This window comes from Eutrigla gurnardus (assembly GCF_963514095.1).
Source record: "Eutrigla gurnardus genome assembly, chromosome: 12".
Lineage (NCBI taxonomy): Eukaryota > Metazoa > Chordata > Actinopteri > Perciformes > Triglidae > Eutrigla > Eutrigla gurnardus.
Window position 1 is genome coordinate 6,124,441 of NC_139926.1, and position 72,089 is coordinate 6,196,529.

The 72,089-nt window shown below is 42.0% G+C and overlaps 2 protein-coding genes across 2 annotated transcripts; one reads left to right on the forward strand and one right to left on the reverse strand.

Moving 5' to 3' along the window:
- Window positions 1-5,250: 5,250 nt before the first annotated feature.
- Window positions 5,251-39,416, reverse strand: gdap2 (ganglioside induced differentiation associated protein 2). Its single transcript, XM_084022643.1, has 14 exons — window positions 39,177-39,416; window positions 37,429-37,655; window positions 33,182-33,321; window positions 32,118-32,271; window positions 30,426-30,514; window positions 29,279-29,355; window positions 28,570-28,729; window positions 27,066-27,216; window positions 26,348-26,424; window positions 24,295-24,371; window positions 23,724-23,863; window positions 15,985-16,039; window positions 14,402-14,545; window positions 5,251-8,334 (listed from the first exon to the last, which is right to left on the reverse strand). Exons 2-14 carry the CDS (start codon window positions 37,608-37,610, stop codon window positions 8,293-8,295), a joined length of 1,488 nt encoding a protein of 495 aa, XP_083878769.1. The 5' UTR covers window positions 37,611-37,655; window positions 39,177-39,416; the 3' UTR covers window positions 5,251-8,292.
- A 1,568-nt stretch (window positions 39,417-40,984) lies between these two features.
- Window positions 40,985-53,750, forward strand: wdr3 (WD repeat domain 3). Its single transcript, XM_084022798.1, has 27 exons — window positions 40,985-41,060; window positions 43,125-43,314; window positions 43,724-43,933; window positions 44,055-44,173; window positions 45,444-45,522; window positions 45,964-46,059; window positions 46,273-46,377; window positions 46,551-46,652; window positions 46,978-47,078; window positions 47,235-47,330; window positions 47,426-47,656; window positions 47,742-47,835; window positions 48,097-48,198; window positions 48,311-48,393; window positions 48,684-48,822; window positions 48,938-48,994; window positions 50,111-50,211; window positions 50,602-50,713; window positions 51,325-51,459; window positions 51,539-51,589; window positions 52,262-52,327; window positions 52,532-52,624; window positions 52,775-52,825; window positions 52,914-52,957; window positions 53,055-53,183; window positions 53,265-53,358; window positions 53,441-53,750. The coding sequence occupies exons 2-27, from the start codon at window positions 43,141-43,143 to the stop codon at window positions 53,594-53,596; spliced, it is 2,820 nt and encodes a 939-aa protein (XP_083878924.1). The 5' UTR covers window positions 40,985-41,060; window positions 43,125-43,140; the 3' UTR covers window positions 53,597-53,750.
- The last annotated feature ends 18,339 nt before the right edge of the window (window positions 53,751-72,089 follow it).

The following is a 72,089-nucleotide window of genomic DNA, read 5'->3' on the forward strand; positions in this document are numbered from 1 at the left end:
AAAATGGATTTCCTTCCCCACTCACCCCAGCCTTCATTTAATTTACAGAACAGACAGCAACATCCTTCCATCCTCATCCCCTGCCAGTACTTTAATCCAGGTGGAATGAATAGAGAGATTAAAAGCTGAAGATGAGACATGATGAAAGGGGGGTCACAGCGGTCAGCAGGATGTGGGCAGGTGAAGAGAAGGGGAGGTGGGGAGGACAGCGGAGAGCAGACAGGTTGGAGGTTTTTAATCAGCACAGGGCCACTTCTGCACGTCCTGGAACACGATGCTGTTGTCTGTCGAGGGAAGGTGAAACCGGTTGGGAAAAAAACACTCTGAGTGCAACACCTGCTGTTTATCCTTCTTATTCAGCCACTTATCTGTCTCCATCTCCCCTGTGTTCTTAAAGGGGAAACACACCCAGAGGCTCCGGTTGGAGATCCTCCCTCTGTTTGCAGGTATCGTCCCTCAGTTTACACCTGAGACATACATTTACATAAATCTGTAAAAATTCTTAAACCATAGACCATATGTGAAATCTTGAAACTGTCAAGCATTTTATAAAAAGTCATAGTATAGAATATCATAGCAAATTTAAAAAAGTAATTACACCATAATTACACCATAAGTCATAAAAGTAATTAAAGTCACAGCATGGTATGTCATCAAAATGTCATGAAAACACATAGTGTGTCAATTGTCCACAACAGAATTGCATTTCTCATTCATTAATCAAATTGCAATTGTCTTAGTACATGTCTCAATATCTCATTACATCTTTGCAAATGATTAAGTACAGGTAGCCTACATTTAGCACAATTTCCAAATGAATAGATCTTGTTGATCTAAACTGATTGTCGATTCTCAGTCTAATGGTTGTTCTCTGGGAAACATGTCAGCATAATTTTATTGTGTAAGTCATCACTTGCACAATAGTCTGTTCAATTGTCAAAATTAGTCAAGAACATAATACCATGAATACCATATATGAATCTCTTGGAACATTTGATAAATTGAGTACAGTCATTGACAGTCAGGTGAAACTAGAACGAAGGAGGAGTTTCACTCATCTCAGAACCAATCAAACAGTATGTTTAGTTACCTGACAGGTGCTGTCTATGATTGTGAATGCTGCCAAACATATATATATATATATATATATATATATATATATATATATATATATATATATATATAAGGTTGACAAGGACCAGTACCATTTCGGAACATGGAGGCACCTGGCCAAGCAAATGAACAAAGGCAACTGCCTGCTCCAGGAAGAAGAAGAGGAAGAGGAGTAAGGGTAAGTGGTGGTGGAATAGGGGGAAGAGGCCGAGGAGCACGAAGACACCATGTTGTCCCGGGTGAAATTTGGGCCACAATTATAGACCATGTTGTCGGCAGAGTCGCAGAGTGCAGCCTAATGCTCCTCGCTCTACAGTCTCCTCCATTGTGGACATGAGGGACATTTCAACGATCCTCTGCCATAGTGACAAAACATCTAAACATTTTGACTTGCAGTGCTTACACAATGCCAAAGGGATGATGCATTTTGGGGGCACTGACTATTTATACGAGAAAGAAATTTGGTTTTGACACATGTGTGAACTGTTTTGGGAGAGATATGAGCTTTTGCAGGTGAGCCACGGTGTTGTGCTGAACCATCTAGGTTATTTTGGCAAAAGCACCAAGAGTGTTGAGAACGTCCGGTCTGTTTCAAGAAATGAGCCAAAGCAATGAGAAGAGAATCTTTGCAATTTTGTGGCACTGACTCTTTATATGGGGAAGGAATTTAGTTTTGAAGCTTAAGTGAACAGTTTTGGGAGAGATATGAGCTTTTGCAAGTGAGCTATAGTGTTGTGCTGAACTGTAAGACTGTTATGCCAAATGATCTTAGACTTTTGAGAATGTCATTTCTGTTTTGAGCCAAACCAATGGAGAAAAACTTGTAATTTGTTGTGATGGCTTGGTTGCTTTACTCTTGCTATATTGTGTCTCTTTTCAGCAGCGGCAGACCTTTGGTTGGTAGATTTCCTCACCACACAGCTCCGCATTGTGTCTGTTTGGTTTCCTTTTCCTTGTTATAGCAACATGAGACACACATGCAGCACATCATCCACTCCATACACCACACGCTTCACAGATTCCTCGTTCCTATCTATAGATAAATAAATCCCTTTATTCATTCATATATCAATGTTTATCCAATTTTTTTTAACATTCTGTGCAAAGTTGAAAATAGCCATAAAAAACTCCCACTAAAGCATGCTGAAAAAAGTCATGAAAAAGTATTATTATGACATGTCGAAAAAAGTCATAGTATACCATGTATACAAAAGTCATAGTAAAGTATTTAAAAAAACCTCATCGAAAGTATGTTGAAACAGTCATTAAAAAGTCTTGATTGATCGGGAGGTTGGGCTAAGATAGCGATAGCGTTCACTTGTTGTCAAAGCAACGGCACGCATCCGGGTAAAGCAACGTGTTTACAGCTAGCTTAGCCAAATCACCCGATCAACAAACACCCATAAGATGACAATTTGTCCCATATAAAATTAACCAACAATAACCATCAACAGCCATCACCCTAACGACCTTAGCAAAGCATTGTCACACGTTGGGATGGATTAATTAGAAAGATAAAAGTGACATTCATGGGAAGTTAGCTAGCATTAATGCCAGTTGTTAGCATCGTAATGAACTAGCAAATTTGCCACTTTCAAACTAGCAAAGTGGGGTTTTACACAAACCCCTCCACCATGTGGCGATTAATTAGAGACCCTCGATTCAGATTAGGAAAAAAATCCTGCCAAAAAACAGGGTAAAAAATGGAAGACTCCTCAGGAAGAGCATCTGGAATCCCTCTCCCCGGACAGAGATGTGCAATACATGCACATACTAGCACAACATAATACAATTACACTATAGGCAATCCATGAAATCCATAAAATAAAAAGAGCCTGAGTCACATAACTTTCTTTCCACCATGGAGACATTGAAACAGGACAGGGAGACTTTTCTGGTTGCTTTTCTGACATATCAGACACAAGTCATATTTAATTTTTATTTTTATTTCAGAAAGAAATGCATACAATATTATATGATCCACAACTGGATGTTCTATGGATGTGAAGCAAGTAATATCCACGTCATACATCTAAAGTTTTGGATGTTAGCATTTCCATTTTGATTCTCCTCCTCGCATGTCATAAAACCAAGGCAAAGCAGGTGACAGTCTTTTTTACATGTTCTCCCTGGAAGACCACCCTGAAAGCCACAGGAGCGTCTTTGACATTTTAAAGGCCTTACAAGCAAACACAGTTTGAAACTCGTATCGTAGCACTGTTGCTCTTGAAGTACTAGTTTACTCAGATGAGGACCTAACACTTGTTCTATTTTTAGCTCTTACTTTATCAGCAATGATACGTCGTGGTTTCTTTGTTTCCTTCTCTTGACAAATGTACTTATTGTAAGTCGCTTTGGACAAAAGCGTCTGCTAAATGACCTAAATGTAAATGTCATCCACCATGCTTTTGGTTGTCCCGTTGCTGGTCTAGATGAAAACAAACAGTCCCTGGACACAGTATACAGAAATATAAATTCATAACATATTAGTTATCATTTGTCTTGGTTTTATCGCTGCTAAGATTTCACTGGTTTCATCGCAGTTGCAAGTATCACTTAGGTCCAATAGTTGAAAGGTGGAGGTGATGATGAGAATTAGACAGATAATAAAGGACGTTCTCCCCGTGTAAGCGTCGGTTCTCTCTGGGTTCTCCGGCTACCTCCCACAGTCCAAAGACATGCAGGATGGACCTGTCTGTCTCTACATATCATCCCTGTGATAGACTGGTTACCTGTCTGTCTCTACATGTCAGCCCTGTGATAGACTGGTAACCTGTCTGTCTCTACAATTCGGCCCTGTGATAGACTGGTAACCTGTCTGTCTCTACATGTCTCCCTGTGATAGACTGGTTACCTGTCTGTCTCTACATGTCAGCCCTGTGATAGACTGGTTACATGTCTGTCTCTACATGTCATCCCTGTGATAGACTGGTTACCTGTCTGTCTCTACATGTCAGCCCTGTGATAGACTGGTTACCTGTCTGTCTCTACATGTCTCCCTGTGATAGACTGGTTACCTGTCTGTCTCTACATGTCTCCCTGTGATAGACTGGTTACCTGTCTGTCTCTACATGTCAGCCCTGTGATAGACTGGTTACCTGTCTGTCTCTACATGTCTCCCTGTGATAGACTGGTTACCTGTCTGTCTCTACATGTCAGCCCTGTGATAGACTGGTTACCCGTCTGTCTCTACATGTCTCCCTGTGATAGACTGGTTACCTGTCTGTCTCTACATGTCGGCCCTGTGATAGACTGGTTACCCGTCTATCTCTACATGTCAGCCCTGTGATAGACTGGTTACCCGTCTATCTCTACATGTCAGCCCTGTGATAGACTGGTTACCCGTCTGTCTCTACATGTCATCCCTGTGATAGACTGGTTACCCGTCTGTCTCTACATGTCATCCCTGTGATAGACTGGTTACCTGTCTGTCTCTACATGTCAGCCCTGTGATAGACTGGTTACCCGTCTATCTCTACATGTCAGCCCTGTGATAGACTGGTTACCCGTCTATCTCTACATGTCTCCCTGTGATAGACTGGTTACCCGTCTATCTCTACATGTCTCCCTGTGATAGACTGGTTACCCGTCTGTCTCTACATGTCAGCCCTGTGATAGACTGGTTACCCGTCTATCTCTACATGTCTCCCTGTGATAGACTGGTTACCCGTCTGTCTCTACATGTCATCCCTGTGATAGACTGGTTACCCGTCTGTCTCTACATGTCAGCCCTGTGATAGACTGGTTACCCGTCTGTCTCTACATGTCAGCCCTGTGATAGACTGGTTACCTGTCTGTCTCTACATGTCAGCCCTGTGATAGACTGGTTACCCGTCTGTCTCTACATGTCAGCCCTGTGATAGACTGGTTACCCGTCTGTCCCTCCATGTCAGCCCTGTGATAGACTGGTTACCTGTCTGTCTCTACATGTCAGCCCTGTGATAGACTGGTTACCCGTCTGTCTCTACATGTCAGCCCTGTGATAGACTGGTTACCTGTCTGTCTCTACATGTCAGCCCTGTGATAGACTGGTTACCTGTCTGTCTCTACATGTCAGCCCTGTGATAGACTGGTTACCTGTCTGTCTTGACTGGTTACTTGTCTGTCTCTACATGTCAGCCCTGTGATAGACAAGCCTTCAATTTCAATACAGAAAACACATCTTTACAGAGGAAAATCATTTTAATCAGTGTTTGTTTAAACAGCATACATATATTAAAAAACAGTACTGAACTGTAAATCTTGGAAGTTGTGGACAACCAAACCTCCATTCATCACTTTGAAATCATAAAAAAGACTATAAATCTCCAAGGAAGTTAAAGTTTGGCTCATCTTTTATATACATTCTGACATAATCACAGTTCAGACAAAAAAAAAAAGGTTTGCTAAAGAAGCCAATTTTCCTGTTGTTTCTTAATAATGGGAGTCTTATTTATTGTAACAATTTATTGTCATATTCAGTTTTAAATTTTTCTTAATTTTTACAACAGCAATCAAATGAAATGTCCTCGAGCAGCTGGCACGGCCCATCGAAGTCCAACAACATGCAAGTTACAATTTAAGAAGCCTCGAGTTTCAAGCTCAGCTCTCTAATGATCATCTCACATGACTTGTCTGACTTCAGTACATGAGGACACGAGCTCGACCCTGAAGAGATGAAAGAGGCTGTTTGCCCAACAGAGCTGGAATTATTTAAAGATGTGCAGATTGCTGGCATTATGTGGAAACACAGCAGACGGAGGTGTGTGAGTACACGCATGTGAAATCCATCCCAACAGAGACACACGTCGTTCAAACAGATCCTATTTATTGTGATAGTGTTTCCTCTTGGCGTACCGGAGAGATGGGGAGGGTCTGCATCATAGTGATCGATTCAAAGTTTACACAATCACAGGAATGTGAAAGTAAACCCTCCAGCCTGGTAGCCCCAGTTAAATCATACTCATGCATTGTGAAAACACCGTGCAAATAATCATTTTAAATAACAGGCACGAACAATCATCAAGCCCCTTTGGCGAGGGCTAAATCAGCTATTTCTAGAGTCTGCCTCACAATCAGCAATAAAACAGTCATCCTTTCTTGTTTGTGTACCCTTAAAAGTACAGTACACATTCACCCCCTCTTACCTGTAGTTGTCAATCTGGATTGTTTTGGTGCGATTCTCCTCGTGTTAAAGATGTCAGATGGGACTGTATGGCACGCTGCTTGTGGTGCTCAAAGCACCAAAAAAACAAACACAACAGAAATGTTATTTCCAGAAATCATGACCCGGTATCTCGCGATAGTCCACAGCAATTGTTGACTTTCATGCAGGAATTATTCTCCACTGTCCACTGAACTACACCTGCCGATGGCAGGAAGCGTGCATCTCCTCATGGACTAAGAGCTCTTGACAATACCAGATGTAAACATCAATGGCATCCTCCTCAGCTGAGCTATAACGTTGGCTAGCTCAGTGGTGCTAGGTGAGCTAGCAGTATCGAGTGCAGATGCGCATTCCTCTCTGCATGGTTATACAGTTGGCGGATGTAGTTCGGTAGAAAGAAAATAGTTCCAACATGAAACTGCTTACAACAAGGTCTGTGCATCAGCTGTACTAACTGGGTCACGATTTCTGGAAACAACATTGCTGTTGAGTTTTGTTTGGTTTCGGCACCACAAGCGGAGTGTGTATGGCAACTCTATTCCTCACACCAAAACGGTCTAGATTGATTAATAACACCATTGTGTATTTTTGATTTTGGGGCAAACTGTCACTTTTAATCAAAACGATATCTTCTCATCAATCAAAGAATTAACAAGAGACATTTTAGACATTTTGGACAATGTAGATGTAAATACACTAGACAAGAAGTTAGTGAGGTGGGAGAATATTGTTTGTGATCTTACGAGTCATCTCCTGATCTGGAGAACCGCGGTCGTAAAGCTGTTCAATGCATCTGCAGACATGAAGACCTTCAGCCTGATGAGAAGGCTGATGTTACCACAGCTGGGTATCCGTATACAGGCGCTACCGAAGAACTTTCCTACCGTCAGCCTCGAGATTAGGAACGATTACATGCAGATTTAAAAAAAATTGTTGCGGATGAATGCTTTGTTGATCAATCCATGAATTGTTTCAGAGCTACTTTTCTCAACACAGAGTTCATCACATTGCTAGTGGAAGCACAAGGACACATATGCCCTGCCACCTTCCAGACACAACAACACCTTGTGTGGATTGGTTGGGAAAAACGCACAGTTGCTCTCCTGCCAAGCGTTTGATGAGAAGAAGGATACAACTCATATCTGTGTGGTCGAACACGCTATATCTTGTGTGTATTATCTGTTCAAGGTTGTGGTCTTCCCCTTAGCTAAGCTAAGCTAACAGTCTCCTGGATGTAGATTTTCATTTACCTTCCACATCTGAGTGCGTTAATAGTGTTAATCATCTAACTCACGGCAACAAAGACAATTAGCATATTTTCCCAAATGCAAAAGTGTTCCTTTAAGTTGCTTGACGGAAATATGCAACTTTTTGACATGAACTTATTGGTACATGATACCTAAACTAACACAGAACGATTGCGACGGCAGGAGAGCGGCAGAAGTCGTTATTACAACGTACCTTGTGGGAAAGTCCAGCTTCCGCCTGAACAAAACTTAGTCTTTACTTCCGTCCAGCGTGGTGCGGTACAGAATGACACGGCGTGGGTATGCAGACGGACAGATAGACAGACAGACAGACAGACAGAGGGATGTCATCTTACTCCAGCATTTCAAAAGTCTGACAATATTCCGAGACATGGGCGAGGACGTCTGATATGACCACATGATGGAAAACGCTTTGAGTAAACTATCAGGCTTGACATGAAACTTCATATTTGGGGATGTTTGAGGAAACTGCTGAATAAGAAATCGCAGTATAAGGCATAATCCAGAAACTATTACCAGATCCACAAATAGTTTGTGGTGAGAGAGAATGACCGCTCAGCAGGCCACATGCTGCTGAATGTGGGCTGCAACTGTTAATTTTGTCCTTCTGGCAGGGACAAAACAAAAAGTTTCCTCACGACGGTTCAGAGCCTTTTAAGAGGAGGTTAGGAGATCAGAACCTCACAGGCAACACGATGTCCATAAAAGGCTTCCACTTGACAGGCTGCCACCACCTCGTCACCCCGAGGTCCGAGCGCTCTGCTGTCACAGACTGGAGGACTGGGAGGGATGGTACGGTCCGTTCACCTGAGATGGAGGGGAAGAAAAGTCACTTGCTATGTTGCTATATCGGTAATATCATGTTCAAGAGAGTCTCATTTCGGCGTACGCTGACCTCAATAACGAGCACACTCTCTGCACAAGGAACACATGATCCCCTGGCTGCATCCCATTGGATAAAAGTTAGCTGGCTCTGTTTGGACTTTGTAACCAGGAAGAGGTGCGATAAACAAGATTGTATGAGAAACGCTCAATGTTGGTTACATATGAAGAAGACGTACTGGGAGAAGTTGAAAATCATTCATTTATGGAGCGACGGCGGCACTGTGTCAGTACGAGCCAAGAATAAACATTAGCACAAGGTGTAACTTTCAGCCAATCGTTGTTATTACGCCTGGGAAAATCGTTTCTTACTGAATTTCTAACTGGAATTGGAGCTAGAAGGAGGATTGTAATGACGAGGTGAGTTTTAATAACCGCAACAAACATTTTCAGGTACATACTTTTATTGAATATGGACAAAACATAGACAAACAAACTAACAAAATAAAACAATTTTGGTAAACATGGTAGAGGATTAAGCTAGGTGGCCGATGTTGTCATTGGAGAGTGACATGTGGTAAAACTGGTATGGTCCTTTAAGTACAGTACTTTAGTAAATGTACTTAGTCACTTTCTACCACTGAACATCAGGGTATATTCGGTTACTACTGAGGGGAGGCAAATATAATTTGTGTGTCAACATTCTATGTGGCTGCATACTGTGTGGCCCTAATTTTGAATGCATATAATGGTAAAACACTATCAATACTTAAACTTTAAGAACTTAAAGTACCTGTAGCTAATAATGCTTAAATCATTTTACTTCAGTATGGTCTTGAATGCAGAACTTTTATTTGTCCTAGATTATTTTCTCAGTGTTGTATTTTACTTAAAGCAAGTGCTGGTCATCTTCAAAAGCACTCTGTCATATCTGTTGAAATTCTCTTTCCATCCCGAGCTGCTAGCTTGACAGCTCTGAGTACTAACTACAGCCATGTTGGTCCATAAAGATATTTCTGGGGCAGTGGCTTCGTTTGAAGGGAGGCCTGAAGGGACGGACTGGCAGTGTGGCCGAGTTGGCAACTTTCTCAGTAGACTTAGCAACTTTTGGAGTTAGTGCTGCCAGCTAGAGTTGGCAACACTGGGCTGGATGGGTCTAAAATCTAGCTCACTCTTGCTGGTATCTCAATATTACCAAACCTAGCTTTCAGTAAAGGGTCTGAAAGCTTCTTCAACCACTGGGTAACAGTCAACATGTTGTCCTCTCCCTCTGGGCCAATCATTAACAATGTCACAGCAGTGACATAATAAGACTCCAACAGGTTGATAATTAATTTGTGGTGGTCGACCCTGAGGGAGGTGATGGGCTCTGAACTGCCCATGAATGCTTGATTCTGGGAGACCTATAACTGCATTTCCATGCATATTTTCAAAAAATACAGTAACAACAGTGACAGCGCTGTGACAAAAGCCTTGTTTCAAGTGTTGTTTTTTGGCAAACTGCAACCAGAAGGCTTCATTATGTCAGATGAAAGGATACAATAAAGTCCCCTTTGATCATCTGTGAATTATTTTCCTTCACTGTAATAACTGAGGCAACGTGACAACCACATGGACCCCAGACACAAGAAAGCACTACCCCTCCCTACCACAACCTGTTTGCGGTCGAAAATGGGCTTTACAAATCCTGCATTTACAGAGAAATATTATCATTCATTTTTAGTGCTACATTCTCTATATTAGCTCTATTTTTGGTCTTCATCACTTCTTGAGGGAAATGTAGCTTTTTTAGCGGCTAAATGCTCCACTAAACTTAGCCTGCTGGTTGGTGCTGAGCAGTGAACAGTGCCTTTTTATGACCTTTTTTCTGAAAGCCAAAAACCATGAGTGAACCAAAACAGTGAAGTCGGACAGCTAAACAATAAGCTGAAACTTGCTATAAAAGCTCTGTAAAGCCAATATCATAAAAATAGAATAATCATAAATGATGTTTTCTCAGAAACCAATGACCTGTGCTCACAGCTTACATGTGATGTGCGAACTGTGAGTGTTTCCATTTTTATACATGAAAGGAATCATTATTTCCTGGACTCCAGCACCAGCACTGAAACTCAGCCCAACTATTTCTGGGTAACAGCAACGCAAGGTGTTGATATAAATGTTATTGCCCAGTTCGCTCACTGGCTGCAGTGCTGAAAGTGGAGAAATGCACCATACTACAGCCTTAGAGGAGGTCAGCCCATTGTGTTCACATACTGACAGTTCAATTCCCTGCAAGAGACTGAGGTTAACGTAAAAGGAAGTTCCTGATGAGTAACATTAGTTTCTTAGCCCCAGGTTAATTGAGCTCTTAGCCTTGGGCAAAGAAAGCTGAAGCACCAGCACGGTCCTGGCACATTCAAAACTGGACTCACCCTGACTTTAACCCAGGGCTGACCTTGAGCTTGCAGGGTTGTCCCGAGCTGCCAGGAAGAGTGCCAGGCTTTGAAGAAAATCTCAAAAATGGCCAAAACATGTAATTACAACTTCCAGGTCCATCACGTCCATCGTGATGTTCCAAAAAATACTTTTCCCCATCAACCAACTTAAGGAAAGAGACGTCGGTAGATAAGCCCTTACCAGTACAAACACTTAAATCTTGAGGTCCTAAAATATGTAAAATGCACGAGTAGCCGAGTTATTTTCCTTCCTTGGTTCTTGGGGTTAAAGGAAACACTAGTGCACTTGTTTTATGGGCCCATGGGTGAGGTAGACTGTTGGAAGATGCCATTTTATGTTGAAGTCATCACTTGTCACTAGAGGTGTAACGATTCATTCGATTCATCGATGAATCGATTGTCAGTCCTATCGATTCAACTAAAACTGTTAAAATAAATAAATAGAATGAATCGTTTTGGCTTCACCAATAATCAATATAAATGCGTTTAATCGTGATTCTTAATTATGATTAATGTTTTAATACGTTTAAGACCCTCTCTCACCAGCATGTAGTCTATTGAAAAATGTTAAAAATAACTCAGCATTACATTTTTGTATTCAGCATAAAATATTATGCAGGACTACTTTTTTATAGAATAAATGTGTTAAATAAGTAATTCTGTGGTCTGTTTATTTTTTCACCTTTCAGAAGAATACAGATAGTCTCACTCGCATTATTGCATGTTTATTTCATGGATATAGAATTTTGGTTACAATTAACTGAATCGAATCGTGGTTTACAGAATCAAATCAAATCGTTCCAAAAAAAAAAAAAAAAAAAAAAATCGTCCTTGAATCGAATCGCCAACTACTGTATCGTTAATCGAATCGAAGTGAAGCCAAAGATTCACACTCATTCTTGTCACTCTAGATCGTAAACATCAGGCCTTGTTTACGCTCGTCAGTGCGATCTTATTTACCAGCATCAGCATTGGTCAGACATCCACATAAAAGGAGGCAAATGTTCCCTTTAACGTGCTCTGGCATGATCCGATGACAGCAGTCGCAATGAAAAGTGTTACCATGGCCGTAGTGGTCCTGCTAGTTTTACTATTAATGTGTAACTGTCAGGAAGTTAGTCAAAACAATGATGGCAAACACATTTAGCTGCAATAAAAATGATTGAAGTTAAATGAACCAAGTGAAATCTTTGTTATTAGATGAAATAGACTGCTGACAAACTGCAGTTAAAAAAAAGGTAAATACCAATGTGATCGGAATACTCTGCATATGTTTAAAATCGTATAGATCGTATAGTAACTTAAGTATTGTGCCCCCCGATGGAATGCACATAGTCTCAAGCATCAATAGTAAGTACAGTTTTAAAGCATGCAAAAGACAAAATATGGAAAAAATGGCTGAATGACAGGATGGTACTCAAACCTGTATACATTTGCCATGTGTTAACTATCTTTATTTTATTATTTCCCTGTGAAATATTTTTCAATATCTTGTTTGACTTCATGTCTCATTACAGTTCTCGAAGACGAGATTGTCTGTTGTATGTATGTACAATAAATAAATTGCTAACAACATAACTATAATGTAATATGATATCTAATATGTAATGGTATACTAATGGTACAACCGCTGCAATCTGACCTTCATACATGTTTTACCCAATCTGAATTGATTACATAAATAAATCATTTACAGGACTTGAACCATAGGTCCTACAACGTTTGAACCATTTAAGTATCTGTGATGACACAGTATATAACAGACCAAATACATCCTTTTACCGGGTGGTACAACATTCAGCTCCGTTGTTTTGACACCAGTGCAGTAAAATCCATGTAAATATGGGATTAAAGAGCTGTGTTGCTGGAATGCATGGTTATTGTTGGTTAATTTTATATGGGCCAAATTGTCATCTTATTTGTGTTTATTGAGCAGGTAGTTTGCCTAAGCTAGCGGTAGCTTTCACTTGTTGTCATAGCAACGGCAAACATCCGGGTCAAGCTACGTGATTACTTCCTCTATGACCGCTAGCTTAGCCAAACCACCCGATCAACAAACACACATACCGTAAGATGACAATTTGGCCCATATAAAATTAACCAACACTAACCATCAAGAGCCATCACCCTAAGGACCTTAGCAAAGCATTGACACACGGGATGGATTAATTAGAAAGATAAAAGCTACATTCATGGGAAGTTAGCTAGCATAAATGCCGGTTGTTAGCATCGTAATAAACTAGCAAATTTGCCACTTTAAAACTAGCAAATTTGTGACTTTTAATCTCAGAATATTGCCCACCTCTCTCGGCTCCGTTTTTTTTTTTTTTTCCCCGACAGTGGCCCTAATACGCCGTCGTACATGTGCGGCCCAAGTGAGTAAATTTGATTTCAAAGAGGCTGGTATGATACTGTGGTGCAGGTGTTCCCACGATGTGTATAAACAACAACAGATTCCACACGCCAACCTTTCTTCATGGTGCTTTTGAACTTTGAAGAATTTCTTCAACACCATCAAACGTCCCTTGTTTCAACATCTTGTTTCGTACTTGTTTCGAATTTAACTCAAACATCAAAGTGATTCTGTGGAAATTTGTGTAAATGCTGACAGAAGAAACCAAAACTCAAAATGAGTTTAAGTTCACGGCTGAGCTGAACCAAATAGTTCTCAGTCCTCATCCAGAATCCCAAGACTCAACGCAGGAAAAGACCCACATGTATACTTTTCACCAGCCAACACCAACTACAACTCAGACGCCAGCCAATCACGGATCATCAGGAGTACAAACACTCAGTGGAGCGTCTTTATGCGTCTCAGGACCTGGACATGAAAACCTTTGGAAGTCCTGTTTCGTTGGTTTGAATTCAGTCACACCAAAGCACTTTCTCACAGGTCCGTGCCAAGAGAAGAGAGCTTTTTCAAGTACAGGCCAGGGTTACCTCTTCTTTCTTACAGCCCTAAAGCTTTGTTAAATCAAAGCTATTCAATTAGCCTCAAATCAGATTCCACATTTCAATACAAATCAACACAAAAAACCTGGGCAATCACTTTAATTGAGTGTCGTCTCACTGATTTATAGGTGTCGTTTCTGGAAATACCCATGTAAACACAATAAACAAGTCATTAGCTGATTGTTACTCCCTTTTCCCTTCTTTGGTTTACATCTGCAAGAAGAACCGAAACATCAAATGGACATAAATAATAAGACTTCTGGCGTTTTTGTCCTCAATTTGCCCTTTGCTTTTCCACCTTCAAAGACAGCTGATGAATTATGCTCGGAATAAAACGCACATGTAAACACATTTCAGTGTTTCGATGTGGCACATGGGGGAAATCTGTGAGCAGTTCAGCTTCCATTAAAACAAAATAAGTCGGCGAGAGGATATGAGGCTATACAGCATGTAAGTGGAAACCCAGACCTGTGTTTCAAGCCACCCTTGAATGCTAAAGGACTTACCAGTAAGTATAACGAGGAAGCTGCAGACCCTGATATGTGTGCGTGTATGTTCAGGTGTCAGTCCCTGATTGTGAGTTGGAGATATCAAAGATCTTTAAAGCTGCAATATGCATCGTTTTTAAAAAGGTTGTGTCGGCGTATATGTGTCCTGCTTACCCGCACGTCGTACTCCAGGACAAACGGAGGGATGTCGATCTGCTCAGGTCTGATGCAGGTGAAGAGCTGCTGCAGGTTGTCCAGGTAGCAAACTTTGTCCTTCAGCCCCGACACACTGAAGGTGGTGAAGAACCACGTCGAGACCTGGAACGAGAGGAAACAACAAAGAGACAATCATCACTTATAGACGACATTTGATCTTAATCTCAAAAGAAAATCATTTTGCAAAAACCAAGACAAAACTGAACTGAAACTTGTGAAGCAAACAAGAGAACTACATCAAGTCTAAGCAGAGATTACTGTAATTCCAGGAAACAGCCTCCACAAATAACAGACATAAAGAAAGAATTAAATACACAGCGTGAAGGAAAATCATGCATATCTATATACTTATTGTAAGTCGCTTTGGACAAAAGCTTCTGCTAAATGCCCTAAATGTAAATGTAAATATCTTTGGATAATATCTTATCTTAGTAAAGTTAGCTCCTAATTGTGCTGTGTTCTGTTGCAAAGGCACAATGCATTTACTGTGAAGAGTCATGCCTGGCTACACATTTGCCAACCAAGTACAGTAAAACAATAAGACTGACATTTGTTTTAAGGTCAACCAAAGGTTTTGCAGTGAAAATCAAATGTGGTCAAATAGGTGTTTTGCAAATATTTTTGATAATTTTAATCTCTCTCAATGGAAATAATACTAACAACAAATTCAGTTGAAATGTATAAATGAATGATAATCAGAATAACAATAACACTTCTATATTTCCTATGAACAACGATTCTACTTGTATTACCACTACTGCTATTTTAATTGATAGTTCTTGTTAACATGATACGACCCTCTGTTGGGCGATGGGACCTAAAATTGTATCGTGGTATTTTATTTTTTGTGTGGCAGTGGCGGTATTATTTCACTTTATTACAATATTTAAAGGGTTTCGACCAACGCTCAATCATGTGGCAATATAAGGAAACTTATCTTAATAAAGAAACATATTTTTAAAAAACTGTCTGGGTTTATTGGCGTAATAAGAATGAAAATGTAAAAAAAAAAAAAAAAAAAGAAGTCTAGACTAGTATAGGTAGTATGTGTTTTGGGAGGAGTAGCCAGCCTCATAGTGTAAATGTAGTGTGATTCATTCAGAGTTAGTAGCATACTAACAGACATGCTGTTGAGTTGTGAGTGTGCTGTATTGCTGAACAACTTGTGTCACATATTTATAGCTGTTTCATTATTAAATTTGAGAATTACACCTAAAATAATTCTGACGAAACAGAAAGCTGACATAACCTTTTGCATCTTAACTCGCCTAAAGAAAGAGTTTGAGAATACGGTGTTAAGACGCCGTCGAGCCGTACTGTACAAAAGACACATGGGAGTGACGTAGTTAATGTGGCGTCGTGTCTCCCTCGTCCTTGTGTGTGCGCCAAACAAATAACATGTGTGCGTGTTTATCACAGTAAGGACAGTATTGCAAAATCCATGTTGAATGTGACACCGGTGACGAAACCGATATCCCGCCCACCCAAATCCCCTCAGCCTGAATAGAGGCTTAGCTCTATTGACATAGACATAGTCTTACCTTAGAGCGAAATGATGGATGCACAAAGTAGAAGGCCTTTAAATTCTTTTTAAACCTGCAATATGAAAAACAGAAAGATTCAGCAAGGAAAAACTAATTCATCCTTGAACACAACTTAAAGGAAAACAAGGAGTCTGACAAGGATGAAGTGAAAAGGATTAATCCTCCGACAGTGAAGACGAGATGTTTGTGTGAAGTCACAGTAGTTCCCAAAAAGCACAACTTCACGGACACTCAGTTCCAGCCTATCCATCAGCAAGGGAACCTTTACAGGCATCTGCAGCACACCAACCTGTCTACAGAAGAAAATCATGCCCCTTTCAAATACATTTTTCATCTGAAACGGGATACCCACATATTTTAAAGTACACATTAAATGACTTTTAAAGACCTTTTTGACACCTCTAAACGGAAAAATAAAGCTTGATGCCAGGGTACTCGTCGTTTCATTGTCTATGTACAATAGATTATTGTTAAACAGAATGTACCCAAAATAGGCTTAGAATTTGTATTTTAGTATGTAATTTTACAGAATGAAGCACTGCTTGTGCTAAAAATCCAGATCTTGTGTTTGTTCCAAAATAAATACAAATTTAACAGCACTTCAGAGCTATACCAGACCCTGGATGTTTAAGGAAATTCTGAGTATATAACGCATTCCTGTCAACAAATCCAAAACCAACGATGAACTGATCCTTAAGAAATATTGTAATCAGACCATGATATACATGTACAATATGTACATAAAGCTCCATTACTGTTCAAAAACCATAAAAAAAAAAATCAATGAGCCACGTTGTTGCACTGGAGAACATGTTCCTCCATCACCACGAAGGTGTAGTAATCCACGGCTGGAAATAATCCCTCAGAAAGTCCTCCTGTTTGAGTAACATTTCCCGTTCTTCTTATGAAATTAAACTATATATTTGTTAACTGTTTTTAAAGATCCATGAAGTCGAATCACTGCTGCGTCACATCATTCAGTAGGAGAAGTACAAAACTGACCTCGGCTGCGACGAGGCGTGGTTTCAGAGTGTCCTCCATCCATAAATCCTGATCTTAATATTTTGTTTCATCTGCCCATGCATTCTGTATAGGTTCAGTTATTAAATAGGCACTCTGCACTTTAATGCAACACTGGATCAAATAATTAGTTCACAGGGCAATAGTTTAACCAACTGATAATTCATTACATTTTCAGCTGGATGAGGTATTTTCAAAATCACACAAGCAGTGTTGAACTCCAACAAGGTTTCAACAACTTCTGGAGCTATTTGCATTACAACTGGTAAATAGATGCATGGTCCTCAGAGGATTCATTCTAAATATAGGAGGTTTTGAGGCCACCCTGACTTTTCCATCAGTGCTGCCATGACGTGACAACAACGTCCAACATTTTGGTCCTCAACAATGTATTGGAAGTAACCAGTACCAGCATCACCCACCATCAGGTTGTCAACTATTAAATTCAAAGTTTCTTCTTTTTTTTTTAACTGTCAAAGTTTGTCTGCGTTCTCTACGGATGTGTTGATGTAGGCCTACAGGGTTATTTAGGGCAGCTGCCACAGTACAGTGTTGTATTCTACCTCACTGATCAGAGCCGATCCGATGTCAGAACCACCTGAACTGAAGGTAAACGTGTACGTAAGGCTGAGCCAAACCAGCCTGCAGAAGAAAGTCATTTTAGTCACTTGTCTCCATGACCTCATACGTCAGCTCACAGCCAGAGCTGCGGATTGGAACAGACGGGTCAACAGAGAGCTCCGCCTTTAGACAATGCTCTTTTCACCACAAGTCTCATTCAACACAGCCAAAACCACAGATGGTGCACCGATCCAGCCCATCAATCGCAAACTCTGTACCATCAGTCATGAAAAGGAGCTCAACAGACTCACTAAAGGGGTAGCAGCTCAGTCCCAGTCCACCCTTATCTGACAAAGTGCCATGAACTCTGAACTACAAGTGATGATCCTCATCCCAGCTACTTCACCCTCGGCTGCAAACCACCACAGTGCGTCCTGGAGGTCTCGGTCCGATGAAGCGAGAACACCACATCGTTGGCAAAAAGGAGAGATGCAATCTTGAGGTCACCAAACCAGTATAATCCAGTTGGTGGTTCCCTAATAATATAATATATATATATATATATATATATATATATATATATATTCACACACGCCTCTGTTGATACTATAATGCAAAACATTGGGGAGGAACTCAATGTTTTAGTTGACAAACTAACTCGGGGAATAAGGAGTATTAAAGGATCACACATGTCTCTGCTCCGGCCAGAACAAAACCCAACTGGGACAAAATAATGATCAAACTCATCAGTCTCCCGGAGTCCCGGAGAGAGGAATCCACGATTCCCCACTTAGACGTTAGCTTTGGAAACTTTTGTGTTCATGTTTGGTTTTAGTGTGCTGGTTAGGTTGTCTGGAGCCAAAGTGCATCTGCAGCAAATCAATAGCTTGATTGGTTGAGCATGGCGGACAGGCCAGGCCAAGGTTAGCGGCTCCATTGTCTCAGTAGATCTAAACGGCCTCTCCAAGCCAATACAGCAGTCATTCCTTGAGAAGTGACTAATAAGTTGGGGGATGTTTAGAAATCTAAAAAAGCCTCCAATAACATTAACAGACTAAAGTTCAGCTTATATGAAATGTGACCGTGAAACATGATCTGAAAAAGACTGTTGTGCTGCTTGCAGAGCAGGAAAGCACAGTAAGTACCTTGGGTTTGATTCCCACTGGGACTGGTTCATTACATAAAATTATTCAAAAGTTTGGAATCAGCTTTTAAAGTGGTATTTTTCCTCTAGTAATTACTATTTTAACAATGGCAAAAACCGTATAATTCAGACCCCAAATGCATTCATCCATTATATGTAACAACTTATCCTGTTCAGGCTTGCAGGCGGGACCGGAGCTGATCCCAGCTGACTTTGGAGAGAGCAGGGTACACCTGGACAGGTCACCAGTCTACCACACAGCTGACACAATGCATTATTTGCATTTGAAATAGTTTTGGCCCCAAAAGAAGAAATGATTCAATCGCCGTTTGAGAGTCGTTCCTGCAGTTTACTCAGCGGTTGGATTGAGGAGGTTCTAACTGGGATGTTCCACTAGTTCTGACCATAGACTGACCTTCTACTTCTACTGGGGAGTTTGAAGAAGAGCGTTAACACGCTTCCAGATGTTAATTCCAGGTTGTTATAGTGGTTTTATTGTGAAACAGGAAGCTGTTCCTGTTTAAATGTAAGCATCCAGTTGATTTGACCAACAACTGGTCATTTCTTCTCTTCTTATTCAGCTGTTGCTCAGAGAGATCTTTGTCTCAGTTGTCAGTCTGACTGAACCGTCGTACAGCGTTTTGTTCTCCACTTACAAAACAAATAACATCTATTTGTAAAGAGGACTCTCTCCAACTTGAAAGCATAAAATACCATTCATAAATATAGAGTAGTCCCCAGAGCACAGCCTTCCCAATTTACTTGTCACAACTCCATTCTCAGAAACTCCCTTTAGATTTTGAATCAAATAAAAGGTCTTTGGACCACCAGTTGTGTCAGTACACAGTCTTATACAAGCATTTGTTCCAACCAGTCCTGATGGATCGAGTGTTTCTGGACTCAAGGGAGAGAAGGCTGAGCTGTGTTGGAGATCTTTACATGAATAATACATTTGCCTCATTCCTTCAGCTCCAAACTGCTACCATCAAGTTAAGCAGTAGGGCTCGCCGGTGACAATACCAGAGCCCCGATACCACTAAAGTACTTTGCAGTACATAAATGGAAGTTGTGTGTTGAGTCCCACTAGCTGGCTAGCTCACATGGCGGTGGGACGACAAGCCAGCGTGGTATTTTTATTCTAAATGAGCCAGCTAGAGCCTCTGAAAGTCAAGTGGGCCGAGAACACCGGCGTCTGGACTGGAGGAGGCTAAATAACCTTGGCATTCAAAATGTGATTAGCATTAAACTCTGAGCTCTCTGTGATGAATCAGCAACAACGTCGTCATGGTTACCGTTTATGGCTGAACGGGGTTTCCCTGTTCCGACGAAAGGGGAAGCTGAATGAAGGTCGTCTTCGTTCACATTTTGGCCTTTTTGTGTCGCTGTTTTTGTTTAATTCTCCACCGTGAGACAGAAATAACTAGCAGACGACTTTTACAGCATTTGGGTGTCACATTTATCACGGCCACTAACGGGCAAACAGCAGGAATATCTTACTCCATTACAAAGTCATAAGGGCTTAATTGACTGGATTTTCCAGACAGAAGGAGGTTAAGAAAGGTGTGGTGAAACCGACTGAATGACCAGTCTGAGAACGTAATGAAAAGAGAAACACGGGCCTAAACGGTGCATAATGACTGCATGGAGTTTCCCACTGACACAGGAAGCTTGCTTGTAGTTACTAGAAACTAGAAAGAGACTACAACTAGAACTGTTCATTGAGCTGTGGAGTTTCTCTTCAAGTAGCTCACAAGTAAAATACAACACGTTTTAGGAAATTATTATATGATTTTATATATATATATATATATATATATATATATATATATATATATATATATATATATATATATATAAAAAGAATACATTCATGATCTGTGTGTCACTGACTTGTATTCATGACAGGCAGCACATTTATGGCTTATTCCTGTTTAAGAATTATATTTTCTATTTGAGGGAGAGCTAAGATGGATATGAAAATGAAATATTATGGAACATAAAGGTGGCACAATAAGTAAGGAATCTTTCTTAATGCAGGATTGATGGGGTTACTAGAAACTACAAAAGGTTTAATTAACCCAGAGCCCTGGAGTTTATTTCTGGAACAGTATAAAATGTATTTTTGAATACAAAATGATTTTTTTCAAAGCTGTGTAAATACTATTTTTACTTTCCGTTTTGATAAACTTTCCTCGGATGCCTTATAAAAGCTACACTATATTTTGCTCGAAGCAGTGAAGTAGTATGAAGTATTCAGATCTTTTACTCAAGTGCATTTTACTCAAGTAGAAGTAGCAATTACACAGTGTCAAAATACTCGGTTTCAAATACATGTCCTGCAATTTAAACTGTACTTAAGTACAGCATTTGAGCAAATTAACTTCATTTGAGCAAACATTCCACTTAATTTACATTTATATTCCCCCGCAGGTTTACAGTCAATTAAACGCTGGGATCAACTTTCAGACAGGCCGTAAACAACAGTTCAGGCAAATGATCTAAAGCCCATTTGTTTGGAGGTAAATCTAAAAATGAGGGACCCTAAAATAATACATGTAATCTCTGTAAAACTTTGTGACGGTTTGGGGAATAATTCTCTAATGTTTTCTAATTGAAATAACCCTGGGGGTTTGTTGAAACCAGTCTGATCATCTGACTGCTTGTGTTTCTTTAATGCCATTTTCCCACCGAACTGTTGCATCGAACAAGAATATCTCAAACTTTAGGTTTCACACAATTCCCTGCAATTCAGCCGGACGTATCTGCTTTTTTTTTTTTTTTTTTTTTAAATTCCAGGTCGCTGAAGTCTAAAAGTCTAAAAGTAACTTTGAACAATGCTTGGCTGCACACTGTGTTGATGATAACACAGAACTCTACTCTGATTGCCGTGTGAAACTGTAAACAACTTTTTATTTGGAGGGAGTTGCTTCCATTTAGCTTAATGAGTGATGCATTGTGTGATTACACAGCAGCATCTTTGAAGTCTCTCTCACAATCGCTGATTTGGATCCAGGTCTGACTTCTGGACTACATTTGACAGATCTGCATGTTGATTTTAAGATAAAAAGGAATATTTTTGTTATCATATACATGACACTGGATCAATCCGGAATTTATGGAGAGTAAGATAAGATCCAGACTTTGTTTATAGGGAGTGATTGGAAAGTGAGGGGGCTATTGCTTCATTGGTTTCTGCGTTCTTTATTCTTTATTTGGGATTTGCACCGTGCTGTTAATGTGTTTACATCTGTCTTTTGCACTGCCGCTGCACAACAATTTCCCTCGGCAGAGAGAAGTTCCTCCTTGAAATCGTCGATCTCTGATCTTCTTGTCAGCAGTTCTTTATTGTGATGAGTCATTGAAGACCCATTCTTCAACTTAAACAAAGACAATGAGTTCTGTCTGTTCTATCCAGAGCTAGTTCACAACAAGAATCTGCTTTCAAAACTATAAACCCTCTGAGCGAGGCTGAGTCACAGCTCATACATCATCCCGAAAACACGCTCCACGTTTGGGTTTCCTCTTCCAAATATGGCCGCCAGATTTCCAAAACCCACAGAGAAACAAAAACGCTTCACGGCTCGTTTTGCATCTCCAAAAGTCTAAACACCGAAACCTTGGCGTGTCGAACTGTAGCATGAACGATGTTTGTGAGCATCGATGCAGCTGCAGAAGGCAGCGGAGGCAGAGCGTCGACTCAGATCCAAACCAGGTTCAAATGACAGCCGAGCCTCACAGAAGATGCTGCATTCATCATATCCAGCTACAGATCTGACTCTTCTCTGCACTTCTACGTTTCATGAAGATATTGCAGTTAAGAGTGTTGTAATACTATAAAGAGAGAAACAACAGCAATGCTGCGGAGCCTGTCAGACCTTTGATCAATCTGGAGGACGTTTCAGGTCCTTTTCGTAGCATTTCTTACAAAATGCCTCACAATTTATGTTTGATACGCAGCTCTGGCTATTAAAGAAAGGAATTAGCCAAATGACTGCAGACCCAGAACATACAGCACAGAACATTAACGTTGTGCGTGTGTGTGGGAGGTTAAAGCAATACGAGCTGCAGAGTTTCCTTATTGGATCATTGTGTGCAGGCAGAGGGACAAGTATAACCGAGAGGAGAAATACTGAAACAATGGGAACCAAGCTAATGACTAATATGATTGCCTCTCAATTTGACTTCAAAGTTATCATATTTCACACACATGAGGTCCTTTGATCCAAAATGATGAGTCCAATGACTGGAATATGTCAAAAAGAACTCTATTTCTTACTTTCTTCTGACTTTATGTCCCGTCCACTGATGCTGCTGGAAGAAAAAGTAGTTCCTGAGTGGAAACGAAAACTGAGGAGGAGGGAGTGAGACCAGCTTCTGGTCTTTCAGAAAAATGCAGCATAGGATACAGAGATTTCATACACAAGATATATAATGCTGCTAATACACATTCAACCCTTGTGAAAGGAGTCAGCTGTCTCTCTGTTCGTCACACTGGAGAATCCAGCCTGCAGTGTAGATCATAAACTTCACTGATGAACCAGAGATCTGTGACATAACAATCGGCCAATCAGAGCTTTTGCTTTTCTACTTCAGTGTCACTCTCAGGGGAGTAGAGTAGGCCTCAAACCTCCACATTTTAGTGGAAGCTGTCGTTGCCAGATCTATTTCAGAAACTCACACATTCAATTGAACAAATAACTTTTAACCAGGAATCAGCTTTTAGTCAACTTTACAGCTAAGTGGTAAAGTCTAGTAGCTGACTGCATTGGTAGCTTCATGGTAGCGACCTGTCAATCACACGATAGCCCCGCCCTAAAGCGTAAATATGATAATAAATGGATAAAACAACAAAGCAAGTCCTCCTGTGTGTCCCAGTAGGAAAGGGTGCAGCACCACAGTACGGAAAAAGACCTCCAACCCTCTCGTTCCACAGGAGACCCGGCCAGACGTCGTTACTCAGAACAGCAGTTATTAACTCAGTTTAATGAGGAGTGTAAAATGTCAGACTGACTTGGCATCGACGATGTCGTAGAGGTTCTTGAGGAAGTTGGAGTCCAGGTGGTTGTGCTCTCCGGTCAGCGTGTGGAAGTAAACCATCACATATTCCTTCACCGTGATGTGGTCCATCACGTGGATGAAGTACAGCAGCGCCTGCACACGCACACACACACTGAATCAGTCTCACTTATAGTCCTTATAGATTCTTCACTATTTCTATACAGAAAACTTATGTTTATTTGAATATTAAGCAGATTTGGTCACTTTTTGTTCAACTTTTAGTTTCTTTTCGTTGAAGTGTCTAAAGGGTCCACTGGAAGATGGAGGTACAATTTAATAACTGATCTTATTAATAGGTCTCAACAGTACTTGTGTCCAACATGTGGAATACAAACATATTCGCACACAAATGAAAACACATCTACTGGAAGGTAAAACACATGCACACGGACATTAATGCACACGGACATTAATGCACAACTGGGAATCTCACACTGATATAAGGATGAACGTTCACACATCAAAGATTGATTGTATCTTCAATAAAAGCATTTTATATGGAAGTTCTTATCGTATTTTGTTACCTTTTCGATGTCGATGAGGGTCACTGGGATGTTTCGTCCAACCAAAACCATCACTGTCCTGCCACACATGTCGACGCCTGGGACACAGGACGTTAACAGGTCAACCACACACAGGTCGGGACCTCAAACAGGTGAACTCTCACTACGCCCTCGCGACAAGCATTCATGAGAGATCATCTCTCAATTACATTTTTTGTTAATCATTCATTTAAATCATTTTTCAAACATTACTTTTGCAGTTGTGTTGTTGTTGTTGTTGTTGTTGTATGTCATTGTGAAGTGAATATCTTTGGATTTCGGCAGTTGGTTGGACAAAACCTTCAGATGTCACTGTGAGATTTTATGGACTATAATGCTATAATTTGTTATTCTAAAAACAAACCAACGGAATATTAAGAGAACTTAAAATGAAAAAAAGAATTCAACCAAAATAAACAGCCATGTATCTGAATATGTTGCAGATGTCATTTGCGTGCAAGTGGAACATCATATAATTGAATTAGGGCCGCAACAAGATTGAGTTACTTAATTGGCAATTTTGACAGTTAGTGAAATCTGTAATTTATCCAGCAAAGTTGCTCCAGTTCATGCTTCTCACATGTCAGGATTTGTGCTTTTCTCTGTTTTAAATTATTACTAACTGGAATATATTTGGTTTTTGCGCTATTGTTCCGACAGAAGAAGTCATTTGAAAACATAATATCGGGCTCTATGAACTCGATGTTTCATTATTTTGTCAAAATGTTTTGTCAAATGTTAAAAGACTAAAAGAAAAGAAAGAAATAAGCTGCAGCCTCAATTCATTTACAGTGATGTAATGACCAGTCCTAGGTTATCTCAGTTATCACTGGTGTATTCCAACACATGAGGGATCATGGTGAGGCTGGAACTCGGGTTACACCGGCCCTTTGATAGGAAACGTGTCCTTACAGAGAGAAGAACCACATTTCATGATCCAGCTCATGTGTATGGAATCATTTGTTGATCTTGTGATTCCCATGGTGAAATTCTTCTAAGAGCTTTTGTTTTTTGCTTCTTTTCTGCTTCCAATGTGCCCAAGATATATTTCATATTTTCATGTGGCATCTTGTCACCCTACTCTATCTTTATACTTTAACATAACCAGATATTTCATTGCATTGCACCTTTACACTTCAGATGCATTTGTCTCGTCTTGTTTTGAGTTACATCTAACATGTTAGATTTATAGTTTTGTTCTTTTTTTACATCTGTAATGTAAGATAATCGAAATATTAATCTTCTGGTGTGAGTTTTTGAAAGCAATAGGCATGTCAGATTTTATTTTGTTCTGTTCTTTGACAGGTTTTCCACATTGTTATGCAAATCAGGCATTAGTTTACTAACTATGTGCTGAGTTGCATAAATGTCCAGAAATCTGAAATATTAATGATTACTTATATTAAGACAATTCTTTCTTTATCATACGTTTTCTGAAATGTTATGTTTAAATAAGGCAAAATGAGGCATTATCTAACTAGAAACTACAGATGCAAACAGATATAGTAGCAAATAAACACCTAAACGTGTATTTTGGATGTTTTCTGTCCACTCGACACACAAGATGTTCTAAAAGCTAAAACTCTCAAAAACGATCAGTGCATGAAAAACTGTTTCTGCCTGATGCCATGGGAAAATTTACCTTTGACCCACACAATCAATTCAGACCCCACTGGGGCTAAGTTGCATAACAACACTGCCTCCTACTGGTAATGGGATCCAACTGCACCTTCTAATAGCTGACAACAGACGGGAGATGTTGCATGCGTTTCATTTACGGGCATTTATTATTATTTTTTGTTTCTACCATGCAAACAAAGACTGAGAAAACGGATGACTGAACCCCACCAGTGCTGTGTTCAATGAGGTGGAAGAAAGAAAAAAAGACCCAACACACACACAGGCGGATTGCACACACACACACACACACACACTTCTTTAAATGCTCTTCTCTTGTTTCGGTTTCGTTTTTCACATTTACATTACACAGGTGACAGATTCATAATGAAAAGCCTTCCAACAGATGAACACTTACCAGTTTGATATAAAGCCTTCAGTGCAGCGATGTCTGACAGATCCTCGGCTCTCGCCCGACACAGCCAGCGACTGTAACTGCAGGACAGAAACACACATATTAGTGGCGTTAACGTACATGGTTACGTGACTTACCGGGCAGGAGTAATGTGTGAGAGCTGTCAATAATCTCTGCTATGGTTATGGGGATACAAAGTTAATCATGCATTTTTTTTTATAGACCAAGTTCAAGTTTCAGCTAAAACATCTTCATCATACGGCTCTACAAACTGGTGTGTTGCTGCCTTTTTTATTTCAATGCATGGAAAATGTTCTGGTATTGGATGTAAATCCTCAATAATCACAAGTCAACTTTATAATTCCACAATTTATCCTCACCCTGAATATATCCAATCTATTTTTAAAAGAGGGAAGTGAAGGAGCCTGCACCACGTCCTCTAGAAGCACACTGTTTTCTCTTTTTGGAGAAACATGTTGAGAGGGAAGCATTTTAATGAGTTCCCTCTTAAATCATATGTATTATTCCAGAAGTGGATGACAAGGCTTCCTCATGGCTGAGTGGTCTATGACACATTCTTGTTCAGTTACGGACAGGTCTCCCGACCATTGCAGCTGAATAAAGCATTCAACTTAAACTTGGAGCAATGTATTTTATATTAGAAAATGTTTGGATTTCTTCCCTCAGCAAGTAGATTTAGAATTAGATTTTGGACACTTACTTCCTCTGGTGTTGTTTGTGGACGGCCGCCTCTGACATCTGGCCCTGCAGGATCTGTTTCCGCTGTTTGTCCACGTCGCCCTCCATCCGGGCGAAAGCATGGTTCCCCACCTGACCCAGGTCAGACTCCAGACTCTCCTCTTCAGAATCGTCTACACAAACACACAACAGAATACAACTCTAATTGACTTTGATCGCTATCATGGATTCATGATGGCTGTTCTTGAAAGAGCTACAGTAACGTTAGACGTCGCCGCAGATTCAATGAAACGCAACACACAGACAAGACTTTAATCGTAATTCTGCAGAAGCAGTAAATGATCCTGGACTGCTTCTTAGTGTATATTATTTCACTGATGCCGATTTCTCTGCATGCATGACACTATTTGTTTGCATGTTTGTGAAAGAGATGCCAGAAAAGTCATGAAGACAGAATCCAGGCTCAGCTCCGTTTCTCTGCTTGTTTTTCTAAAAACCACATGTATGATCATACGCATGTCCTTGCTTTTTATCCACATCCAAACGGGCATGTGTGTCTGTCAATGTGTGTACATCAGCCTGTTGTTATTGGGTTTCACTTGCAGGCAGCCTGCTTGCTTTGGCTCGACATCCAGAAGCCACATCTCTCCACGTTTGAAGCGCCAGCAGACTTTCTGCTGGACTGGAGGTCGCCGGAGGCAACGGGCTCAACGCCGAACCCACCAACACATGGTGGGCTGGTGTTACGCTCAAAGACTAACGTTTAGACGTGAGGAAGGTGCAGGCAAGAACTTCTGTTGGTAAACTGAAGAGGTCATAGAAAACAACACAGTTTATATGAGGGTTTAAGGTCTTAAAGGGACTTATAACTGAAATGTCTTATTTCAACCGTTCTGTTCTTCTTTTCCTTTCATGCAACAAAGCCACACTGCACATACAAGCCTTTTCTCACGGTTCCTTTATGACTACGGAAAAACTATTCAGCCTACATAGAGGAGGACTCACAAAGTAAAAAAACAACACATAAAATGTTTAAATACGGGCCTGAAACTATTTTTACACTTGATTTGCACTCATGCAGTTCTGCAATTCTTTTAAGATGTGCTCGGTCCTGATGTGAATGTGCATGCTGCAAGCATGCCACTGATTTAAATATGTTTAACTTAACTATTCATTAAGATCATTCTAAACAGATTTCTGTCATTCAAACATCTCAGAATTGTCTTGAAACCTCAGTTATAACGGCCCACTTATTAAAAAAGTGTCAGGTTTAAATCAGGCTCATAATTACAGTTAATGTGTCGGCTGGATTGTTTGGGCCGATCTAATCCAGCTACACGCTCCATTGATCCATCTCAACATATGTTGCCGCCCACATTGTCCTCATCAGGATTCAATCATGGTGTGAGCTACATTTAATGTATTCATTTGTTGAATTATCTCGAATGCAACACATCCAGTGTCCACTGACATTATGTCCGACTGGCCAACAGGCCGACTGGAACATTCCACGGAGGTTTGTGTACCTTCCAGGGTGCCTGGTTTCTCAGCGATGCGGATCTGTCTCTCCGGGACGACGGGTTCCCCCTCAGAGTTGCCGATGTCAGCCGGGATGAGAGGAAGGCTGGCCTTCTCTTCTTCTTCAGAGCGAGGGAAGTACAGAGGCAGTAACTTCTTGTACACCGGCTAAAAAGCAAACACATCAGTTATCATATTAATGCCCCAAAATATACGTGCTGTCATATTAGACAACAGGGTGGCGTACGGGACACTGACCTGAAATAAGGGGAACATGTGGGGTCAGTCATTCACGAGGCATCCAACACTCAGAATTAGCCTTTAAAAAGCCGTCAGTATGCTTAAATCAAAGTGTTTGACGGACGGTGGGACAGAAACCAGGTTTACACCTAGTTTGAAAATGTGTCTTGTGCGATCAGATCACAAGTGGACAGCGCTAAATACAAGTATACTCAAACTCAAACCACTTGTCGAGGTGGTCTGAGACCTTTTCATCAGGAAGATGTGTAGATATGAGTGCTAAACACAGTGGCTGTGTTTGAGGAACATCATTACGCAGAAATCATGGGACATTTAATACATTCTTGTGTGGGGTGAGAAAGAAAACGCAGCTGGGTTCTGCTGACATTGGTGAACCAGCATTTCTCTCACTGCATGATTCATCTGGACACAAATGATACAGTTCTTTCATAATAAACACACTGGATTCACACAAACCTCCTCTGTGTCTGAGACTGCAAACACCACGGCCTCCAGGCTGTTTCCATGTTTCTCCAGGAACCTGCGCACCGTTCCTATAAACACACAAACACACTCTCCAATAACACAACGTCCACCACAAGTTCCAGGTTGCTTGTTTCCAACACCTTACCTGAACCAACACTCATTAAATACACAAACAGTATGCTTTTATTTGTGTGAATGGATTTGCTGAGGGACAGTTTTTTAAAGTAAGGTTGTAAGAGGTCTTCATTCTTGCAGACTAACCCTTTAAAACACCCAAGTCACACAGTAACAAGCAAACTAACCGATGGAGGCAACAGTTGAACAGCAACTCCCGTGATCTGAGAGATAAAATTATTGTTTTTGTCAAAGGAAGTGGTGGCTTTGAAGAGAGCGCAGATAACGGCTCTGTCTGATGGCAAGGTGTCGCAGTGAAATATTCAAAAAAAGGCGTTAAATTAAATCTACTCAAGTAATAGACGGACACACACTAAAACATCATCCAAACTACTTCAACAGTGTTGCCATAAATGCAAACTTAATGAAGGTTCAGTTGTAGGTCGTTGGATGTGTAATGTGTGTGTGTGTGTGTGTGTGTGCGTGTGTGTGTGTGTGTGTGTGTGTGTGTGTGTGCCTTGCTCACGTTATCAGATTGTGGTCTCATGAGAACATCACATGCATCTTAGTTGAATGCAAACCAGACATAAAGCACCGCAGTGTGTGTGATAATTAAATACGTCTGTGTCTGCCTGTGTTTTGTTGACCTTGTTTTATGAGTTGGTGTGTGTCTTTGTGGGACTGAGGTTGAATGCTGTGTTATTATTTAGTCACACACACACACACACACACACACACACACACACACACACACACACACACACACACACACACACACACACACACACACACACACACACACACACACACACACACACACACACACACACACACACACACACACACACTGTCTGATAACCCTCTTGGAAACTGTGTGTGAACCAGAAAAGAAAGCATGATATTTGAGGATAACAGGACATCATGCATTTTACCACAAGTTGTGTATGTCTGTACCTCACTGAGCTGCATGTATGTGTGTGTGTGTGTGTGTGTGTGTGTGTGTGTGTGTGTGTGTGTGTCTTACTAAAAGTGATGTGGGCAGCGTCCTCCAGTGGGTAACCTCTTTTGGTCGTGCTCACCACACAGAAGCCAACAGAGGCCATGGACTGCTCTCTGAGGCGACAAGAAAAAAGAACACTCAGATGGTGAAGACCAGCGACGGGTTGGACGGTTTGCTCACACACCCACAAAAACACACCCAAACTTCCTGCCACTCGAACAACACAACAAAACTATTCCGGTGTCCACCGGGGTGGAAATTGGTCTTCGGCTCACCGAAACACAAGAAACGAGATAAAGCAGATCAGGTCACACATTAAACGGTTCATGCCATGTCTAACATCTATTGAGCCACTTTGTTGAGTTCAGGGTTCAAGCCCCCCGCGGCCCTGGATACAGGATAAGCGGTAGAGGATAGATGGATAGATGGATGGATGGATGGATGGATGGATGGATGGATGGATGTGTTTAGTTGCCAGCAGGACTCTCTTTAAGAGAACTCACCTGGGAGTCCAGAACTCTATTTAAACATTTCCAGTTTCGACATGTTGGCATGAAAGTGAAGCTGCCGCTGTGTTGGTGTGCCTAATGCTATAACATGTTTAGTGGAGGCCCGCTGTTTCCTGTAGAAGGCCAACTGAGGCCACAACATAGATCATAGTCCATTACCATGATGCTGATTTCTGTCACTTGAAAAAATGAGCTCTAACTCAAATCATCAATGGGAAAGAATAGAATATGTGAGGAATAATCCATGTGTAGCTTATTGGAGAATGTCCTCTCCACTTAACTCATTGATTTGATAACATCAACAGAATTTAATTTAACAGAAATTGCAATTGCATGCGAGCATAAATAGATCCTCTGAATTAGACATGGAATCAATTTATGTACTTTTAGCCTTTTAATATTTTCAAATATGTGATCTGACACGAGCCAACTACTTTTACTGTCATTCTTTCTCATGTAGATCAAAGTATCAAACCACATTAAAATGCATCAGAATCCAGGAAATACGCTGTTAAAAAATTAAATTGCCCCGCCAAAATGTTTTGCTTCCATCATCAGAAAAGGACTACACATTCCACTGAACACAAATGGCAAAAGTACTTTAGACTATATATGTAACAATAAATTATTTTAGTTTATTGATATTTTTGCTTCATAAACAACAAGTTTTATGGGAAAAAAAACATCCGGAAGTTGTAACTTTTCAAATTTCTGACGGTCGTTGAACACGTTGTGCGTATCAAACGCTCCTTTCAGGAAAACAACGCGCATTGTTTATCTTTTTGGATTTATTATTATTTGGAGGAATTTGGAGGCCCTGAATGGCTTTCATCACATTATGGTTTATTTGAACCCGTCAGGCACAAATATTGTTTACCAAACAAAATAATAATTCAGATTTCTGTGATGACAGTTCAGCTACACAAGAAATGAATCTCACTCTGTGTAACAGACGAACAGCCAGAAGTAGTGTTTCGACACGTCTTTGATTGTGTTAAAAAATATAGAAATATTTTAAGTATAACTTTTCGGTAATATTATGTGATGAAAACGTGCTAAATATTATTACACACTTAAATGTGTATTTGTGTGTTTTCTCTCCACTACTCTGAAACTAGCAGTTATGGAAGCTCAATGGCCCAAAATCTCAAAGTGACGAGATGTGTTAAAGATGCTGTATTTGACGGATGGATGTGATGGTTCTTACGCGGCCAGCTGCAAGGTGTTTCTATAGCAACTGTACAGCGAGCTCTCCGCCGCCGTCCTGTACTTGGATTTGTACTTTGGTCCCACCGTGTGGACGAGGAACCTCGCGGCCAGGCTGAAGCCTTTGGTGAGCTTGGCCTCTCCAGTCCGGCATCCTGCACACAAACACACCAGATGAGATCAGAACAGATGAATACCAAACATGTGTAACGTTCATGGGAAAACAAAGCAAGTATAATCAACCAAATGACCTGCATACATATAACTATGAAGCAAATTATAAATGAACGCAATGAATATTATATGTTGGAAAAGGAGAAGCAGAAGTAAACACTTATATAAAAAGGTGCAACCCATTTCTTTAACTTAAATAATCAACTTACTGTCTATTACACATTTCATTTCTTCATCCAAACCATTAAACCACAAACAGATTCACACACGCTCCTCCAACTACAATGACATGTTCCTCCACACTTAAAAAACCTGTGTTGTAAAACTTATTTAAGTTATTTAAATAAGAGAAACAATCATGTTCACAGGGACTATTTCATCGGTAGAAAGTCGTTTGAAAGTCGAGGATGTTGTTTTGGGGATTATCTGGCAAATGCTGTGAGCCAGTTAAATACAGGGCCCTGAACTCATCATTCTGTGAAATGGTATATTTTAAAATTAACTGATATATTAACAACTTTGTCACGAAATGGGCTGCTCACTGAAGAGGGTTGAAAAGCCAAAAAGGAAGAGTTCTTTTGTCACAGTGATTCCACCTCTTCCTTTACTAAATGTATTACTCATTGATTTGGATTTTTATGTGAGTGTTTCCTCAGAGAAGCACTTCTCCATGAGAGGATGTGGAGCCTTCCCAAAAGATGACATACAAGTTAACGACCATTCTTATTAAATTCAGCTGAGCATCATATGCCTGCTTTCCCTTCCCAGTGAAGTCACGTTCAAATTCTGCGGTCTCCCACTGACGTTTACGACTCCGCGGCATCACGGAGCAGCCAAATCTAATCTAACTGTTCTTGGGAGCATGTTTCCAGCCCCCCCTCCCCCACCCACCTTTGAGTTTGAGCAGCTCCTCCCTCAGCTCGGGCCCCGCCAGCTGGTGGATGCTGTCAGATACCGGGTTCTTGTCGCTTAGCGACTCGTTGCTGGTGTTCACGATGGCGGTGCAGTTCAGGAGGGCGATGTCGCCGCAGCTGTGGCGTGAAGAAGAACAAGGTACACACAACAATCAACCTACAAAATACAACTGTTGTATACATTTCATTAGACTCAAAATCTCACAGACACTCATCTGTTTGCTCATATCACGGTGTTTGGGACGTTGTCGTCGTCCCGTTTCCTCATGTTACACCGTTACTATGTGTGCTCTCAAATTCAAATTCAATATCTCTTTGTTTTCATCGTCAGAAACACTCTCCACGTCTTAAGCTGAAGATAAAAAATACATATTTGGGATGGTTGCAGACAGTATAGAGACATATTTACAAGCAGATATTGTGTTTAATCATCCAGTATATAGTATTTGTGTTGTTTACAACACTTGACTTTTATATACACATTCTTATTTAGTGTTCTCATTTATCTTATCCTATCTTATACTCAGATTTCTGTTAAGTACTTTGTGAGAGATGAAAAAACATGACTTTCCATCCTCATTTTTGTGCGCGTCCTCGGCCGAATAAAAGCCGATTCTGATTCAAAACTCTTCCACGGTTTATTAATGCCACAAATCCGATTCATTAAGGGAATTATTTTTTAGTTAGAACAACCAGCAATTTCTCTGAGGTGGTTTGAATTGTATTTGAATAAGGCAGTTGAACGTTTAGTTCGTATTAACTTACAGTATTAAAAAACGTGCGACAATAAACCAACGTTAAAAAGCCGATTTTATTGCTGAAGAAAAGTAATTTCAACAAAAACTCTTGAGCCCTCCAGGCTTCATTTGGAAAGAACAATGAGGAATTACTCAAACATGTGTTGAAAGCATTTGGTCACAAGACAAGTTCAGCCTTCAGGACCGAGAAGGAAGAGGGCTTTTTTCCTTTTTTTAATTCTACATCATCCGTTTTAGGTTCATAAAAATGAGTCACGACGCTGCCAGACACTAAACTGTTACTGAGAAACAGAGCCTGTTGGCCGCCGCCGCTGTTTTACCGAGTGTTATCTCCATCTGTCTAAATATTAACATACTCTTTTTGAAGCTAAATGGAGGATGTTATTGGCCAGACAAGCTGCTTCATATAAACTGACAGAGCTGTGTCAACAAAAAACATTTCAGCCTCACTCTCCAGCCATCTACCATAGCAACAAAATGATTTGCATGCAGCTCGTGTGCCAGTTATAATAAGCCATATATCAAATTGTTCATGATAATAGTGGCAACAAGCTTGTCTGGAAGTGAAAGTAATGTTGCTGCCAGCTGATCGTGGTTGGGCCGTCTCACTACAGATAAGCCACCGCCAGGGGAGGAAGATATAAAGAGATGTTAACAGCAACAGGAAACTCAGTTCACAGCGTATTCTAGTCAAATATTTGGCAAATTGTTTTAAAAACTAAGAACTAAGCCTGTTCGATTAATCGATTTTAAATCGCGATTATGTAGTTAGGATGATGTTAAAAACATGAAAATCGATTTTTCAAAAAGTTAAAGTTCTGCACTTTATTCATTCATTTTTGTTTAATGGACACACCGTAAGATACATGTGAAAGTGAGGTTTTTCTCTTAATCCCAAAGGGATTGTTTTTATTTGTTGACCAAAGGTCTACAAGAAGATAACATGGAGCAAAGCCAGATGGCAAAAGTTCATTAATTGTTCTTTATATTAATCCCTTGAGGGATTTTTTGTTTAATAAGAGCAAGGTTTGCACTCAAATCCCAATGGGGAAATTATTTGCAAAATGTTCAATAAAAAACAGCATATTTGAAATAATTTCTTTGTCTTTTGTCATTTCACAAAATAATCGTAATTATTATCGAAAATTGGATTTTGAGAGAAGAAAATCAGGATTTTATTTTTGGGCAAAATCGAACAGGCCTACTAAGAACACGATTACAATTATTTGGATTGAAGAAGACTTGAAACTACAGACTGAAACCATAAACTCATATTTACTGACGTAATAAATCCAGAGAGAAGTAGCATTATTTTATCAGGCTTACATGCAATCCGTCATCTCTTTGAAACCAAAAGATCGCCCCCTAATGGCAAGCAGAGAGAATGCAAGTTAAAGGCATTTCAGCCTTGGCTTCACTTCTCAGCATTAGAGGTGGAAGTAGACCCTGTGGTCGCCACACTGTACTGTGACGAACTAGTCACAAGCTAAGAGGTGCTGCTGGAGCTGTGGTCACATTACTGCAGCAGGAATGTGCTCGCTCCTGGGGACTGAACTGGGGGGGGGGGGGGGGGGGGCTGCCGAGTCAGGCTGCGGATGGTCACGTGAACCCCCACAAAGAGGATTTAGGAGGTGGTCTGGACTCTGAACTGGTCTGGGTGAGCACATGACGAGTCCCAGGCAACGTTGACGCTACAGAACCACAACCTGATGAGTTTGTATAACGGCTCCTGTGTTTGCAAGGTCGCCAAGTGACGTGTGTGAAGTCAGTAAAACCCACAAGCACCTCTGTGTTGGTGCTTCTACTGCTCGTCTTCACTACGCAGTCCGGTGGGAATCTCTTGGCTCCTCACGATTCGATTACGATTCAGAAGTCAACGATTCGATTATAAACCGATTATCGATGCATCTCAATGTAACAGTTTTTTTGTGTACATTTCCATGCATGATTTAAAAAAAAACTAATTAAATCTGAGTTTGCTACTCAGAGTTTGCTAGTCAGTATCTTGTCAACGGTGAAATAGTTAATATTTCAATTACAGTTACAATATTTCTATTATTTCGATCAAACCTCAGGCTTCCATTTAAGTGTTGCATCTACTGGCTGAACGCCTCGGGATCCGATCTGGGAGATTTCAATTTGAGATATTGATTGAAGAGTGCAAAGGGCGTGAAAGGAAAACAAACATGTGAGCTAGTGATCTGGTAGCATGTAATATTTGACCAGTTAAAAAAAACACACAATTTAATTCAGTCTCATCTTTTTTTTCTTTCTAAGAATTCCCTCTTAAAGTTAAGACACGATCCTTGTAAAGATAAAAGTTATTCTCAAAGCATCCTCACCCTTAAGGGATCTCCTAAGGTAAAAAGCTAATAAGTGTAGGAGGAGGTCTTTTAAGAGTTTAAAGTATGGCTTACAATTTATTTAACATTCAACATGTTTTGGATCAGCCATGGTCACCTAGCAACAGTGTCCAACACACCTTCTCACTAAGCTGGAGTGGAAGTGAAAGCAGTTGTATATTGAAATGTGAAAGCGCAAAAAAAAAAAAGATTTGTCCTGAAAAATCCATGATAAATAATGGTGAATGCATCGTCCTGATGCATCGGTCACAAGCTCTACAAGCCTCTCAGATGCACGGCAATTTAAAAAAAAAAGCATGAAGGCAGAATAACCTTTGATTACTGTAACACACTGAAAGAAAACTAATGTTCAACCTGCATGACTGACATCCTCGACGTGTTCAGTAGCCGTTTCCCTAAACCTTCTCCGTCTGCTGCTTCCTGTTGTCCTGCTCGTTAGTTTTGCCTCTATAGATTAGAACGTTACCGTTTATAATGCACTTTTTGATTCTTAATATACATCGCTGGACATAATCACCCAGTCTATGTATATGTATTAGTATTATTTATAGTGTTTACACAACACTTGACGTTTATACAGACAGTTTATTTCAGATTTTTCTTAGCTATATTATCCTAACTATTTATGTTAAGCTGATTCTGGATCTGTTTGTCTGACTGCTTGTGTATGTTAACACTTAGTAGGAATCCCATAAAAACAAGGCAAAACAACAAATCAGAACAAGCTGAATTCATTGATGATGCATTCAAGTTTGACGTAAAACAAAACTTTCCACAAAAATCCAGACGAATGTTGGCAACCTTTTCAGCTGGGTCACGCACAACAACAGAAGCAACAATGAAAACACCTTAGTGGTTAAATAAACGTATCAAATATGCAAGGAACTATAATTGAGCCATTGTCATCTGAAAACAGCCCAAACCCTATTCCACATTGTGAGTTGGTGTTTTACAAGTGAAATCACTGCGACTCGAGCACGTGTTTGTTTCACAGCGTGGAGGAGATGATCTCTGCTGTCTACCTATCAAACCCTTTTCAAAGGAAACAAGACTTTCAGCAGACAGCAGCAGGAAACCAGCCAGGAAACAGGCGTGTGACTCACAAGAGGATGATTTTGCGGTTGATGTCTGGCCTGACGGGGAAGGGTGACGGGAAGGCCTCCTGGCTGAGCAGGCTGTCGCTCTGGTCCGGCGGCGTCTCCCTGCCATCCTCGCCCAGCTGCTGCTGCCACGTGGGGAGAGTCTGGATGTCCACGAACTGGGAGCGAGCACCCAGAGGATCCATCCCACCTCTGGTGCAACAGGCTGATGCTGGACCTCCAAGCAGCCGCTGCAAGCACAGGACATGGGGAGGGGGGCTTGGATTACAGCATTGTTTCAAATTTATATATATGTTCAAATCAATCTTCCTCAAAGGGCTTTAATAGTGTCCACCTCTGCTACGATGGAGGTTCCTCCCCGAATACAGCGACGGATCAATGAGTCCGATTCTCATTATTTATTCATTTTGTCTGTAAAAAACTAGAAAATCATGAAATGGCTCTGATGGCAGTGAACGTTACACATATTAAAGTGTGACTTTTTTACAGCCACGGAAATACAGATTATTGTCATTATCAATTAATATATAGTTGAGTGAATATTGATTATTTTGTAATAATATGCCAGAACATCACAAAGACATCTTCAGATTGGCTGTTTTGCTTGACTAACTCACAATTATATAACAATTTATCCACTTTTCAATGTGATTCTGACCATAAAACAATCATATCTGCTGCAGATTAATAACCGGTTGATTAGTTAATGTTCCTTAACTGACAGCATTTGTGCCGCAGACTTTAGAGTCAGTATCAGTAGAGTAATAATAATAATAATCATGATAATAATAATAATAATTATTATTATTAGTTGTTTTAAAGACTTGTTGGCCTTGACAACAAGAACGCTTGTGATGAACTCAGATCAGCATGGAAGACTCAGACTCAGGTTCACACATAAATACTGATTTCAGGCAGCAAACAGACGAGACGTCTGCGTGTAATGAAATGATCCGCACATTAGAGAAGATGATCTGCATGCTTGTTAAATGAAGACCACAGCCATCCTTCTGATCCAGGACCAGCTGACCCTCCGGACTCAAACCCTCACCAGAGCTCAGGTGTGATGTCGACACAGGAGGTCTGTGACGACACAGAAAGGTGTCGGTTCCTTTTGTACCGTCACGCAATCGCTGGACTTGTGACTTGGGTCAAGAAACAGAATAGTCTAATAATATGAGACGATTTAATGCGTTTATCACGGTTTTATTGTTGAGAATCGACCATTTGTCAAGCGATTCAAAATGTAATCGCCAGAAAATAATAAAACAGCAAGTCTGATGATTCATCAATAGTAGTAGTAGCTTATTTATCAAGCTTGAATGCCAATCGTTTGACTCCCGGCTCCTACAGTGTGATCATGTGCTGCTTTGCTCTACTTCATCACTCAGGAGAGATTGGCACTGAGTTTGAGGTCATTTTAAAGGGAACAATCATGTATCAGTGATGTAATGAGTTTAAATCTAGTCTTTCCTTAGAATGAGGAAAAACACGATGGCTTGATTTGCTTTGACTGATTTCCATAAAGGCAACCACGACATAATTAGGATGAATTCCGCGTTGTGCTGCTGCTACATTCCTAGAAACAGGGCTCCGTGTATAAACAGCAGTCGTGTTTCTGAATCCCCTCCAACAACTGAGCCCCTCTGTTTCCTTCAACACGTTTAAGACAATCCCCAGACGAGCATGAGCTGGACACACCGAGGAAGCCGCACCTCGACGCCTCTTCCTCGACAAAACCAGTTACCCACCTCGTCGGTTGTAACGTTATTTCCTCCAGGTAGTTGTGATGTCCACGACCAAAAGAAATGGACGAGAAATAAATCTCCACACCACGACGTGTAGACTCAGGACGTGTACCCGCTCCTCTGAACCCCAGCACACATCACACCGGCGAGCAAAATAATCGCAAACGCGCAAAAAGTTGGTTTAAAAGTGCCAATTAAACAAGTTGACACATTTAGCCAGTATGCTAGGTGCTTATTGCCGATGACGTCAAGCCACCTGGAGTAAACGCGACATCCCCCGGTTAATATTTTCAGAATAAAGGTCATAGCTCAACATATCCATTATGCAACGAAATGCTTGTTGCTTCCTCCAGTACTGTGCTTCAGTACTTCATATTAAATTAACTCCAGGGGTGGAGGGTAATAGTTGACGTAATTGTCAGTATATAGCAAGTTAACTTGAGGCATCAAAATAACAAGTCACTTATAACAACTCTCAAATTATATGATAGAAACATAATATACTACATGTTAACAACATTAACGTCTGTTTATGGTGTTATTAATAATGCACATCTTTTGGACTATATCCCTGCATAACAGATGCTTTCTATACTTTGTATTGAGAAACTTTGCCCATTTCTGCTCAAAACTAGGCTAATATTTCTAAAAAAAAATGTGCCGCTCTTTCTTGACTTCTGTATTTATTTTATATGTACATATTTTGAATGTATTTGACGAGGGCTGGCATGGAATATTACAGTGTAGTGGGTAGCATTGTCGCCTCACACCAAGAGGGGCCCGGTTTGGGTTTGTGTTTCCTTTTGTGTGGAGTTTGTATGTTCTCCCCGTGTAAGTGTGGGTTCTCCCCCTCCGGGTTCTCTGGCTTCCTCCCACAGTCCAAAGCTATTCAGGATGGGGATAGGTTCATTGATGACTCTAAAATTGCCCATCATGTAAGCCCTGTGATAGACTGGTTACTGGTCAACACTGCTTTCGCCAAATGTCAGCTATCAGAATACAGGATAAGCAGTTGATGATGGACAGATGGAAATATTTGGATTTTGAAATACTTGGTTTAATTTTCAATTAAATGTTCTCTTTCTGTGTTTATTGTTATGAACCAATACACCAAAGCAAATTCCGTGTATGTGGAAAGCTACTTGGGGAAACACAGAACCAAACTTGATCATTTTATTGTGTAGAGACCAAACACATAAATATCCGGTGCTGTTCGTGTTCGTGCTCTTCTAATCAGCTGACCAACAAGCGAAAAACACTTCCGCTGTGGTTAATAAAGCGTCCTGTGATTCGTGCATCTGTCTGTGAGACGAACGTGTCAGTCGGACCACAGACAAAGTGAAGACAAATGGTTATCGGCAACACAATCTGAGCATCATTTCTGAATTATTTTCCGAGTAGAAAAAGCGTTGGCATGCGCCTCTTGTCAAGTGTTTGGCTTCTTCTGGGAGCGCAGACAAAAGCAATCAAGAGAAATCGATCGAATATTGATAGTATAATTATTATTATACTACGGAGTACGGACACAAAGGTGGTGCACGGCAGTGGCGGAGTGTAACTAAGTACATTTACAAAGTACCTGACTCAAGGACACATTAAGAGTATTTTCTTTTCATGGCACTTTATTTCTACTTCACTATAATCTCTATAAACAGTAGGCAAAAGTTAATTTTCCTGTTTATACTGACATACTTTGACTTCAGTACCAGATTTGCGGCTTTTGTACTCGTAACACAATATTTTAACAGTGTGATATTGGTACTGTTAGTGAAGTAAAGGCTCTGAATGCTTCACTGTATCGCTGTGTCTGTGATCGACAGGTCGGGTCTGAAACAGCAGCGCAGGGAGGACAACACTTACTAGCTAGCTAGCGGCTACACTTGAGAGGTAAGAGCAGAAACTAGCCGGTCGTTAAACACGTTACGTTGAAGGGAGAGACGTTAACTTTGTGTTAAACATACACACACGTAAATCTACGTTTTATCCGACGCTAGGAGCTACGTTTAACCAGGAACGTCAGCACGTGGGTTCAGGAACAAGCGTTGTGTCGTGGATTCGTCGTACGGCGTTGGCTGCGCGGGGCGGTGGTAGTCGCGTATCGCGTGAATTCCATTGTTAGAAGGCTAAACCCCGACCGTGCGGGATGGTACGCATACCAAAACAAACGCTGCTGTTGAATACATGGACCAGCGTGCTTTACCAAGCTAGATATCTACGCAAAGTACGCCTTTAGGATAATGATCACATATTTAAAAGCAAAGTGAATACATATTAGTTGCAGAAAAACGGCATTACACCTGTTGAAGTATTAAAGTGTCACAACCGGCGATGAAAACAGCACGAAACGCTGTAATACCTCTGGACCATCGCAGGCACGTTATGAACACAGAAGTGTTTCATGGTCAGAAGTACCGACACTACTGTAATAATACTGCGTTGCAAATAAAAGCCCGACTTTCATAAAGTACTACTCAAGTAGTAGCACAAACGTATTAAACATATATTTGAAGTAGCAGAAATAAAAGTACTTCACAATCATGAATATGATATGGCTGATTTACGACTAGTGATGCATTAATGTGTTCGTCAATTACATGTTTTACCTTCTAAATATGGGATTGATTTTGAATTTGTTTTATACTTCTGAGTAACTATGTTTAATAATACACTGTGATTCAAACGGTTATATTGTGTATTCATAATTTAAGTCAAACAATTGCAGGATTAGAAAGTAGCCTGAATACTCAGGCAAAGCACAAGCACCTCAGAATAGTACTTGTTCAGTACTCGAGTAAATGTACTTAGTTACATTTACTTTAATTGATTAAATTTAGTTATTCATTCAGTCTTCAGTGCCTTATGTTTGTGTGCCATCGTATTATATGCGTTTATTACATAATAATAATATAAATTATATCAGGTTAGACATGTGACGCTACATGACACAAATAAATTACTAATTAGAATAAAAATAATAGTCACACAACACTGAAAAATGCCTAATAGTCGCATTGGTTTTTTGGTGTAATGTTGAAACTATAATAAATCCAAAGCATGTCTGTAATGAGCGTATACTGTACATTTTGGGGCCATTAGTGTGTGGGTAGTTGTGTGTATGTTTGGATGCTGTAGCAATCATTAAGTTGAAAGATATTTTTGGGGGAGACGCTTCGCTGTTTCACCATGACGAACTGGAAGACGTTGACTAGCCTGACCTTAGATAATGAACATGGCCATCCTATAATATGTTTCTTCTGTTGGCACGTTACGGTGAGGAAGAAGAACCGCTTGATAAAGTAGAACCACGTCACTACGAGCTGAAAGGCCTCAGATGGAGCATCCTTAGCAGGGTTCCCACATATCCTGGAAAACAGTTGATCAAATTTCAAGTTGTGGAAAATTAGAGGAAAATATCTCTTGAGAGAAGAACTTCTACACCATGTATCAGAAGCCAAACAGCCATCTGAAAAACCAAGTTGTGTTCAGGAACGACGTTCACGTGATCCCTTAAGTCACGTGACATGGTCAGCTGACATCACATGGTCAGCTGACATCACATGGTCAGCTGACATCACATTGTTGCACCAGGCAACCGCTATGTGGACATCCGGTCCGCCCCTGTGAACCTCATATCTCAGGAACGCCCTGGAGAGCTTTCTTTGCACAAGCATCCACCTGGAATCGAGGTTGAACTGATGGTCAAAGGTCACCGTGACCTAATGCATGTCCCATGCACATGTCTTGGAAATTGAGTGAACATTTTTGGCACAAAGGGTGAAACGACCAGCTTTTGGTGGCTTCTGTGACCTGTGACCTCACAAAACATTTTTTCACCCATAATGAAATAATTCATACGCTAATTATGGCTAATTATTATCGATCAGCGGTGAGGTGGTCATTGTAGTTTTGTAGTGTGATGAATCAGAGTGTCTTTCTGTTCTTGGGAACCAGGACTCAGCCGCCAGTCATGGGGTTGACCAAGCAGTACCTGCGCTACGTTGCCAGTGCAGTGTTCGGAGTCATCGGCAGCCAGAAAGCCAACATCGCTTATGTGACGCTCCGCGGGGGCGAGAGGGGGCGCTACGTCGCCGTGGCAGCGTGTGAACACGTGTTCATCTGGGACGTCCGGAAAGGAGAGAAGGTGAGTCTTTGACATGGTCGTAACGAGTGATAAATGACCTTCCCAGTAAGTTGATTATGTTGAATCTCCATTATCAGGATCAGCGTAAATATCTTCATAAGTGACTGGAAAACGCTGTCGAGAGCCTGATTTAAAAATACAGAAATACTTTTTTAATTGATTCTTTATTTATGGAGGGAAACATTCTGATCTTATTTATTATTATTTTATTGTTTTTCACTAAAATCATTCTCTAAAAATGATGTTTCATCTATGATGCAATCAAAATATTTGTTTCTTAATGAGTGATTTCAATGTGTTTTAGTGCCACTTTTTAAAAGCACATTTTGACGATTATGGGGATGATATCGTGAATCCACATTCAGGTTAAAAAGAAAAACGGTTCCAGAGCGTCTGTCTTTTTGTCCAGGTCCTGATCCTGCAGGGCCAGAAACATGAGGTGACCTTCCTCTGCCCCTCGCCCGATGGAATCCATATCGCCGTGGGTTACGAGGACGGCGCCGTGAGGATCTTTAGCCTGCTGAACAGCGAGAGCAACGTCTCCTTCAACGGCCACAAGTCTGCTGTCAGCACCATGCACTACGACGCGCTGGGAGCGCGGCTCGTCACCGGCTCCAAGGTGAACCGACAGCAGCCTCGGTGGTGGAGATGATGGAGTAGAAGATCAAGAATGAATCTTATTCCGAAGGAGCTTCTTGCTTAGAACACCTGTTGATTTGCACCGTATTCCCTTTCTTCAGGACACCGACGTGATCGTGTGGGACATCATCAACGAGTGTGGGCTGTACAGGCTGAAAGGCCACAAAGACGTCATCACACAGGCTCTGTTCCTCAAAGACAAGAACCTCCTGGTCACCAGGTAACTCCACTTTTACTGCTGAGAGACGCATCATTACAATCAGCAATACATCTCACACCCAATCTACAATGTAATAGATTGTCCTGATTAAAACCCCTATAGAGAAATATTAACTTCCACCAAACTTCACTTCTTATAAATAATAATAATAAAGATTGTATCCCTGGAAAAAAAAAACATGTCCGCATGTCTTTTAAGGGTGGTACCCCATGATACCATATTATCACAATACTTAAATCATCTTATTACAATTATAAAGATTTTACGATATTCTGAGTGTTAGAATAAAATAATGTGATTCATTCACCTTTCTTTTATAGCTGTTTCATCTCATAAGATTAAGTTCTCACTCACTTCACCTCACGAACTTCATGCTGACTTTAACTCATGAACAGCACCATCTAGTGGACTGAAAACGCAATTGTTACCATGGCATCTGTGTGTCGATCCGAAAATATTGCCATAAGTCAAGACAAGTTCAGATATAAGAATTATTAAATCATTTTTCAATCACGCCCCACAGCTCCGGATGTCTAGAATGTGTCTGTTTGATTGAGTTATCCCTTGTTAATTTTTAATACACTCGTTCATGTTGCAGCCTCTTGGTCTCTGACATAGTTGCAAAGAATTATTCGATGACATGCAGCCTTGAAAAAGGAAAATAAATGTCATGTCATCTGTCTCGAATTAAACTAACTAAATTAGTGGCATTGCGTGTCACTTTCAGCAGCTGTTGAGAGAAGCTTTATGAATAGCTTCATATGGACGGATGAAAAGCAGAGGTTTTGTGTCTGGCCTCTGACTTTTACATCATCTGTGTTTTTGGCCTCATTCACTTTTGGAAAATGAGCACACTTTCCATTCAGACTTTCCTATCGACTAATATGAATGTGGGAAACAGTAAATAATGTGGTGGTTGTGAGTTTAAGCTGCGCTGCTTGACTTCCCACTGCCACCGATGCAACCAGACACGGGACGAGGAAGCAGACATGGGGATGAAAACCTCTACAGTCTCTGTGATGTTTAATGTGATGTTTCAGCTGATAACCTGTAATAACAATAAAACCATAAAACCAGGCCCAACAGGCTTAACAGGCTTCAAACGTGCAAAAGTGCAGTGTTACTAACTGTGTGTGTGTGTGTGTGTGTGTGTGTGTGTGTGTGTGTGTGTGTGTGTGTGTGTGTGTGTGTGTGTGTGTGTGTGTGTGTGTGTGTGTGTGTGTGTGTGTGTGTGTGTGTGTGTGTGCGCGCGCGCGCGCGTGCTCTACAGCTCCAAGGACTCGTTTGTGAAGTGGTGGGACCTGGACACGCAGCACTGCTTTAAGACCATGTTGGGCCATCGCAGTGAGGTGAGGCGTCCTTCTCTTGTTGTGCTGTTGAAGTTGGGTTGTGGAGTTTGGAGAAACACAGGAGTACCAGCACGGGAGCAAAGCAATGTGCTGACAATCCTGATGGGGAAATAAGCCGTTATCCATGCTGTCTTCAAAGCCGCCAGGCTCCTTTCACAGTTGCTGGCTTACTGCTGCGCCTATCGGTTAGTGTGCTTGTTAGTGTGTGACTGGAGAATCTGAACCAACCCTTTAGGACACCGAAGTCACACAATAACACGAACTAACGTGTGGCTTCAGCCGTAGACCAGCGACTAGCGTGTTCTGTGAGGTAAAATGATGTTTTTAGCAAAGGTAGCCTCTGAGACGTCAATAACGGCCATTGGAACGTTCTAATATTGTTAATATTTAGTCCAGTTTGACTTGATCTCGGTGACGTGGTTATTCTGCTGTGTGTGCTAGGTGTGGGGCATGGTGCTGTTGAACCAGGAGAACAGGCTGTTAACAGGATCAGCAGACAGTGAACTCCGAGCCTGGGACATCAACTACCTGCAGGAGGTGAGGAAGAACACAGCATGACACGTTGTTCTCAGGACATGCCGGACTATCTGCTTCCTGGGGGTTACTGGTCGGCGCTGATGGAGGGCTGATGGAGGGCTGATGGAGGGCTGATGGAGGGCTGATGGTCACCATCGAGGAGAGAAAAGCTGGTGTTGCCTTCGATACTGTAAACGCTCTGTCTGTCTGTCTCTTGCCTGTCTGTCTGCTCAGGGGAAGGCTGAGGGTGAGCCTACAGGGAAGAAAGGCAAAACTCTGCTGGAGGATGATGATGATGATGAAGACAATGAGGAAGGGGTGGATGAAAGCCCTGAGGAGGTACCAAATCTGTGTAAAATATTCTGATAAAATGATGAAGAGCACATGGATATATATATATACCGGTATATATATATATATATATACATTTTTTAACATTTATAAGTGACATACATTGACATGTGTCCTCCTTTGTCCTCTCTCTCTCTCTCTCTCTCTCTCCTCTCTCTCAGCGGATCCTGAGTTGTAAGAAAGCCGGCTCGATCCTGAGAGAGGCCCGTGACCGAGTCGTCTCGCTGGCAGCGGACGCCAAGGCCAGAGTCATCGCCTGCCATGTGAGCCTTAACATGAAATGTCTGAACCATGTCAGGGTTATTTCAGGAGTCATAAACTTGACAAAACAAATATTTTTAGTTCACTTAAATCCCTCACGGTCGATGAGGAAGATTTCCTCAGAGTAACTCTCTGCACTATTTTTAGAATAAGTTTAATATCTTATGTAGGAACTCTATGGAAGCCCCGAGAGGCAAGTGAGTCTTCCTCAATCGATTATTTTCATCTGTTAAATAGAACTGTGCTAATCAGAATTTGTGATTTACATTCTTGATGATATTTTGTAGGAAATGAAAGCCATTCATGTGTGGTCGTATCTTTGATCAGGGCAACGACTCGGTCCTGGAGCTCTTCACTGTGCTGTCGGAGGGGGAGGTGCAGAAGAGAATGACAAAGAAGGAGAAGAAAGCCAAAAAGAAGGCTGCAAAGTAAAGACGCTTCTTTCTGTTTAGGTCTTTTGCGAGGTTTACAATACTCCTCCTCGTACTCTTAGACTAGTATTTTAGTACTTGCTCTCTGCTGCACTGTTGTGTGCATGCAGGAGTCGCATGCTGAAGCGTGTTGTGTTGCTGCTCCTGCTGCAGATCTCAGGGAGAGGAGAGCGAGGAGCCGGTGGTGGAGAGGATGCTGCAGGACGAGATCCTCAGACTGACCAACGTCAAGGCCTCCGCCAAGATCAGGTCAGTGTGGAGCCCAACATCTCAGCAGCTTAGAGGCTCGAAACAACTCCTCCCACTAACTCCTCCCACTAACTCCTCCCACCACCTCCTCTCAGGTGGGTGGATTGCCTCACGTGTGCCGGCGGTGAGCTGAAGGTGGCGCTGCTGCTGCAGAACAACACGGTGGAGACCTACAGCCTGAAGACCTCCGACAAGACGCTCGCAGCCACCAAGACGGCTCGCCTCACGCTCGGCGGACACCGCACCGACGTCCGCACGCTGGCCTTCAGCTCGGACAACCTGGCGGTCCTGTCGGCCTCCGGGGACACGGTCAAAGTGTGGAACAGGTGAGACGTCTGACGGCGCTCCATGGATGTCACTCACCCGTTCAGAGCTCGGCGGCGGTCTAACAGTCCTGCGTCGCCGTTACAGGTCCACGCTGCAGGTGATCCGCACCATGGCCTGTGAGTACGCCCTCTGCTCCATGTTCGTGCCCGGAGACAGACAGATCATCCTCGGGACGAAGGTATGGAGAAGTCCTGTCCCTCCCGTGTTCCCTAGGCAACCAGAATCCACCAGTTATGTATTAGTCAACAGGGAGGGACATTTTTGGTCTTGTTTGAATCGTACCATGAATTACACATACAGTGTTTAAAAGTAATATTGCACATCGATTAGATCAAATAGATTCTTTCTTCATGGATTTGTTTGTTGCTTTAGTCTGAGGTTTTAAGAGAACTTTGGGAGGACAGGGTTGTCTTTGATAGTTTATATGTTGTCCTCCCAGAGCGGGAAGCTGCAGATCTTTGAGTTGGCCTCAGGAAGCCTCCTGGAGACCGTGGATGCCCATGCTGGATCTCTGTGGTCCCTGTGCCTCGCCCCAGACCAAGTAAACCCCACTTCTTGTCTCATGTCTTGCTGAATGTGTCCTCCCATTACATTTTCAGAAACATCGCAGGCTGTTCTGTGCTTGCTCATTAGTGTGTGTGTTCTTCCTGTAGAGGGGGATCGTCACAGGAAGTGCAGATAAGACCGTGAAGTTCTGGGAGTTTGAGCTGATAAAGGACGAAGGATCCGCACAGAAGTAAGTCCTCACTTTCATCTTCACATATCGTCCTTTTTTCATTCTTACAATGTTAACTTCAAAGTGTTATTATAGAAGATTTCTGCTGTATTTACTCACATCAGGTAGAATGCAACAGTAGTCAGCATGTTGTTGTATTAAATATAAACTGGTGTTTATATCTGTGTGTGTGTGTGTGTGTGTGTGTGTGTGTGTGTGTGTGTGTGTGTGTGTGTGTGTGTGTGTGTGTGTGTGTGTGTGTGTGTGTGTGTGTGTGTGTGTGTGTGTGTGTGTGTGTGTGTGTGTTATAGGAGGCTGACAGTGAAGCACACACGGACTCTGCAGTTGGAGGAAGACATCTTGTGTGTGAAGTTTTCTCCCGACCACAGACTGCTGGCCGTCTCCCTGCTGGACTGCACTGTGAAGGTCTTCTACACCGACACCCTGAAGGTCCGCCCCAACACAACACAACACAACCGTATAATAACCATGTAGTCGCTGGTCATTGCTTCATTCATAGTGTCGTAGACTCTGCTGTAACTGAACACTTGTCTCGCTGCTGCAGTTCTTCCTGTCTCTGTACGGACACAAGCTGCCCGTCCTCTGTCTGGACATCTCCCATGTGAGTACGCTCCCCCTCTCCGCTGCTTTTTCAAGATGATCTCAGTTAACGACACATGGTCACAACGATAAAACCTTACTGGAAATCACAAGATATTGTAAACATACATGAAACTTCCCTGTCAGAGTTACATCAGCAGCTGGATCGTCTGCAGTTTGAACTAATTATGTCACAGCAGCGCACCAATGAACCCACATGTGTGTTCACCCTTTGAGGTGCCATGTGGAGGATTCTCTACTTGATCTCTAACAAATCAATGAAGTGCACTTCTTTCTATAGAAAACCGATTTTTAAAAAGAGTGGCAACGGGTACCCGGATTGCTTTCGTGGTCTTCAGAGCCTGTAAGTGAGTGAAACGACCCCACCAGCAGCCTGGCCACTGTCCAGACGCAGAAACAGCTGGAAGAAGTAGAAACCCAGACCTCAGTGCTACGATGAAGGCAGGGAAACAGCCGCTAGAAAGTATTAATAAGCCGGCAGGTTTTGGGACTTCCTGATCTAGCTTTTAGAAAGGATGTTGTCTGTTGTACAGCTCAGACGTCTGCAGGCCGGCCATCCCAGCTGTGTGGGTTGTAACTCGTGGGTCAATCACACATCCTATTCAATCAAAGAACACTCGCGGTGATTGGCTGCCAGCAAATAGTACAAATAATCATTTCTTTCTAGATTTGGCCACAAAAATAATCAAGTTCTCTTTTGACTGATTTGTATAATATCGGCCCAGCTCCTAGTTAGTCCCGCCCTCAAACAAAGCTAGTGAGAGAGGAGCTGAGCGTGGAGAAGGTGAACCTAAATGTCCGTTTGTGTGGACTTCTAAAGGAGGAGAAGCAGAAAAACAAGTGGCTAAACTGAATTTGTATCACTATTCCTCAGCTGTACTCGTGTTCCCGAGGTATGGTGAGGGGCGATGCATTTCTGACCAACACAAGTGGCTGAACGGTCTCTAACTGTCCATCTGTCCAGCTGCTGGAGAGAAACCCTCCACAGGAAGCCTTTAAGAATCACACGTGTGCAGCCGTTGTTGCTGATTGTGTCTCGCTGTTGAATAAGATGTGGTTGTTTTGGTCCGTTTGTGCACAACCTGGTCCCGACTGACCTCGTGTTTCTGGTCACCAGGACAACACACTTATCGCCACCGGCTCGGCTGACAGGAACGTGAAGATCTGGGGTTTGGACTTCGGCGACTGTCACCGCTCCATGTTTGCTCACGACGACAGGTAACGAGACGAAGCCCGAACGCAACGTGTCGCGTGTTCACTGGAAGAAAAGGTCCAATCCTGTTAGTTTCTCGGCGGTCTGGTGTCCAGCTGTTGTGGTCAGGGACTCTGGTCCACGTCCCGTTAAGTCGGACGGCCCCGTGACTTCACACCAGCTGCTCTTTCATCTCATGTTTTCTCATGGACCACCTCGCTCTTCGTCTCGTTTCATTCTTTCTGTGATCACTTAGTCGTCTCTCTTTGTGCCCTTCCCTCTCCTCCTGCCTTATGAGCTCTTCCCGCTGTTCTTTGTTCCTGCTTTCTTTGTTTTGTCATCCTCACTTCCTTTTCATTTATTTTCTATTATATCTTTTCACTTGGCTGACTTTCCCTCTTATTGTTTCCCCACAGCGTCATGTTCCTCCAGTTTGTCCCCAAGACTCATCTGTTCTTCACAGCAGGGAAGGACAAGAAGATCAAACAGTGGGACGCCGACAAGTTTGAGCACATCCAGACGCTGGAGGTGACGCTCCGCTCTGTTCTCTTGGTTTCTGCGGCCCGGTTGCTTCGATGGAGGGTCTCCTGGCAGGCGTCCCTCACATCTCAAACGCTGAAATGAAACACTGACTGACACTTCATTTGTCAGATGTAAACCAGATTTGTCCAGCAGAGTCTGGATTTCTGGATCACTTGTGTTGTTGGCTTGTTACTAGGCGGTCTCTGATGATCATATGCATTTGAATGGCAGGCAAAAGCGTTTTTTAATAGAGGTCAACAACAAATCCCCTCAAATCTTACACACTGTGCCTTTTAAGTAAAGCACTTCTCCCACCACTGCTTAAACATAAGGATGTACTGGCCATCAAACAACAACATGTAGTTACTCCCACATGTGGGGAACTGTGTGATGTTTGCCTTGAGGGTAAATCCCAGGAAAGGTCATGTTGTTACTTAAGTCATAGAGTTGGATCCTCGGGAATGTTTCGCTACAATTTAAGGCAATCGCTCCAATAGTTGCCACGGTTACAGATGGGCTGAATTGTACATCACACGTACATAAATTTCATGTATGTGCCACTGCAACGAGGACTGAACACCTCCAGGCTGACATCTGTCTCCCCCTCTGCTTTAAAGGGCCATCACCGGGAGGTGTGGTGTCTGACCATCAGCCCAAACGGTGACCACATTGTGTCTTCGTCCCACGACAAATCCCTGCGTCTGTGGGAGAGGACCAGGGAGCCCATCATCCTGGAGGAGGAACGGGAGATGGTGAGCTGGAGGACGGGGGCGACACCGTTAGTCAGACTCACAGGTTGCCTTCGCCACTAAATGATTTTTATATTTACAGGAGCGAGAAGCCGAGTTCGAGGAGAGCATGGCCAAAGGAGACGCGCCCGTGGTGAGTGCTCAGTTTTTTGTTTTCAGTCCGTGTGGTATGAGCGACAATCTAACCTGACATATTACCTGACATAACGAAATCAGTCCAAACTTCATATTATATGCAGATTTCCAACTAAATATAAGGAGTTCTGTTGACAGCATTTTGTCTACCAAAAACAACCACATATCCTTCCATTTTCACAGAGGCTGCCAAAATGAGTCAATAATGAAATGAATAGGCCTGTAGTGTGTGGAAAATAATATCAAAAATAAATGTAGGCAATTTATTTATATTTACTTATGTAAGTTTGTTGTAATTCCACTTTTTATTTATTTTTTTTAATTTTATTGTTATTTTATATTTGTAAATAAATTTGAAACTTAAATAGGAAAATAAATAAATAGGGCAATTAATGTCAAATTTGATCAATATATTAATAGCTACGTTTATTTTTAATATTGTTGCTGGTACATTTAAAGATATATTAATTAATTTATCAAGTAATGTATTTATTCACAGCTGTCCCTTAATCGCTTGGAAGATGGTTGGCATCTCAATGCTGGTTTATGGTCAGTTAGTTAAGGAAGGAAATTAAAAATGATATCGCCACCAATCTTCAACAGGGCTGCCTGTTTCCAGCATTTCTACTGTGGTGTTCGATGGATGCCAGTGATGATGTTTTATCTTCAGGTGCCTGGAGAGACTCAAGGAGAGGCAGCACCGGCCGGCAAGAAGACCGTGGAGACCGTCAAAGCCGTGAGTTGTAGCACCAATTTCATTGTAATGCCACTATTAAGACGGTCTTAGGTTGATGTAATTGACATTACTCTGTGATTGGCTAAAGCTAGTGGCATTCGGTGAGAACAAAAGGATTTACAAATTTGGTGTGAAAGCTCTGAATGAGCTGGTTTTGATGTTGGCTGGTTGAAAGTCTCGCTGTCGTGTGAATTCTTCTTGCAGGCAGAGCGAATCATGGAGGCACTGGAACTTTACAAAGAGGAAAACAGGAAGATGGAAGAGTATAAATACGCTTGTCAGAGAGCTGGCAACGAGGTAGAGTCCCGTTTCCCTGCTTCTAATAGCCTCATGTTAGAGGAAGGAGCTCAGCGTCAAACACCCGGGTGTTGTGTCGTTTTATACAGCTTCCCATGACATTTATGGCACGATTTATCCAATAAATTTGACAAACGACTTGTTTTGCAGCTTCCTCCCCCCCAACCTAATCCTCTCCTCGTGGCATATGGAAACATTTCAGTAAGTAGAACAATGAACGATATGTTCAACGATGAACCATCACTTTGTCAGGCTGTTTTCAGTCTTTCTGTCTTTGTTTCTTCCCCAGCCGTCCCGCTACGTTCTAGACGTCATAAGGAAGGTCAGATCGAGGTAAGACGTGATGATGTCTCACCTTGCCAGTAAAGCTTATCACCGTCTGCTGCGTGAAAGCCCAGAAACCCAATCAGTGGCTGCTTGTGATCCCCAGTGAGCTGGAGGTTTCTCTGCTGGTGCTGCCGTTCCCTTACGTCCCCGAGCTGCTGGCGCTGTTCAACAGCTACATCCAGCAGGGCCTGCAGGTGGAGCTGGTCTGCCGCTGCCTCTTCTTCCTCCTCAAGTAAGTGATGTAACGGGATTCAAAAAAAAAAAAGATCAGCAGAAAACAGGATCATTGACCCTGACGTTATTCTCCTTCTAGGATCCACTTTGGTCAGATCTCCAGTAACCAGATGCTGCTGTCCGTCGTAGACGAGCTGCGCAGCAACACCGTCTCCAAAGTGAAGGAAATCAGAGTGAGTAGCGTCTGCAGGCGACGTAGACATCCGTCTGTGGACACCTCGTCCTCATCAGCCTCTTCTTCTCTTTGCCTCCCAGGACGTGATGGGCTTCAACAGCGCGGCGCTCCAGTTCCTGCAGCGGGAGATCGAGAGCAAAGAGGACGTGATGTTCTTCGCCGACGCCACAGACCAACTGAAGGAGAAGAAGAGGAAGAGGAGGAGGAGGGAGCGAGCCATCCTGACCATCGCTTGAATCAAAATGGACACTTTTGCCCGCTTGTGTATGAACATCCACTGAAGCTGCACACTGTTGTTTTTTTTCTATGTTATGAAATGGTGATCGGATGCAACATGTTATTCAGCGGCACGCTTCATTTGCCAAATAAACGGTGTGACTTTTTCTCACAGTATTTGAGGTTTCTAAAGGAATGAATCCGTCGCTGCAGAGAGAGATGTAGTGTGTCCACACAGCGGCTCCCTCCGCAGCTTTAGGCCTCTATAAAACACATCCGCCTACCGTTAAAGGTTTAAATAGATACATGTCATGCTTAAAGCAGCGCTCCCTCCATGATCGGCACACAGAGTCATGATTTAAGCCGGCCTCTGTCCTACAGGCCTAAAGGGAGCCATTCAGGCCTGGGGCCAGACCAGGCGAGTGATGGTTTGGACATGGCAGGGGTTCTCAGGCCTGTCAAGACTACCGAGGCCCCGGACCACCTGGGTGTGACCACACCGTCCCACAGAGCGCGTCCCCAGCTAGAGCTCCCCGTTGGCCTGGCTGCAGCCGTCCACCGCTGAAATCAGGGAGATGTGGCTCGACTTTACAGCCCTTGTAACGTCGGCTGGATTTACGGTCCCAAGGCTGGGCAGACGTGGTAAACATATTTCATAGCGGGGGAGAAATGCTGCAGTGAGCGCCTTTTTCTTTTTTTTTTTAGGTGCCCGGCCTTCAGAAAAGTTTCACACCCACATCAGACACTTAATTTTCCACAAGTGTGTTTATTTCCTGACCGTGGGGCGCTCTGGAATAATGAAATGAAGCCTTTAAAACACCTCTTGCTCACAGTTCGCGTTTTAATCTCACGGCGGACAGAAAACAAATTAACTCTGTATTTACAGGGTTGTTAAAAAAAGAAAGAAGGGGGCCAGCAGCTCTTTATGGGGCTGGTTTTGGTCTCGAGGTTGTAAATGTCACACCTACCAAAATTAAAAATTCTTCAGGAAAATCCCAGACTGCACTCTGACACAGTCGCACAGCATTTACAGCGTATTAGCACCCAAAGGCAGTTAAGATTAATCATCGCAAAGTGTGATTTAAAGGGGGAAAATACGACGTTGAATGCCAAACATGTAAATAAAATAACAGTGTGACACTTGACTGAACTTAAAGTGAGGTTACAGCACCAGACGTACGGACCTCGGCATTTTCAAACGGCTCAGGCCAAATCTGAATATGAAATCCCACCGCAATATTTTCTGGGTGTGTTGTTTTTTACAACACTTCTCACTTCCTGACTTAGTGTTTTTTTTTTTGTATGGATGAATTGTCTCAGACACCAGAGTGGCTACGAGCGTTTGTGGACCAGCGTTTGTGGACCAGGAAACCCCGTGTCAGGGTAGGAATTGATCGATAGAAACATGGAGCCTCACACAGCTCCTGCTTTTTAACATGTGTTTCCAGCGCCAGGCTGTTCCTCAGACTTCTGGAAGGTCGCCACCTTAAATACCCATGATGCATTCACAGATGTATAACAGGTGTGGAATGTCACATGCTTGGTGGGTGCATCATGGGTATTTACGATAGAGACTGAAGTTTTTAGAAGTCTAAGGAAGAACTTGGTGCTCAAAACGTTACTGCAAATAAATCTATCAGATCTGTTTTAATCCTGCTAACAATTTCATTTATATAACCTTAAATCAAAATCACACAATCTGTACAAGATGACGTCGTCTGTCTTCTGAATGGCTGTGATGTGATGTTCAAACTAAGAAATGCAACGTACATGCAGTGAGATTTATTGGAAATTTGCCCAAAACCATATTCTAGTTGATTTTTTTCTGTAAGTCACCTTCGTTTGGGCACACACGGGTGGAAACTCCATGAACTTCATCTTTGTAATCAGGCCGGATGATTATTTTATGTTGTGACACGTCTAGCGTGCTGAGCGGCTCTCCCCTTTACGTTTAAGCCTCCAGTCACACTGAACTGGGATCAGAATGAATTGTGTCTGGTTGTTAACGTGTGGCCTTTTTCTTCAGCCGTGTACGTTAACTGAAAATCCTTCAATGAGGACTCCAATTCAAGGTTTTAAACATATTGAAGCAGCTAAGATGAGAACACACAGTCACACACATTTTGCTCTTATTTCATAGTGAAAAGACCCAAGAATAGGAATAACCATGTCAGGAAATACTAATAATGAAATAATATCTCACAATTACTTCAACTTTTAACAAATTAAAATACATTTAAAAAAGCAATATCATTGCAATAGTGATGTCGCGGCATTAATAAAAAGCTTTTTTTTAAGTTAAGATAAGTGATTTGAATGCATTGGAATAACCAGTTTTGTGCAGTCTGCCTTTCACTCACTAGATGGCAGTCTTGCCTTTTGTTAAACTGGTCCCAGATTGCCCCCCTTTGGCATCTGGGCTCACATCCTGCTCCATGTTGGAGCTTACACGCCTCCTGCCACCTGCTGCAGCACTCAGCCCATAATGGTGGAGAATCCGGCGCTGGCTGGCGGCCAGAGATGCCGAGGCATCGTCATCTCGGCCCTGATACCCACACATGCATCACCGGCACTTTTTACTGCTGACCGCCTCCGGGCCACGTTCTCCTACGGCCGCCATGTGTGTCGGTCAAAGTAGCACCCTGTCTTCTACTTTCTACTGTCTTCTACCTCTACCAGGTTTTGGAGGTGGAACTCTCATTCTCAGCCATTAATGATGATCATCGTGTTTCACATTTTATTGAGTGAAACATCATTTCCGGCGTTGCTGCCAGCCAGCGAGCATGCAGGACCACGCAGTATATTTGCGTTGCATTTTGATGGACAGGAGCTCGTGTTACTTTGTGGTCCGCGCTGCTAAAGTCTGTCATCGTACGGCCTGCGTGACATTATATACTGCAGGATACGTTCAGCTCCGAGCTGCTGACTTGATTTGGTGGCCGGTGAATGTGATACGAGCTATAAATGTGCGTGACCCCTCCTTGAGATAGACGTTGGCAGTGACAGGCCTCGTGTTGCCTCTGCTGCTCTTTAACAGGCCGACTCACGTGGAGGCATCTAACAACCTCGAGGACGTAGACGAACGGGTCCGTTATGTATTTAGACTTGAAACATGGGACGCATCCAGTAGAAAAGGCAGCTCATTTTGTGTTTGTATCCTAACATGGCGGAATGTCTTTCTAATTTAAAGTAAATTCATTAAACATAATTATATTGCTTTAAAAAAATTAAATCATTGGAATAAGTAAGATTTATGTTTTTAAAATGTTAAAGGAGAAGCTTGCAGTCGATTCCAAATACTCACTCCAACACCAAATACGTATTCATCCGCAGCTGAAAATAGTCCCTGATTAAAGTTGTATTTTCTACCGTTTGAGTAGCGTTTTCTAAAAACAACACCAGCCTGATTTAGTTAGTTACTAAGTACATTTACTCAGGTATTGTACTTAAGTATTTACATTTTACGTTGCTTTGTACTCCTAAATTACTAATTTCAGAGACAAGTATTATAATTTTTACTGCACTACATTTATTTGATAGCTTTAGTTATTTTGCAGATTTGTGATACAAAATATGAAATATTACTAAATTACTAAATATTAAATCTCCAGCTCTGCTTTTTGCTGTCGCTGTGTGAAAACCTTGTGATGTGATTCAATCTTCATGTTGTCACTTCATCTCCAGCCATCCATCTCGCTGTGTGGCCGTTTCTTCTCAACCCTTCAAATCCATTGAATCAAACCAGTGACCTGGATCATCAAAGTAGCTTCTAATGCCCAGGAATACTTCCCAGCATGCACATTCGTGCTCCGTCTGTCTGCGATGACCTCAGCACCGCTGGCGTCCAGTCAGACAGCGGAGCAGCTTCACCCGGCAGGCCGTCCATCAGCCTGCCAGGCTACCAGTCATCCCACCGACGGGCCCGTGTTAAATCTGTGTCCAACACTCACGAATGAGCCAGACCTGCGCTGAGATATGAGGTGGCGGCTCATTCTGATGGGACGCAGTCGTAATGTGGCAGCAGCAGAGCAGCAGCAGCAGCAGCAGCAGAGCAGCAGCAGCAGCAGGGCGGCGGCTGCTGGGTGTCCAGGCAGGCCGCTGAGTGATGAGGTGACGGTGCGCGTGGAGGAGGCCAACACAACTAACTGAAGCTGGGTAGCTGCTCACATACGGCCATGAATGTTTCCTTTCTCTGCTTTTCAGAAAAAACTCTTTCCACCCCTCAGCTGTCCTCGGGCCTTTCACACTTCATTCCTTGATGTTTGTTTGTGTAATGGCTCTTGTGATGCAGCAGATTTCCTTCGTACATGCAGCGTTTTATAAAAACGAAGGGGAGGTTTGTTTGTCCCATAAAATCATCAACGTCAGAGAAACAAACATTTGTGAAATTTGACTTGAAGTTGCTCATTTTGCAGGTGTGTGAGTGTGTGTGTGTGTGTGTGTGTGTGTGTGTGTGTGTGTGTGTAAATGAAATTGTTTATCTGTTATCTACTAGTTCTTTGACATGCATCATCATTTGTACATAAGGATATTTTCTGATATGATTATTTAATTACCCTTTTCGACTTGTTTTACGACGTGTATCTTAAAATGTATGTGTTATATTATGGTAGGCTACCTTCTGGAAATGTGTATGATAGAGATATGTACTATTTTATATTATCAGCCCAAAATGAATCTGATGAAGCGATATGTTTAGTTCCCTCTGTCTTGTTTTTAAATTAAATTAGTCAATAGAATAATTGGCGTGCTGACATCTTCATCTTCTTAGTTCACAAATGTTTTTTTCTGAAAGTGAGTGTTAGGATCGTAAAAAGGGAAAACTCCACCTCGAGTGCAATCAACCCAACAATAAATCCATCAAGTCGATCAATAAAACAATTTTATCTATTCCTCCATAACTGTTCCTTTCCATGTCAGGGTTTTATTAATGGCGGCTGAAAAAGTCGTCACCGCCGCACGTGTTGAGGGGGTCGGCAGCTCACCTCCTCTCATCTCAGCGGAAGAGGGAAACATGTTTTAATAACCAGAGTCTGCAGAGATCAGGGGAGAGGAAACTATCCCCCCCCCCACGCTGCACCGAGGTCAGCCCTCTGTGGGCTGTTATGAAGCCACACACACACACACACACACACACACACACACACACACACACACGTGTGTAACACACGCAGACTTGTAATACTGCAGCACACATGCAGGAATAAAGTGAAGGCGGAGGAAACGGAGTCACATATTTGGAAAACACACGCACACACACACACACACACACACACACGCACATACACACACCAATGCCCCTTTTAAGAGCTGTCCCCAGAAATCCACATAGCTGATGTAATTAGTGATTTTAGAGCTCTGCACTTCATATTACAAGTCATAAACAGACATTCAATACTGGGCTTTGAGAGAGCTGTTTATTCTGGAGTTTTATAGTCCACGCAGGACCCTTCTGTGTTTATTCTCCGAGAACAATAATGCCACTATGCTCCCAGGCTGGAATGCTATTCATTTGTCCAATTAAACACAGAAAAATAAATACAAAAATCTTTTTCTGCCCCGATTTTGCTCCAAAAACACTTTAACAACGGCACTCTGCTGGATTTACAGGGTGATGTTGGCTACATGATAAAATGACTGGATATTTGCTGAAGGCTTCATCGGCGTTATTATGCTTTTTGGAACAATGGGACGTTAAGACCAATAAACGTTTGTGCATTTAGAGCGAAATCCAATGAGTCTAATGAGCGCTCATTAAAAAAAGGAAAAATGGAAGAAATTTGCAGACATATAACGAAAAACGTTGCTGGAAATTAGTTTGGGGATTTTTCAAGTCAAATGTGGCTGAAAAATAAAATAACAGGCTGTATGACAACACACTGAAGGGAGCAGATCCATTTTATGCTACATGAAGTGGTCCAGTTAAGAGCCGTGATTTACGAGCAGGACGCTGACCCACAATCCTCCTGACAGACATGCAATTTCCTGTGAGAGCAAACACTAACTTAATCCATACAGCAAAGAAAGCCACGGACAGAAAGTATTTGTCCGTGAATAATAGTCCAACCACTGGCAGAGCGAGCGCCACACGGGGCAGTTAGACCGTCACTACTCCGAGCTTCAGCTCATACTTTCCTACGAAGACCGACTTTACTTTTACAGTATTTCCTGCTAAAATCCATAAACACTAACAGCACAATTGACCTGCAAAGTTGACTTATTCTGTGTAATTCCACAAATCAGGAGGCACACATCATAACTATTAGAACACGTAAAAGGTACATCGTGCAGTGAATTATCTTTAAAAATACTCCGCTTTTGAGCAGTTTGGTTTAAAATGTATGAGTCAAAATGAAAATACATTAGTTTGGGTTATTAATATTTAAAACGATGCTTTTTATGAAGCCAAATCTGGTGAGAAGTCTCCATTAGGACAATTAAAATGTCTTTAAACTCTTATTTACCACGAGTGTCGTGTGTTACACAAACACATTTGAGTTCAGCTCACAGCTGGTTTATTTCAGAGCACTAAATGCAAAATCAAGTCCCGTCCAAAGACAAAAAGTCCAGAAAGACAAAAGACATAAAGTTTTATGGGAGACATTCAGCGGTCATTGTGAAAAAGTTGAATGTTTCCACATTTTCTTGCACGGATATTATGTGCTGCTTTGATTGAATGTCAGAAGACCAACACACATTAGCTTGACGGGGACGCATTTAATTATATTTAAAATGTATTATTATTATTATTATTATTATTATTATTATTATTATTATTATTATTATTATTATTATTATTATCATTACTGTTATTATTTTTATTAATTATTTTAATGTTAATTTTTATTTATTTATGCATTTATTTTGCAAGGCAATGGTTAAATGTATATAGTTCCTTCTTGCTCCTTTATGAGTAAACAAGTATAATTTAAAGGACATGTCATGGCAGGCAGAATGTGTTGTTGCCTTCGTACGCAAGAAAGAGTCAAAAACCCACCTGTCTATGAAAATCAGATCATTCTTCACTCTTTGTTTCTCTGCAGACTGCACAAGTGTTGTTGGTCGTTCAACAGAAACCCAAACACTCAGCCAATTACTGCTTTCAGTGGGGAGGTCTGCTCACTCGTTGACCCCGGCATCCTCCAGGGCATTAGGGCAGACATGATCAGTGGTCCATCCCTGCAGGTCCGAGGCCCCGTGTTTGGTCTAGCATTGGATCAAGGTGTCAAAACTACTGTGGACTGACCCAGCGAGAGGAAACCAGAAATAATCAGACAAAGTGAGAAACAATGTGAAGAATGCCTGTGAAGTCTGGCTGCTGGTAAAGACCTCCATCTGGATGAGGTACGACACCTACAGGTGAGAAGGTCAATGGCTGTTTCCAGCCTTTTGCGAGGATGTGGTTATTAGCCCCGAGGAAATGGCAAGCTTGTGATGGGACGGTTGCCATGATGATGAAGTTAGACAATATGGAAGTTCAACTCTCTGCTCTCTTGGTGACGACAGCTAAAGTGAAGTGTTGGTTTAGATGCAACACAAACAACCATAAAAAGTAAAAACAAGAGCCTTGACATGAGCGTGATGATTGGAGTCACACAGAGGTAATGGTGAGACATCTGGACCAGGAGAAATTTACATTATGGCAAACAACACCATGATGGCTCCTTCATGGTCCTAATGGTATCTGCCAATCATGGCTGATGAGACAATGGGCCCCTGGGTGCAGACAGGCAAAAGACCCCACCACCTCTGCCAGAGCAGACACACAGACTTTACAGTTTGGCCTTTTTTGTTGTTGGTTTGTGTCTCTTTGTGGTTGTTTCATGTCTCTTTGTGGTCATTTTGTATCTTTGTTGTGTCTGTATGTGGTCATTCTTAGTCTCTGTGTTTGTTTGGTCCCTTTTCATATTTGCTGTGTGTCTCTTAGTGTCTCTCTGCAGCTTTTTCGCAGTCATATTGATCTCTTTCTCTTCTTCTTATGTTTCTTTATTGTTATATTGAGTGTCTTCCTGGTCGGTAGGTTTCTCTTCGAGTGACATTTTTTAGGTGAAGGGCAGTGAGGCCCCTGGCACTATGGGCCCCTGGGCCTGTGCATATTAGGCCCATTCAGTAATCCAAGCCTGCTGGGAACACATACCATCTCTTCCTTTTATTAATAAAAAAGACTATTAACAAGACATTTTTAAAAGGCATTGGCATTATTGTTGACCCCAAAAAAGGATGATTAAATGTGATATCTGCTGGACTTTGAAATAAAGTTAATTGCATCTGTAGTTCACAACTTGTTTGTCTACAGGCAAACAAGAAATGGGCGAATGCAGGCAGACAGGTAAAATAGCTGGTATATATGCTGGTTGACTGATTAGCTTATTGGGAACAGGTGTGCAGGTCGATGTGTGAGGAGGACGAGAGCAGAAAACAGTGAAGACTACAAGGCAGAGGAAGAGGATGATACGGTTATGCAAATGAAATGTGCATAATCTTTACTAGTATGGAAATAACTTCAGTAATCCAAAGGGAGAAAGAAGAATCATTTCTGTAGTTAAATAACATTTAATCACATTTAAATATGCAAATGGTAAGAAAGGAAGATGCTAACTAGCCATTTATCACATTTAGCTAGCAGCTGCCCTTCAAGCTAGTACCGGTAGCAACAATAGATTACCTTAAAGCTGGTATGGTTTTGGTAATATAACCTCCAGTTCTGAAACTGTAGTTCAAATAAAATGATGTGAAGTTACTGTAGGGCGCTAAAGGGAACAACAAATATCTTGGACACATTTGGAAAGTATTTTAAAGGATTTTCATTATTTTATTTTTTCAAATTAACTTTTTGTAAAAAAAGAATAAGTCATGATATTATTTTGGTATTTATCTCTTTTTGGCAAACCAGTGAGGCTCAAAATACAATGGTAATGAGGTGGAGAGAGAGTTATTTACATGATATCAATATATTTACTTTTTATTGTATTGTATATGTATATATATTGTATTTTTACTATACTTTATTGTCAGTATGAACATATTGCAACACCCTTAAACTTAAAGAATATCTGTCATTTTAATAATTATTTGTCCATATATTTTGCACAATGAATTTGAAGTGAAAATTAAATTAAATATTCCAAGTCCCTAGTTTCCCCATGCAGCTACACCAGTCACACCCATTTGGCAGGAGAGACCCTATGATGAACTACTTCAGGTCATCAATCAGGAATCCCAGACAATCAGGGAACTGAAGTCCAATATGGGATTACCCCATAAATTCTGTCTCAAAGGCATATGAACGTGATATTAAACCATGTTTGAAATATCCATCGCTCCCCACCACACAGGGTCGTCTGTGACTCCAGAGTGAACCATGATAAAACCTGTCATAATATCCAGAGGAGAGATGGAGTCGGAGGTCTTTTAAAGGGGGCAGAGTGTCTCTTAAAGTGAGTTAGATTCTGTGTCTAACATGTTAGAATGGCCTCTGGGGCTGAGGAACACACACATGACCTGGCTAATGTGGCTGTTCCCTTTAAAGTGTTTTTGTGGGGGAAAATGAGGGATGAGAAATAGCTGAGAGGGTAACCCCCCCACCACCACCACCACCGGGAGACCACCCAGAAAGAATAGTGAGCTGTCAATCATTTCATTTAGGGGATAAACATTGCAGTACTTTGTTCCTTAGTGAAGTATTGCTCCATTATTCTCTTATAACTCATATAAGGGATATATTGCTGCGGTGTACGCAGTTTTATTTTAATACGTCTCTGAGTGCATGGTTCATTTTTTGTGGTTTTTGTAAAGAAGTCTTTACAGGGACTCATGCATTACAAAACTTAAATCCCACATGCTTTTCTTGTGTAGATATTAGATTGAGAGATTGTATCTCCTCATTTCCAGGATCCATTTTTATTACCATACAGACTTTAGTGCATGACTACACTCCAAAAACGCCAAAACTTACCATGTATATCTGTTTAATTATTTGGCTGAAAATATGTGATAACTGAATATAAGGCAGATCAACCTAACATGGAACATTTCCGTGAGATATAGGAACTTGTTTTTAGTTACTTTTAAACATTACAGGCTTATTTTGACACTTCCTCGTAAAATATTGCTCAAAATGGCCTAAATATTACATCTTATATCATGAAATCTTCCCTCCTTTTTTTACTTATTGTTTTTTAAAAATGTATTTTGGACATGGTCAAACTTGATAAAGTGAGCCCTGCAGCGCCGGCCATCACACACATCAGGGTCAGGTGAGGGCGCGGCGGAGTGTGTCTCCAGAGTGTGTGTTGACTCTCTGGGGCAAGTTGTCTGTCAGCGCAGAGGCTTGAACTCCAAGCTCGCCGTAATCCCTCTGTCAATAACTGGACCTCCTGCCAGTAACACACACACACACGCACACACACGCACACACACACACACACACACACACACACACACACACACACACACACACACACACACACACACCAACTAATCAACCAACCAACATCAGTCCAAACATATACAGACCACCACACAGCCTCCTGGCATCTGGCTAATCTAGAGAGATTTAAGAGAAGTTGACGTTCACAGCGTTCCTTTCATGTAATGACAGAAGAAGTGATATACGATTAGGTGTTGAAAAACACTGAGTCATGATTGAGTTGTGGGACAGGCGCTATTTCAACTTCCAACGTGGAACAGGTCCCGTTCTGCTTCGCGCACCTAATTTTGAAACATTGGGAGCATTTCACGCAAAAATTGGACCAGAACCCCAAAAAGTTGGTTCCCAGCTGGAACCGCAAATTAGCGGTTCGTTTTCCTTGACCTGATATTTGAACAATGACGACAATGAGGCGACAATTGAGAAGTCAAGCGAGAAATCTTCTCATTAATAATTCTTCCATGCTTGTTTTTTGGTAATCAGGTAATCAGTATGATCCCTACTGGGTATCAGAATCAGAATCAGAATCAGAATTCCTTTATTGTCCCTCAACGGGGAAATTTGTTTGCCACAGCAGCCAAAGGACAGTATGTTACAAGAAACACAATAGTAATAATAACAATAGCAAAAATTAACAATATAAATTAAAAAATGTAAAAAATAGAATAGAAATAGAGTAGACTTGTTATATACATATAAACATGATATTGTACAAAAATTACCAGCAGTGAATTTTGTTTTTATTTACAATTTACAATAAAGTATAGAGTGCAGTATGAGGTCTATTGGGAGCAGTGCTTATTGTAGAGTCTGACAGCAGCAGGAAGGAAGGACCTGCGATACCTCTCTTTCATTTGGGGTGTATCAGTCTATCACTGAAGGAGCTGACCAGTGCGGTGATAGTGACCTGCAGGGGGTGGGACTCCTTCACCAGCAGCGATGACAGCTTGTCCATCATCCTGCTCTCTCCCACCACCTGCACGGGGTCAAGAGGGCATCCCAGGATGGAGCTGGCCTTCTTGATAAGTTTGTCAAGTCTCTTCCTGTCTGCTGCCGAGATGCTGCTGCTCCAGCAGACTACACCATAGAAAATGGCTGATGCCACCACAGAGTCATAGAAAGTTGTCAGGAGTGCCCGCTGCACTCCAAAGGACCTGAGTTTCCTCAGCAGATGGAGTCTGCTCTGACCTTTCTTGTATGTTGCTGCCGTGTGGTGAGACCAGTCCAGTTTATTGTTCAGGTGAACTCCCAGGTACTTTTAAGATGTCACCATCTCAATGTCCGTTCCTAGGATGTTCACCTGTGTGCAGGGTTGTTTGCGCCTGTGGAAATCCACCACCAGCTCTTTGGTCTTCCCGGCGTTGAGCTGGAGGTGGTTCCGCTGGCACCAGTCCACAAAGTCTTTAATAAGTTCTCTGTGGGCTCTGTCGTCCCCGTCCCTGATGAGGCCGACGATAGCAGAGTCGTCAGAGAACTTTTGTAGATGGCTGTGAGGTGTTTGGTGCGAGAAGTCTGCAGTGTACAGGGTGAACAGAAAAGGGGCCAGGACTGTCCCCTGTGGGGCCCCCGTACTGCAGATGACTGTGTCCGACACACAGTCCCGAGTCCTCACATACTGTGGCCGGTTGGTGAGGTAATCCAGGATCCAGGTCGTGAGGTGTTGATCCACCCCACCCCCAGAGCTCCAGCTTGTCCCCCAGAAGTACAGGCTGTATGGTGTTGAAAGCACTGGAGAAATCAAAGAACATGATCCTCACAGTGCTTCCAGGCTTCTCCAGGTGGGACAGTGATCTGTCCAGGAGGAAGATGATGGCGTCGTCCACTCCGATGCCAGGCTGGTAGGCAAACTGGAGTGGGTCCATAAAAGGACCCACCAGAGGGCGGAGATGGACGAGGACCAGCCACTCCAGGGTCTTCATCAGGTGTGAAGTGAGAGCAACTGGTCTGTAGTTGTTGAAGTCCTTAGTTGTACTTCCTTTGTGCAACGTGCAACTCCATTGTTGATGACACATCCTACAAAACCAGTACATTAGAGAGCACCAAGTCATTTTAGTTTCAAAAGAAGCTTCCAGTGCTGAATACGAAATATCCAAATCTCCCATTTAAAGAACCATACCCGTGGTTTTGTACTTTTTGGCCCATTAACTCCAACTTACATACACTTTACATCGTCTGCCATCCATCCACAGTACATTTAAGTTGATTTCCATATTTCCGTACTGACGTGAAACCAACGGTTGCATGGGAGTCAGTCACTGTCATCAGTCTGCAACAGGTTCAGCTGTAAGGTCAGCATGGTGTGTAATGGACTAAAACATTCAGAACCACGGCTGTAGTTCATTAAAGAGACGTTAGCAGATCACGCTGGCAGTTACCTCTGAACTTATAACTGAACTCCTAGTGGTCAGAAATCATGTAATAGATAACAGATGAAATTCTGCAATTTGATACCAGAAAATGCACGAGAGGAGAAAACAGACACAGATACACCACATATCAGCAGGATACATAGTGTACAAGTTACAAAACACAGGATCACAGTACATAAAATACAACATTGAAACTCAGTTTTGATACTGTAGGCATATTTATGGGAGATTTATTTCCAGGTAGAAATGTACTACTAGAGACAGATAGTATTACCATTTCCTGTATCAGTGTCACGGGTCTCGCCGGCCCTTTGGAGACCAGTGGCAGGTATTAAGTCTGTTACCTCCAATGGGAGAAATGTGAACGTGAACACAGATTATGTAAATATTGTATCCATTTTTTACAACCACATATCTTCCGAACATACTCACACAAAATGCCCCATGTTGAGGCAGTTTGCACCCTCTTATTCAAATGTACAGTCAGACTCTATTTGCCCACAATAATGTGGACATGAGACTTTTTCTATTAAAGCTTTGAATAGATTCATGCAGGGCACAGAACAGCTTCTGGCTTTCTGTCGGAGGTAAACTGTTGTAGAGACTTCGCTACTATTGGCTTTTATTGTGAAAGGTAAGAACAGAAAGAGTGGATCTGGTCTGCACATCCTTTGTAAAGCTTGAAAGAAGGAGGTTTGTTTGCGCTACGAAGCCTTGATGTTGTTGACTCAACACTTTGCTACATATTGTTAGCATTCTGTGTAAACGCTCTCATTACAAAAACACTGTTTTAAAAAATATATTGGGGAGCAAATGAATCACCTTAAAAAAGTGTTTCTGCCAGATGGCTGCGAGAGCGTCAGGATTGAGGTCCAACTCTGATGTTGGTGATGAGATTCTCAGATGGAGTTCACGTTCATCCCAAAGAAGAGACCAGGCAAAACAGTGAAAACCACGTCTTTAAGACGCTGAGCAGCGTTACAGTAGGATTTACACCACACGTCCAGAAACACATCTATGGTGTTTCTTTGTTGATCAGAGACTCTGCTGTTGTTGAAACGCCTCCATGATCAAGTTCACAGCCAATGTAAACGTGAACATGTCAAATATCAAAAATGTGGTCCTCATAAAACAAAACGTTGTTGACTTGAAGGTTAAGCCACACACACACACACAAACACACACACACACACACACACACACACACACACACACACACACACACACACACACACACACACACACACCCTGTGGCCTCGGACTAATCCTATCAGACTAATGCTATCAAAACACACGATCCCACACAGTACCACAAGCACACACACACACACACACACACACACACACACACACACACACACACACACACACACACACACACACACACACACACACTAATCTTTCTATCCTCATCTAATAACACCTCCGACTTGGCCAGTATTGGAGACTCCAGGGGGGGTCCAAGCTCACAAACTTCTCTGTCAAAGACTTAAAGACTTCACCTCCAGCCAAACACACACACATGAAAGCCCCCTAGAAAAAGGGGGGGAAGAGGCACTGACTGCTTCATATTAGTGTTTAATTAAGTTAAAAGGCCTCTCTCCACCTCTCTCGATCCGCCGTCCAATAACTCAATTGAAGTTGTCTGTTCTTTCATGGCTGTGAGCTGCAGCGTTGGGGCAGCGTTGGGATCACGGGCCACAGAAAGCAGATCGTGGCATCACCGCTGCAGCCCTGACAGACGCCTCTGGCCATAGCTGATGCCTCACTCATGTGATTAACTCAATAAATCTATTACGCAGACCTCCCTCTATCCACAAACCTTTCTTTTGCTTTGGTATCCCCTCTTTTTTGTTTTCGTTTCATACTTCCAACTCCCTGTCTCATCTCCGATCAGCCCTTCTATTTTCTGACAGTGTCCAACCTTTCACTCTCCGAGGTTCAGGTTTTACCCTCTGGCTAAAAGTTCAGCCTCGCTGCTGCCAAGACAAGCAGGTAGGGCTCTTTTATCCTCCATATTGAAGGAGGATACAGGCAGCCAGAAAATCTGATTTGTTTCTCTAATCTGATCTTTAAAGCCGACTGTCCAAATGTTAATATCCAGAACAAAATACAGTGGAATACTTGGTTATTTCATATGCGGTATATATCTTCTCACAAAAGCATGAATAGGTTTCATGACACAATGGGGTTGAGATAATAATGGGATAATAATGACACCCTGACACTGAGAATTTGTACTTTCCTGATGTGTCTGATCACTTGAACCAATCTACTGTATTCTCTAACTTATCAGTTTTATAGCTCATCAGTTGTCAATGGTCAAAACAATAACCTCCATCCCCAGCAGAAGGGTTTGCACTGCTGTCTGTTTGGGGTTTGGGGTTTTTCCCTGCTGGACTGAACCCGAACCATGACCCCAGACTGGAATATAAACCAAACTGTGTCCATTCCTCAGTGAACGAGCAATAATTCAACTCCAATCCATCAATGAATTGGTGCTGAGCGTATTGTGTGTATGTGGTGGCAAAGAAACTTGACTTGTTGCAAACGCTGCATGCAAAACGTCCTTGGGTCCACTTAAGCTAATGAGCTTGCTAATTATTAGTCCAAGCTGAGGTGTGTAGCCAATATCTCCAATTATATAGTCTTCATTAAGATGGTAACATTAAAAATAGATATGATGAGAGCTTGGCTTGATTTGATAATTGTAATGAATTATTAGCTTTTAATTGTTCGGTTTGGTATGACTGTATTTGTATTTGTGAACCACCTTACAGCAGTAGTTAGATCACATTAGATCCCATTTAACTAATGTGAATATATTCTTTACTTTTATCTAGGGTCTGAATATGTTCACCATGGTGTTCACGGGCCATCTGCTTGCTATTTGCATTTTGATTTCCTCAACTAAGTAGAGCACAATTTTCAAATGTAAATTCAGTTTGTGTCTTAGACTGTTATTTGGAATATTCAGCGCTCAAAGCTTCATAGAGGTGCCCCTAATGTTACTACACAACAAGTACCATTGTGGTGCACTCCTCAGAGTGAAATGTACAATTTGAATCGCATAACTTTTTCAAGTTGAAAGTGTTTGCTAAACTTCCATCCTCCCTCACTCCCATGTTTCCTCTTCCTCTAACCACATCCTGTCTTTTTCACCACCTCTCTACACCATAACTACCTCCCTCTTCCTCCTGCTCATCAGCTCTTTTCCTCCCCATCCTCTCCCACAATGACAGATCCCAGCTTAGCACCTTCATAAATTGCAGATAACCTTTTTCAGCGCCGAATAAACACGGCCGGGCCTCGTCTCCAGAGGCCGCCGCTGTGGTTCCGATCGGATGTCGGGGAGGGCTAGAAAAACAGATGAAATCTCTTTGAGAAATCCTCTCCCCTCCACACTTATTTTATCAGCCGCGGGAGAAGAGAGGAGAAGGCTTTTCAGCTGCTGCGGAGATAAGATGAGCTGCATGTGTGAGAGATCATTAGATAGGAACTTTATTTGGTTCCACTTTCTCAATTTACCTCAATGTTTCTCCTCTCTGTCGTTTTACAACCTGCCTCGGCTTCGCTATCTCTCTCCCATCCTGTGTTCATTTTACCTACAGCGGGGGTTTTAAAGTGTCTCAAGTAACATTTTATCACCCTGCTGCATGATAAATCTTACCCGTGCTCACAGTAACTCTCCCACGGTTCGATTACACCACCCTGGCAATGCATTTCATCCACCCAAATACCCCCCCCCCCCCCTCTCCAAAGTATGAAGTCGTATAATCCTTCCTTCATCACACTACTGTTAAAGTCCAGTGAAAGTCTGTGTTGATTCAAGCCCTGTGTATTTCATCATCTTAAGGTGAAAAAGCAAAAAGAGCAGATATAACTTGTGTTTATTCTCAGAGAAATAGAAGCTAAGTGACGCTCCTGATTTCCGGCAGCGATGGGCGTTGAGAGCGATAAGGACCGCTGTCTGCTGGTGGGGTTCCCTGGGCAAAGTGCCATGGACCGTCCTGAAGCTGCTTTATTCCCGCTTGAATAGAATATGAATGTACACCCGGGGAGATTAACCACCCATATCGCATGAGAGCGTCGTGTGTCCGAACTGTAAAAATAAAGCGTGTGTGACACCGCCGCTGCTTTCACTTCCTCTCACTGCACACTTGTGGCACATTTTTGGTAGGTTGGGTAGGAGTATCTTTTTCAGCCCCCCCGGAGATGCAGGCAGAGGATACATCTACTGGTTACACGAATGGGGAGGGAGGGAGGGAGGGATAGGAAAGAGCCAGAGAGAAGGCGAGAGACGGGCCGTAGTCCACAGTCCTAACGAGGCAGTAACTCATGTCAGGGACGGGAGTTGTGAGTTATGACCTTTTAAGCCGTGGTGGGGTTAAGTGTTTTCATTCCCAAACCAGCTGACACTCGACCTAAGGAGTGCGCAGACAGCTTGATGTGTCTGCAGCACAATTTACGGCCGTGATCGCTGTCTTTGTTATTTTTGCCCTCTGAACTCCTCGCTACCGCACACCCGCCTCCCGCCTCATCTCCAAACTGTGCATTTCTGGCTTGCTGGTCTGTAGTTCGATGGTCTTGGATGTGTTCTGCTGTCAGGCTTGAGGTTTCGGTGGCAGGATGAGGGAAGGGTGCCAGGGTGGGGAACTGGAGTGACCTCTTCGCTGACATTTGGGATTTTATTTGGCAAAAGAGTGACCCTTTGACACGTGAAACCTCGTCTGCCTGAGTGGGTTTTCTTTTTGACGGAATGAGTCGAGGATGTTGGGTTGTTTTGGTGCCACTGATAACATGACAACAGCTCCCTCGTCCATTCGGCACAAACTTACAGTCGGTCGCCCTGGCTGAGCGTCAGCTATTTGCCTGAGTGACACTTTTTCCATGAGCTGTCAATGTGGCGCGACGCTCAGTCAGGACATCCAGCTTCCCGCCAGGCTCCCCTACAAAATATTGATCTCATCACCAAGTAAACAAACCTGGTGATGGATGGTGGAGGTCATTTGCTTGGACCTCTCCCGACTTTGTGTGAATCCATCTTTCTTTGAAGGCACTATGTGGCGGCTGTCTGACAGACTTGGGCAAAGCAAGGCTTTCACATATGTAGGAAAAACATGAGGTTCAGATGATTTTCGCTTACGTGGCAGCAGTGTTTCCATTAACTGGTGTGTGATGGTTGAGATCAGGGATGTAGTAGAGCAACCCGACCGCCAGAACATTTATTTTTGGCATTGTACGTTTCTGCAAACCATGGATAACTTGAATGTCAATGAACCCAAAAAGCAGCCTTGTATCATGCTTGCAGAAACACACAATGAGATGAATGTTGTGAAAGCATCGGTTAGGTTCAGGCAACTAAACTACTTTTTTATGGTTGAAAAGGTTCTGGTTATGCTTGTATTCAAATAATAATATAACATGGTAATGTAACATAATAACCTAACTGCTGTAAATAAATAACAACTCCAAAAGCAACATTTTGGTTTCACATGGGACTGTCTCCTAGGTGAAAGTCCTGTGTTTGTTTGACCCATCCAACAACCCTTAAAGCCACCATTGGACTTTGTCGATTGTTAGACTCGTCATTTTACCCCGTGACTTACAGCAGTTGCCATGAATGCAAATATATTAACATTCAATCATAAAATGCCAACATTGTTACTGTGACCTGCTGAGAAGAACCATTAAGATGAGTGGAACATATGGATA

What these genes read in the sequence shown, in the direction of transcription:
- wdr3 (XM_084022798.1), top strand. Translation starts at nt 43,141, where the DNA reads ATGGGGTTGACCAAGCAGTACCTGCGCTACGTTGCCAGTGCAGTGTTC. An exon ending in GACGAAGGATCCGCACAGAA is followed by an intron (nt 48,394 to 48,683) that starts GTAAGTCCTCAC and finishes TGTGTGTTATAG; the next exon opens with GAGGCTGACAGTGAAGCACA. An exon ending in ATGTTTGCTCACGACGACAG is followed by an intron (nt 50,212 to 50,601) that starts GTAACGAGACGA and finishes GTTTCCCCACAG; the next exon opens with CGTCATGTTCCTCCAGTTTG.
- gdap2 (XM_084022643.1), bottom strand. Translation starts at nt 37,610, where the DNA reads ATGGATCCTCTGGGTGCTCGCTCCCAGTTCGTGGACATCCAGACTCTC. An exon ending in CGCTGCCCACATCACTTTTA is followed by an intron (nt 29,356 to 30,425) that starts GTAAGACACACA and finishes GTGTGTTTATAG; the next exon opens with GAACGGTGCGCAGGTTCCTG. An exon ending in TCCTGGAGTACGACGTGCGG is followed by an intron (nt 8,335 to 14,401) that starts GTAAGCAGGACA and finishes CCTCCATCTCAG; the next exon opens with GTGAACGGACCGTACCATCC.